The sequence below is a fragment of the Pleurodeles waltl genome, chromosome 5, assembly GCF_031143425.1.
Source record: "Pleurodeles waltl isolate 20211129_DDA chromosome 5, aPleWal1.hap1.20221129, whole genome shotgun sequence".
NCBI lineage: Eukaryota > Metazoa > Chordata > Amphibia > Caudata > Salamandridae > Pleurodeles > Pleurodeles waltl.
In genome coordinates, this window is record NC_090444.1 from 467,297,031 (window position 1) to 467,369,119 (window position 72,089).

Consider the following 72,089-nt stretch of genomic DNA (forward strand, 5'->3'; position numbering starts at 1 on the left):
GGTCGTCGCCGCCGCCTTTGGTATTCTTGGTAGATGAGGAGGTAGACCAGCTTCGGCAGGACCTGTAGCTCGGGCTCCATGGCGTCCTGGTTCTTCGTTGAGTGTCGAAAGGTGAGTGGTTTCCCTTCCAATTCCTGTTTCCGCCATACTTTTGATGGCATTGGTACCGTCCGGGAAAAGCTGGCGGATAGGCTGGTTGTGATGTGGTAGGCAGTACATTGTCTTCCGCCTGGCTGTTGGCGGTGACCGTTGCAGTGTTTGTTGCTACCACCGTGGCGGTCGGAGTGTTAAAGTGGCTGTCTATGTTGGCAGTTTCCGCCGTGGTCGTGATCCACTTTTTTTTACCGCCGGTCTGTTAGCAGTATTACCGCCGATTTAACACAGACTGCCAGGGTTGTAATGAGGGCCTTAGTCACTTATACCTGCGAATGCTGTGACCCTCTTTTGTCTTAGGGGTGATTAGAATACACAATATAATAGTTGTAAACTCATAAAGTTTGTTTTACCTTGAATTCTTTGAATAGTCTCAAACTATTATCAAATTATAAGAATTTGTTACATTTACTTCCTTCTCGTATTTATGATTATTGCTCCTTTTCCATTTACTTTCGGTTTCACTTCTGGCTTTATGTGAATATCATGAACGTTATGACGATCATTGGTACATAATTATTGTTCATTATGACATTGCCTTAGTGTTTTAACTCTTGACAAAAGTTCACTATCAGTTTTGTTTCCTGTTTTAGGTGAACATTATTAAAAGTATGACAATCATCGGTAACTAAATATTATTCGTTACAACATTGATTTCACTGGTTTAATTCTTGACAAAAGTTCATGGGGCAGTTCGCCCTGCCATTGAAACTCAAAAACTATACCTGAAATGTTTGAACTAGCTGCTGGATTGCCCTTCTTTCGATCCTATAAATAACCATTGATCCCCTACCTGAAAATGACTGAAAACATTCAGGAATTCTGCTTTGGCAACACGCGATGACACACTCACTCTCTGGGGACTGGGAAAGAAGAGCATCTTAGGGAAATGAGCAAGCTCAGAGACAACACCAGACCTCTGTCTCCGCCTCGAATAACCTGCATGTGTGTGTGGGGCGGGACTGCTTATATAGCCTTAGAGACAGCTGTGGAAGCTACTATGGAAACTGAGAAAGAACATGAGGATTACTGCAAAGTTCAAAAAGCCTTTGCAAATGCAACCGATTGATGCAGTCGAACTGGGAAAGGACATGATCAACTTTGTAATGAACATTAGCCCATGAACATAACCATGTCAAAACGATCCTGTAACACAGCTAAAATTCACTGCCACTATCCTGCAATGTACACTCTCACTGGAGTGCACCAGTATCAAATCATGGCTGTTAGCTTGCCTACCATCAAAGTGGAAGAACTATGACACCTACCCACACAAGCGAAGTACCATTTGTATCAGAGGACTTGGGGAATAATGGGTGGAAGGAAATTTGTAGCTTGCCGCACATTCCAGAACTTTCCATCACAGAAATGTGAGAGAAATGTGTTTTTAGTCAAAGTTTGAGGTTTGCAAGGGATTTTGGGTAACACACCTGCTGAGAGCCACACAAGTCAGCCCATCCTTAATTCCCCAAGGTATCTAGTTTTCAGAAAAGTATAGGTTTGCTACGTTTCCCTAGGTGCTGGCTGAGCTAGGCCCCAAAATCCACAGCTAGGCACATTGCAAAAAATGGGCAGTTTTCAGAGGAAATATATGATGTGTCCATGATGTGTTTTGGGGCGTTTCCTGTTGCCGGAACTAGGCCTATCCACACAAATAAGGTACCATTTTTATCAGAAGACTTGGAGCAATGCTGAAGGGCATTTGTGACTCCTCTACGAATCCAGAATTTTCCATCACAGAAATGTGAGGAAGATGTGTTTTTAGTCACATTTTGAAGATTAGAAGGTGTTCTAGATAACACAGGCTGGTGAGAGCCATGGAAGTCACCCCATCATGGATTCCTCTAGGTGTCTAGTTCTCAAACATCTACAGGTTTCCTAGGTTTCCCTTGGTATGGGCTGAGGTAGGGCCCAAAACCCACAGATAGGCACATTTAAAAAAAAAGTCAGTTTTCAGTGGAAAAATTTGATGAATCCATGTTGTGTTTTGGGCTGTTTCCTGTGCTGGGTACTAGGCCTACCTACACAGCTGAGGCAACATTTTTATCAGGACACGTAGGTAGGGAAACACAGAATAGTAGAACAAGTGTTATTACCAACTGTATTTCTCTCCATTTGCGCCTTCCAAATGTAAGACAGCGGGTAAGAAGTAAATCATTTTGAGAAATGCTCTCTAATTCAGGTTAGGACGGTTGCCCATAAATTCAGAGATGTGCAAATAACCACTGCTTCTAAACTTCATATCTTGTGCCTATTTTGGAATAACATAGGTTCCCTTGATATCTATTTTTCATGATTTATATTTTATCATATGAATTGCTGTATACCGGTAAACAATGAAAAACCATTCCGCAGTGCAGCTCAGTTATTGGCTCTGAGTACCTCGAATTCTTTGAAAATCCACCAACCCCAAAAATCCCCGCAAGTAGAAGGGTCTAGCAGATCCAATGGTATTGTTTTTTTGTAAATAGGCCATTGAGATGAGAAGTTACAAATGAAAACGTTGTCACAAATGCTGTCTTTTCCTACTAAAGTTCAATATTTCTTTTTTTCAACACCTACTTTCATGAGGAAAACCTTGAAGGATCTACACAAATGATCTCTTTGTGAATTAAGAATTTTGGGGGTGATTCTCACCCTGGCGGGCGGCGGAGGCCGCCCGCCAGAGTTCCCCCACCAAAATACTGCTCCGCGGTCGAAAGACCGCTGAGGGTATTTTGGGATTTGCCCTGGGCTGGCGGGCGACCGCCAAAAGGCCGCCCGCCAGCCCAGGGCAAATCATCCTTCCCACGAGGACGCCGGCTCAGAATTGAGCCGGCGGGGTGGGAAGGTGCGACGGGTGCAGTGGCACCCGTCGCGTATTTCAGTGTCTGCATAGCAGACACTGAAATACAAAGTGGGGCCCTCTTACGGGGGCCCCTGCAGTGCCCATGCCATTGGCATGGGCACTGCAGGGGCCCCCAGGGGCCCCGCGGCACCCCCTACCGCCATCCTGTTCCTGGCGGGAGACCCGCCAGGAACAGGATGGCGGTAGGGGGTGTCAGAATCCCCATGGCGGCGGAGCGCGCTCCGCCGCCATGGAGGATTCACAAGGGCAGCGGAAAACCGGCAGGAGACCGCCGGTTTTCCGCATCTGACCGCGGCCGAACCGCCGCGGTCAGAATGCCCTGCGGGGCACCGCCGGCCTATCGGCGGTGCTCCCGCCGACCCTGGCCCCGGCGGTCTCTGACCGCCGGGGTCAGAATGACCCCCTTTGTCTAGCTTTTAGAAATACATAGCTTTCCAGGATCTACTATGAGTTTTACACCCTTTACTACCACAAACTGTAAAGAGGTTGAAAGTAAAAAATAGGGAAAAGGGCTATCTCCCAATACAATATCAAAACTGTGGTAAAAAAAATTGGTTTTCTGAATCACCCGCCTGTTCCTGATTGTTGGGAAGATGATGATTGAGCACCTCAAACCTTTTGTTGATGCCATTCGTAGGGAAAAACAAAGACTTTCTTTTGCAGCACTTTTTCCCCATTTTTCCCCCCAAAAAACAAAATGTAGTTATAGGTTGACTAATTTCTTGGTCCCTTCAGGGGAATCCACAAACCCTGGGTACCTTTAGAATCCCCGGGATGTTGGAAAAAAGGGTTGCAAATTAGGCTTGACATCTCTTGCTACATGACCAGTATCTATTTTGGTGTCTGTGCCTGTGTTTTTTCTTAGTGCATGCAGAGACATTACACAACAAAGGGCAGAATAACTTAAATAAGCCAGACCTATTGGCGTTACCAATGCTTATCAGCCCTGAAGTGTAGTCAATATCAGATAAGTGAGTTACAACTACCATTCTTCTATTCTCATTATTTTCCTATGCAATCTCTCTCACTGTGATTCACTTACACTTTTTCTCCATATATCTCCTCCTGAAGTGGCATCACTACACTACTCATGTTTTATCTCCTTCTCATCACTGCCCTTTCTCTCTCTCTCATGCTGTCTCTGTTTCTCTCTCTCACACACACAGGCACACAAAGACACACACACACATTTTCTGTTTCTTTGGGGCTGTAAATATTCTGACAGTTCTGTACCTCATAACACACTTTCCCACTGATTCATAATTAAAATTAACACATTTGTGAACATCAATTTGAGAGCATTAGGTGAGCTTGTAGTCTGAAAATATTTATGCACAGTGATGGCGAAGCGTAATTTTGGCTTCACGCCCACACATTACTGAAGTAAGGCAAATTGTAATCAACAATATATTCTGTGTGCCTGAACTTTATTAATGTAAAGTGAAGCATCAAAGCGTATTATTGAAGGTGCGGTCACTGTAGAAACTCGAGATTGCATACATACGTGTGTTCTAATGTTTAACTTTAGTGTGAAAATTGTAGTTTTCATTCATATTCACTCTTACATTCTGATGTGTTGCATTTACTGGGAATATGTTGTGTATGTTAGAATGAGCTCTAATTTGTGGTTTGCATTCATTTTGACGTAATGCTCGCAGTTATATTGAGTATTAAAAGTGCACATTTACCATTTTAACGTGAAATGTATTTTCTGTGCTCTGCAATGTTTTTTCTTTTGCAAGTGTGCATTCGTTATTCATTAGTTAGAGAAAGGAGTATTGTGTATTAGTGATATAGTGGCCTGAGAAGGAAAATCTTGGCAAGAACCCAATGATTTAATGAGCAGAAGAAGCCTCCTATTCATTGTCCATTTGAGAAGAAAAGACTAGAGTTGAACCTGGTCATTAGAATCTTGCGGGATGGGAGAATTGCTCCATGTTACAAGTTTGCTCTGTGAGAACTGGAATAATTGGAGTCTCTGGATGACATGAGTAGAGATATGGTTGTGCCTGGAACATTCCACTTTAAGTTAATGTTCACCTAGTCAGAACTACGGTAGATTCCTTGATTCCTTTAGACTTGAAGCAGTGCTTTTTGCCCTTACAGTGTATAGCGTTATGCTAACACTGATTCTTTGTTTCTGAAGACTTCCACTGGAGTCTTTGTGATGCTGACACCTACCTTGCTCTATCTTGAGACCCTTGAGACCTTATCCTATTTAGCCTAGAACCTAGCTAAATGTCCTTAATTCTGTTTCTGTTGAGGAGAAAAATTCTAAATTCCTTTAAAGAATGTCAATTTCTATCTCTTAGTTTCGGTATAGCTGTGACTGTGATTCTTATATGCCTTATACTATTGAGATTGAACTTATTCCGGCATTTCAACTTGCCAGTTCTGATTTTCTACCTTTACAATTTGTTTCTGATATGCACCTATATGAGATTGATTACTAATTTGTAATACACCCACTAAACTTAAGTATTGATTCCTGGTCCTTTTTGAGTGGCCAAATGGGCTTCCTGAAACTGTAAATTGTAGATTTGATGCTAACTCTTTTGCCTCCCAGTGCAGTGCAAGATCCTGAAGAATTCTGAGCGTTGCTCCCATGCGTGCTCCTGCAGTGATAAGCACAGCAAGAAACTCACACTGCTTTCAGTCTCCCATCCAGAGCAATAGATTGTACCAGTTATGAACACCAATCCACACCCTTAACTCACCAGGCATCTAGAGGCGACTCAGCTTGCAGCATGCACTATACAATACTCATGATGCATGAACACAAAACTACAACTGGGTAAAAGAAATACTTTTAGGAAATAGTTTCACATATACCATGCAACATAAAGTAAAATGTATTTAAAGTAACAGGGACTGCACTTAGTGGCGTAATGAACCCAGAGAGGCCCCCCCTGCAAAGTACATGGAGGGACCACTCTCCGGATTCACTCTGGAGCTCCCAGAACAGGGCACTGTGCTGAGGCCCCCTGGAGCTCAGTGGCCCTCCTACACCGCAGGGGCTGCGGGGGCCTTTGTTACGCCAGTGACTGCACTGCTGACGGTATTACGTTAGGGTACCTGGCACACATTCAAGCCAATCCTTCAAGGGATTATGATTAGTTAAGGTAATTTTCATAATGCCTTTAATGTTTTTATGAACTAACTACAGCACATATAAAACGGAGAAATAGGAATAGGAATATGCAGTTATTACAAATAGAAAGTACTGTAATTTTACTAAAAGGGAGTTAGACATTGCGAGGCCAGCGCACAAGTGCATAATGAATATGATAAGTACTACCTATCTTACTGAAGTGGTACTCCTGTAATACTACGTCATATACTCATAAAAGTCCTATTTATGAGAAGCACATCACAAGTTTACTTATAAAGTTAAGTACATCTGTAGATAGGACCCAACAGGCCCGTTTTAACTACTCACAGGGCATAGGACTGGCTCGACCCACACCACTTAAAGCCCTAGCTATCCCAGTAAATGTACTACAATCCTGCATTGAAAGGTGAGTCCTGCATAGCAGGATTAACGTCATGACATTTATAATGTGTCCAGTCCTGTGACAGCTCTCATCGACGCACTAAAGGACGCTTCATGTCAGTCCTTCTTGGAGATAAAGCTGAAAGCATTTATCATTTTTTCCACCACGTGCCGCATCGAAAGAGCGTCGTGGTTACGGTCCGCACTTCTACTCAATTGAAGACAGGCCTGAAAGAAGACCCAGTGTCTTTGATATGCGTGCTCGGAGGAGCATGTCAGGATTTGAAGCCTCGGTCTCAGAGAGATGGAAGGCAAGCGTGAGACTGCAGTGAAGCAACCTGAAACCCTCAGAGCTTCGCTTCCTTAAGCATTTGATAACTGCCCACCCGTCTCCAGGAAAAGTACTGATGCTCTGCGGCCATTTCTATGTGGTCTTCTCTAACCCCCCAAGCGAGAGGCGCAACGTACAATGACGGTGCTCCCTGTGGAGTGTGATGGGGGTTTCCTAGGCCTCCCACATCTCACAGATATTCATTTGGCATTGAACTGAATGGAGGTACCCCCGGAGGTTTAACGGTCCCCCTGCGCTGCAGGGGCTGCAACGTGTCAACGTTAGGCCCCTTCCTAAATATTTTTTATATAAATACAGCCAGCTTTATAAGGTTCCCCGTGCTCTGAGTGAGTTAAATGTGCAGTGTTGTGTACCAATCTATATGCAATAGGCCATCTACTGAAAGGTGTAGGTCAATTAAGGGTGTCACCTTTACAAAAGGTAATATACATAAGGGGCAGAGCCTGAAAAGAACCGCCTCATAGTCTAACTATACAATTAGAAAATGCTGCAAAAAAATTGTTACCAAGGACATATGTGACAATAAATCAGTTGTATATTACTTAATTGGTCATTTGTTAATTGTCATTTTAAAGAATCTTAAAGGGTTAAGACACCTGTAGCAGAAATCACTGTGGGCCCAGCAACTTTGAGGGGATTATGAAAGCGGTAAGATAACTCTAGTGGTTAACACAGTTATGGGGGAATTCTGTGATTTATCCAGTTACAGTGCTCATCAAGTAGTATAGAGGGTTAACGTGCCTGCTGCAAAGCACATTGTGTAACATGCAGATCAATGATTTGTATTTTATGTAGATCGGTAAATGGACTATTACTTTTGACACTGAGATCATTTTGTTACTTCCAGTTCATAACTTGCAGTTCTTCTAATGTAGCACAGTGATATAGTTAAGACTATAGACATTAAAGAGCTGCATGCAAACTGTAAATCATGGGTTTAGATTGCTATTGTTTTTCTCAACCTGTTGTTAATCTATGATTGCTTTTGGGCAGTGATAAATCTTGTTAGTACAGACAACCTCAATCATCCTGTTGCACTTTATATCCTGACTTTGTGTTAATCCCAAAAATCCACTGTTAACATATAGAGGGTCATTCTGACCCTGGCGGCCGGTGGCCGCCAGGGCCACCGACCACGGGAGCACCGCCGACAGGCTGGCGGTGCTCCAATGAGCATTCTGACCGCGGCGGTTCAGCCGCGGTCAGAAGCGGAAAGTCAGCGGTCTCCCGCTGACTTTCCGCTGCTCATTGGAATCCTCCATGGCTGCGGAGCGCGCTCCGCAGCCATGAGGATTCTGACCCCCCCTACCGCCATCCAGTTCATGGCGGGAAAGCCGCCATGAACAGGATGGCGGTAGGGGGGGTCGCGGGGCCCCTGGGGGCCCCTGCCATGCCCATGCCAATGGCATGGGCACGGCAGGGGCCCCCGTAAGAGGGCCCCAAAATGTATTTCACTGTCTGCCTTGCAGACAGTGAAATACGCGACGGGTGCAGTAGCACCCGTCGCACCTTCCCACTCCGCCGGCTCGATTACGAGCCGGCATCCTCGTGGGAAGGTCGTTTTCCCCTGGGCTGGCGGGCGGTTTAACGGGCGGCGCGGTAATTTGGAGGGCGGGATCCTGGCGGGCGGCCTCCGCCGCCCGCCAGGGTCATAATGAGGCCCATAATGTCTACAAGTATGAATGTTATGTGATTCCTAAACCTTACAACCCTCAGTATCTGATTTAGCGTCCCCTGTTCCTTGATTTATACATTTGCATAATTTATTGTGCCTCTGTGTGTGATGTTAAGTGCTTTGATGCACTACTCTGAGATGTGTAGCATTACAAAATAATTAAATAAATAAAATAGTAAAGGCCATTTAAATTAATATTTATGTACATACCCATACAGACAGGTAAGTTTTTCATTCTTACAGTGCAACCGCACACCTTTTACATAGGCAGTTACACAAAGTTAAAAATCTGTCTCCAAATCAAAGTTTCTCTTGGGTGATTATGAAGTGATAACAAGCTGTTTGCCTTTGTTTCCTTCCATTGTATATGTGTCTAGGTTCCAGATGGCTCCCAGCAAGGATGATACTTGAATAGAAGAAGGGTGTCTGTGTTCGGTTTGAAGGGAAAATAAGAAAGCCCCTCCCACCCACTACCTGCAGGTTGCCGCACCGAATGGAATGTAAATTGTGGGTGCTGCTGAAGTGTGTCCAGATGTCAGAAAATTGCACCAGGACAAATTCAGCATATTTCTCTGTCAGCTGTATCCTAGATCCAGCCCAGAATAGCTGCTGGAACGGGATCCCCCTACTATCCAGTACTCAAACATTAGAAAATATTTTTCTGTTCATTTTCCTGCTTTTGAGGTCTGCGAAATAAAAAAGGATGTTTCTCTTAGGGACCTAAAAGATAGTGTTAACTTATTTTCCTCTGGAAATGTCTTTAGTATTGCATTTTATCCATTAAACAATAGATGCTATGCTAGACCTTTGAGCTGCATCAATCATCCAAGCTCTGAGCTACACGTGCCTTCTGCCTGTAATAGTACCTGTCCCATTGGTGGTTGAGCACAGAGCATTAAAAGTGGTGCCTGGTAAAAACACATTATCATGCATTCCAAAGTCGGGAATACTTCAGAGCAATCCTCACTACTCTGCATAATACCAAATAAGAGTTGAAGCTTTTTAGTTAGGGGTTGTGAGGCACATGTATGACGTTGGACAGTTGTTGACGCATATGTTACCTGCAAAGCACCCTCTATTATCGTATCAACTTGATGTGAGAATAGGCTTTTGTAGCCAGGGAAGTCGACATAATGTCTAATAAGGAATTCACTTTTACATTCTGTATAAATTCAATTTCAAAGTGTATTATAGGACATCTTCTGCACAAAAATTAAAATCCTGTTGTCTATATATTTCCATTCATGGGACATCGAGTCCTTCTATTAATTCCCTCCTCTGATGTTCTGGTTCCATATCTTCATCCCCGTCGGATGGAACCAATATTCATTTGTTTGCGACATGTTGGATAGGGTTATTAATAGCTACTAAACTCCTGAAGATCACCATGAGAAATAAAGACTAGTTCCTCATCTATGTCAGGAGATGATGGCCCTCATTATGTACATGGTGGTCTGGACCGCCAGGCAGGTGGTGGCAGTAATTGCTGCCAGTGGCATGGCGGTCCAGACCGCCATATAATAAATGTGGCTGCACCGCCATGTTTGAAAGGCCGCCACCGTCGGATTCCACCAGCCTTTCCCTGGCAGTGTAAAGGCTGGTGGAATAAGTTACTCAGGGCCCTCAGGGGGCCCCTGCACTGCCCATGCACTTGGCATAGGCAGAGCAGGGACCCCCGTACACAGCCCCGTAGAGTATTTCACTGCCCGATTTACGGGCAGTGAAATGCGCAACAGGTGGTGCTGCACCTGCCGCACTGCTACATTGCTCTTTCAGGCCCTGCACCCAGCTGGGCCGGCTGGCGGAAACACTGTTTCTACCCGCCAGGCCAGCTGGATGTTCATAATGTGGCCAGTGGGGGTTCTTGCGCTGTCGGTCTTCTGTTGACCGTCAGCACCAATCTCAGCGGATTTCCTCGCTGAGATCGTAATGACCCCCAATAAGTCTAATTGTAACTTCTTGCACAGCACTTCCTAGGCTCCATATTGTCCTTGTAAGTGACCTGAATAACATTCTCAGAAGGTTTTATTTAGTCGCAAGCCTATTCACATTTTGCTCTAAAAGAGGCAAAAAAAGTTATAAAAAATAATCCTGGATTTGCCCACTAACTCCCCAGAAGGCACCAAGAGAAACATGCTTATCGCTTCATCTGCCTGGCTCTGTGCAAGCTTTCTGCAGGGAGTGGGACAGCAGGCTCTTACTCAGGAACCCTACAGTAGGCTGTTTTCGTTAACCGAGTGCTTAGCAATCAAGAGAAGTCCAGCGACGCCAGCACATTTTCCAAATTATGCTTGCTACAAGAAACGGCATAAAAAATTACAATTAATGTAGGTTTAAAGTTATCTTCAGGTACAACTACTTTCTCATTTATTGACACGAAAGGAAAAAGTTAGGGTCATATTTACTGTAGTCTTGCTTTGCCCTGGTGTCACGCAAGGTAATGCAAGGGCAACACAAGGTTAAAGGCAGATTTACCAGGCAATGCAATACCACCTTGTGTGGCTCTAGGGTGCTTGGAAAATCTGGAGTAAGGCAAGGCAGTGCAAGTCGCTTCCTTGCATTACTCTGCACCTCCAGGGTGGTATTCCCATGGATTTTAGTGCACTCCTAGATTCACCACAAATGGTAGACCTGGGAATGCATCAAAATGCTACACCTTCCCACAGGAGGCAAAAAGAGGAGAAATAGGTTTATTTCCCCTCGTTCTTTCCTCTTTCTACGTCTGCTGCATTTTTCAGCACATGTAGAAAGAGAATAAAGTATCAGAGGGTTGTTTTTTTGCAGGAAGGTACCCTGCACAAACAATACAGCCTACAATGCAACCACCCTTGCACCACAGTACCTGTGCCTGTGTTGGCCCAAGCCAGCAAATTGTGCACCAGTGCAAGGAGAGTACAGGAATGTGTAAGATAATGTTAAATATGGTGCATTCCTGTCCTCTCCCTTTCATGCAGAACAGCATGGTGTCTTGCTGTGATGAGTGAAAGTTTGATAAATCTGGGCCTTATTGTCTAACTGCATACTTTGGGTAAGGAAGAGGAATGATTTTGTAATGTAAAGAGAAAAGGGGCACGAAATTGAAGTTCTTCTATATTAAAACGCGAGTAAGTGAAACAGAAGAAAGATTTAGGCTTTGAGGAAGAGACACTACAGAGGTAAAGATTGGTGGAAACAATATTTCCACTGGTTATTTTCCAAAGTCTCCTGACAACTTTGAGAGTAATTGTAAATAACGTACCCTGGGATAGCTTCAGATATACTTACAACTGCCTCATTTAGCAGCTGTAGTACTTGGGGACAAGACATACCACAGGGGAACCTGTACACCTGGTTGAGACCTGGGTAATTAATGATATGTACAATAATGTCTCAACAGGTATTAATAAAGCAACAACTTAATACATAATGAATAAGAACATAGAACGGGAAGCACTAGGTCAATTACTGCGTTTATATTATCAAATTAGTAAAAAAGAAAAAACATTCTGCAGCATCAACCTTTATCAACAATGGGTGCAGGAAGTGAAGTTAAGTAAACACATTGGGGCATATTTATACTCTGTTTGCGCCGGAATTGCGTCGTTTTTTTTAACGCAATTCCGACGCAAAACTAACTCCATATTTATACTTTGGCGTTAGACGCGTCTAGCGCCAAAGTCCATGGAGTTTGCGTCATTTTTTAGCGTGGACACCTACTTTGCGTTAATGATATGCAAGGTAGGCGTTCCCGTCTAAAAAAATGACTCCGAGGCATGTGTGCCGTATTTACACTCCCGGGCAAAATTCACGGCCGGGAGTGGGCGGGTCAAAATAAATGACGTACGGCCGCTTTTGCTCCGTTTTTTAGCGCCTGGTCAGGGCAGGCGTTAAGGGACCTGTGGGCTCGGAAGGAGCCCAGAGGTGCCCTCCCATGCCCCCAGGGACCCCCCTGTCACCCTTGCCCACCCCAGGAGGACGCCTAAGGATGGAGGGACCCATCCCAGGGACATTAAGGTAAGTTCAGGTAAGTGTTTTTTTTAAAAAACATTGTGGCATAGGGGGGCCTGATTTGTGCCCCCCTACATGCCACTATGCCCAATGACCATGCCCAGGGGACAGAAGTCCCCTGGGCATGGCCATTGGGCAAGGGGGCATGACTCCTGTCTTTGCTAAGACAGGAGTCATTTCTATGGGGGTTGGGAGTCGAAAAAAATGGCGCAAATCGGGTTGAGGCGAAAAATTTGCCTCAGCCTGACTTGCCCCATTTTTGGGCGCCCAAGCTCCATATCCCCCTACGCCGGCGCTGCCTGGTGTACGTCGTTTTTTTTCACGCACACCAGGCAGCGCCGGCGGCTAACGCCGGCTAACGTCATTGAATAAATACGGCGCCCGCATGGCGCTTCAGAATGGCGTTAGCCGGCGCTAATTTTTTTGACGCAAAACTGCGTTAGCGCAGTTTTGCATCAAAAAGTATAAATATGGCCCATAGTGCTCATGAATTGGTGCCTGTGAACGACGCATGTTAAGCACATTAAACGAAAGAAGCAACCAGCAGATAAGCAAACATTTTAAACAATTTTAGTACATGCATTTGATAATGAAAAGGAAAATTCAAAAAGTATCAAAATAAAAAAGGCCAGTTTTGCTGCATCAAATGTCAGCAGAGTTTCAACCCAAATTATTAACAGGTCATCATTCGGACGAAAATGTGAAGAAAAAGAACCAAATTAGAGATATACAGAGCCAATACCAGGGCTATGTCTCAAAGATGGGATATCTTAAAAACATCGACCTGTAGAATAAACCGGAGAACGTAGCAATGACGCCCAATTAAGAAGATGTAGCGAGGCAACAGCCGGGCCTAATAGCCCAAATTCTTCTAAGAACTGTACCAGAAGTTAATTACTGTGTAGGGCGTTCTATGTACCGGGTACGTCGTATTAAGTACCTACGAATTACAAATAAACTAATTAACCATAGTGTATTATTCGCTCATGGGCTACATTAATGCAGCAATTCTCAAGCAACACTAACCTCCAAAAAAGCAGTAGAGGTCTAAAAAGCCAAAAACAATCAAGGGGAGCTCACCCCATGTATAACTTATGTCGGGCTCAAAGGAATACAGCTATAACTATACAAACATGAACAAATCGATCATAAGCATCTAAAAAATAAAAAGACCAATCTCAAAAATTAGATTGAATGATCAGCATGTAAAACTGCCCTTGGCCAATGATCAAAAGGTTCATCACGTTTACCTGTATACAAATGGTCAAATCAAGTGCTGGCCGAGAGTTCATAAAATCAAACAATGCAATCTCAGGGACATGAGTCCTCAATGTCCCATTGAGAATACGTTTAAATCGTAGGCACCTAGAGACCAATGGACATAATGTGTAGGATGTCTAATAAGCCATAGAAACTCACTATTAATTTTGTTGATATATAGTCTATAAAATTGTCTATTTACCCATATTTTTTGGGTTCTTGTGGTACCTATCACCACAGTATGTCCTCTAGGGAAGCTCCAACTTACTCTGATGAATAAATAAATAAGATCATTAGTGTCCCTTCTCTTATCTCTAATACTACTGTCACCACAGCTGCTAATACATCTCAGGCATTATTGGGCAGGGTGCGAAAGCTCAAGAAAAAACATATGTACTCATCTTAATGCCTGTATCCTTAAAGTGCTATCTCAAAGCAGGTGTCATTCCCTTGGGCCTCCAAATTCGTAATACCCGTCCGTCTTTACTTAAAATCCCAAGTTTCGCTCTGGGTTCAGTCATCTGGCTACCACAGGCTCCAGGCATTGGATGGTTCTTGGGATTGACCCTGCTCTGGAGCATAGTAGAAAGAAAGTAGAAGAAATTGTTGAATAGGAGAAACTTATTTTTTAGAATGGCACAATTACTGACCCTTAGAGTTTGCTAGAAAAAATCAGCTCCACCATAGCCACATTCAATACCATTGAACAAAATAAGAAAATCAATAAGATCCAAAAAGGCATAAAGCAATGAAAAAACGTACCCCTAGTTGAGACACAATTTTTACAGCACTAATCTCTATAACACTTCAAGAGGCTACAACTGGGGCAGATTCAAGAACAACAAATTTGTCACTTTTTCAGATTCCTTTAACACATCTGCAAAGGCTCATCATCCGGGTGAGGGTACTGGTTCTAGCTCGAACTATAACAGACCACCCCAACTACCACAAGCCACCCATTTTTAGCAAGGGTCCGGGCACGTGGGAGAGGCAGAGAGCAAGTGAAATACCATTACGATTATCCTGGGGAATGTCAGCCTCAATGAAAATTCTACCAATGGGAGTACTGCAGTAACTGACTCTGACCCAGCCCCGATTCCGGGGTTGACCCCTCCTGCAGGGACAACACTTCAAGACTCACAAAGTATGACAAACACACAGAACAATGTGATCCCTATTTTTAATCTATCTTTTTCCTCTGAGGTATTGATCCTTTCTGTAAGGGACTACCATGTGTACCTACTGAACACACCTTTTTTTGAATTTACATGAAGATTTATTGAAATTCTTTAGGGTGATCAGATTGAGGTACTTGAGGTACTTTTTCTCCCTTTTCACCTTCTAACAACCTTTATTCCTCAATCCTCTTCAATCCCACCTGAAATATTGGCCTTTGAGAGACTAGTCCTTCAGGAAGTTCAAAATGCTAAACAATCCTGTGAATACATACCATAAAACCTGACCCTATAGAAGAGACAAGGTCTTATGACATTGAGGGAGAATCGGAATCTAGTTATCAAACTGCAACTGTGCTCAGGGGTAGGTGCTTGTCATCGTTCTAAATAGTGCTGCCTCTCCCCTGCAGCGTGGGTTCACAGGGACTGTTGGTGTGCTGTCCTGGTGGGACTCAGCGTCCCAGGGCTTCCTGCAAAACTTTTGGACCGCAGCTGTACTCAGGGGGAGAAGCTTGTCATCGGACTATATAGCGCTGCCTCTACCTCGCAGTGCAGGTTCACTTGGGCTGTTGGTGTGCTGCCATGGTGGGACTCGGTATCCTGGGGCTCCCTGCAAACTGTTTAGACTGCAGCTGAGCTCAGGGGAGGTGCTATATAGTGCTGTCTCTGACCTGCAGCATGGGTTCACTGGGACTGTTGGTGTGCTACCCTGGTGGGACTTGGTGTCCCAGGGCTCCCTGTGAACTGTTTAGACCACATCTGTGCTCAGGAGGAGGTGCTGGTCACTACGCTACATAACGCTGCCTCCCCCGCATTCTGGGACGTGCCTAAGCATGGCCTGGGCGAAGTGCAGGTCTATCTGTTCCCATCAGAGCCCGGAAAAGGCTGGGCTGGGCCACCCCCTTTTCATTTTCTGCTCCATTGGGTGGTGTTTGGGCTTTGATTGAAATGTGAAGTATGGGCAAGCACAAAACTACAGTGCCCGCAGAGGAATTGATGGTTGCAACACTAGATGGTTATTTTAATAAAGCAGTTGGGACCTTGAGAAAGCAAGATAGCGAGCTGAGAGTAGGATATCGGTATCTTCTAGCCTAAATATAGGCTCTAGCTCTGCCTGGTCAGTACCTGAGGTCCCAAAACGGGCTTCTTGCTGTGTTAATTTTGTTGCGAGTGGCTGTGAAATGATCGGACCATCAGGGGAAGTTCAGTGTCATGCTGTTTCTTACAACCAAGATAATACTATCCCAATATTGGTGCCAGTCTTAGGAGTTAAGACCTCACTAGGTGACAGTAACAATAGTAGCAAAAAGAAAATTCCAACTGGAAAGTGGAAGAAAGTGGAAGAAGGCAGAGGCGAGGTCAAAGCCTAAAAGGCCTCGTATGGTTAATATTGGCCTGCAAACAGGCCCCCAGATAGGTAACAGCTTACATGTGGAGGGTCCTGCTGAATCCATCAAACATAACTGGGGACTTTAAGGCTCACTAAACTTTCTTGTTGGAACAGTTTGATATGATACTCGCTCACCAAGGGAAAATTGATGATCCCTACTGAGGGTGATCTTGGTTTTGGTACTGGTGGAACTGTCCAAGGCCCTGTTCTATGTAGAGCCAAGGTTAATCATGGGCATAGCAATTCAAGCAGTGCTTGTGTAGACATGGGTTGGCAGCGCTCTCGAGGGACTGCGTTGGAACAGGCACAAAAGGCCTTTAGGCCAGCATGCCTTAATCCTAAATTAAGCATTGGACCCGTAGTGGGCGATCAAGCTGTTGAGGTAGTGAGCGCACAAATTGATAATAAGAGGTCCACAATAAAGGGTAATTTACCTCCCTCTAAGGGTGCCAAATTGTAATTTTTTCCTTAGCTCCCACCTTAATGTACTCCCTACGTTATGGTTCTAAAAGATGTGCCAATGTTAGCGCCAGATACTGTAGAAGATTATTATAGCTTAAAAAATAAAGTTATGAATAGGTTGTCATCTCAAATGGGAAGTAGTGAGTACCTCGTGGAAGAGATAAAAATGGTGTGGAGAATCCTTCGGATTGGTGTAGGGCCAAAAGAATCAGCAGACAACTGTGTAATAGTAGATTTTAGATCTCCAGCTTTTGTGCAAATACTTTTTAACACTCTAAGTTGGTATTCGCCTCGCCACTCTAAGAAGGGTATTCAAGTGGTACCATTTGGGTATTTCTCTAGGCCTAGAATACAATCAAGGGTACACATTCCAACACAAAAGCCCCAGCTTAAAAGGAATCTGCTAGTGCCTGAAGTATCAACATACAATCCCTTTGAACCCCTATCATCTTTGGATGATTTAGATTCACGCCATCACAATGTGCCATCTGTCTCAGGGACTTCTAGAGAGGAGATGCCACCAGCCCATGTGGTGATAGCGAAAATGATATGTATTAGCAAGTTTAATCAAAGTGTGGATGAAGGGAAGCGAGGCCCTAGGAGTAACTTGAAGAGTTTTCCAAGCACCTCTGTCAAGAACTTAGGGCCAGATGTATGACCCTTTGGAATTGCGACTCGCAATTTGCAAATCTTTGTGATTTGCAAATTGTGAGTCGCAACTCAAAATGCATAACAGTGTAACTCACACTGTTTGCGATTCCCAGTGGGGTCGCAAATGACCCACCTTATTAATATTCATGAGGTAGGTCGCAGATTGTGACCCCATTGGGAATGGTTGAACTCACAGGGATGGTGGCCTGCTAGTGACAGTAGACCACCATGTCTGTGACTTCTTTTAAATAAAGCAGTATGTTATTTTAAAATGCAGCCCGTTTTCCTTAAAGAAACCACTCCCTGGACTGAAAAAATATTTTTGCATGCATTCACAAAGGGGCAGGGGTCTCATGGGGATCCCTTCCCCTTTGTGAATGGGTTAGCACCAATTTGAAATTGGTGCTAACTGCGATTGTTTTGTTTGCGCATTCATGGTCACAAAACAATCATACATCTCACTTCGACTCACAATTAGGAAGGGAACACCTATCCCTATTTGTGACTCACAAACTCTTTTTGTGATTCAGTGAAGAGATTACTGAATCGCAACATTGGGTTTGTGCATCGCAAAATGCTTTTTTCTTGTCGCAAACGGCCCAATTCTGCGCATCGGCTGTTTGTGCTGAGAAAAAAAGCTTTGTACATGTGGCCCTTAGTGCTTATGGCTCCAAAGAAGCTAGGAAACATCTCGTGAAATCTGGCTTGCATTAACTTTAAGCTTAACTTAGATAGTTGGGATGATTTTGATGATGGCTTTAACATGTGTCTATTCCAAGAAACCTCAGCTTTACAACAGGATTTTAGGGCAATGTTTTTTAATATTAGGATTGAGGCAACGCCTGGTGGCCTTATTATATGGGTTAATGATAAATTGCAATGCAGTATAAAAAGATTATCTGTAAATAGTAATGACATACTGGCAATTAAACTAACCTATATTTTGGGGATAATTTCTGTAGTGGTGGTAAATGTCTATAATAGATTCCCATCTCACCTCCAGGACTCTCCGATGGTGCAAATATTGAAAGATTTGCTAGACAAAGTTGGGAGGCATGACCTCCTTCTAGCAGCAGGGGATTTTAATACAGCCTATGAACCTGCAGAGCTGCTGGCCATTGCTACTGAGGAGGAAGACAAGGGGTGGTGGATCTCACGGCACGTATGTTCTGGCACTGCAAAGACAAACAAAGGCCCATATTTATACTTTTTTAGCATCGCATTTGCGCCGCTTTTTGACGCAAAAGCGGCGCAAACTTACAAAATACAATTGTAGGTTGCTGGATTTTAAAGACACATATAAATTAGAGGATTTTATGAATGTGATTGAACCGCCCTTAGACAAGGCTCTGTGTTTCAAATGAAAGTATGGTATTTTGCAATTGTTACCTGTCGGTCCCTAATAAGTAAGCTTACAAGGGGACGCGCATAGGTCGATTAACCTTTTGATTAGTTTAAGGTGTTCTTACCATAGTTTCAGTACGTAAACAATAATCAACACACAATAATCAATAATCATTAGTCACATCAATATTCAATGGAGTCAGTAAATTTCACACACCATAACTCTACAGCCATGAATAACCACACCTTTAGTAAAAGTTTAGTAAGTTTATTTTCCTTATATTAACAATGCTAAAGACGTGAATTTTAATCACCAATTCAGATCCAACAAAATGAATAATGCTTGTTAATTAACAAGTTGCAAGAACCATGATCTAATCAAAGCTTGAATCAAAAGACATTCCAAAGCATCAGCACAAATCATTAGTAAAACCAATTTCAGCAAGGCTATAATATCCATGAGGTTCCGCGAAATAGTCCATCAACCATTTGTCCCTGCAATTAGTCAGTCATCATGTGAATATCCTCTACTAACCCAGATTAGCATCAGCTTGTGGGGATTCATGCAAAACAATTTAGAACACTTTTTTGGAAAACATCTACCTAAAGAAAGTATTAAGACAATGCAGTTGGTACCTAGAAAGAAAAGGCATAAAAATGCAATTCAGTCATTGTCATATCTACCTATCACGGTATGGGTCAGCAAGCAGAATCAGTCTTCGCCTTCAGGACATCAGTCGATCAGCAAAACATCAGGCTCTCAGTCAGAGAGTATGAGCCCAATGACAGAATCTCAAATTTCTTCTAAGTCTCTTCTTCTCCACACCGGTCTGCCTAAAATCTGATCAAATCACCCTCTGTCACGTTGTTATATCAAAGTCACCCAAACTATCCCCTCATTTCCAAATGGTCAGTTAATCATACGTTATTACTCTATCCAATAGTGTCCACAGACCAAATCTATGAATTCTAATATTTCACAGTTCACATGTCATTGATTGGTCTGCTTTACTATGTTCTCATCATCCGGCTCGTCAGATATCAAATTTGTTGCATCTTCATGTCTAGTCAGTGTCTTCATTGTTCTCGTCCTGGGAAAGAACCCTTTGCACATTTTACACACAAACAGTTACTTTGCGAGAGACCTCATCTCCTGTCTGTCGGTTCCCATAGAAAGCTTCTGCTAAGCATTTATGAAAACAATGAGCATTTCACAGTTAGTTCACTCTGTCAGCATTTTTCATTAAATGCTAAGAAATACAGCTTCTGCATGAGGCCTGGCACCTAGGCCAATACATTTGCTAAGTTAAGGCCTACAATTAATAAGCAAAAACATAATTCATAACCCTTAGTATGACATATTACTACATTCATCTAATACATTTTTCAATATTTTATATGAATTAGTCATAATTTAGTACATTTCGTGAATACTGGTGGCCATCCTCCGAGGTCACATTTTCAAACGTGCACATTATTTCTTTCTACGTTATTCATTTGTCTACATAAGTCATTATTCAAAATACATAAACATTTCATTAAAATTTTTAATTAAGACATCTGCTTCAGCAATCCCTCCTCTGGTGACTAAGGGGGTCATTCAGACTCCGGCGGGCGGCGGGAGCCGCCCGCCTGGCGGGAACCGCCGAATGACCGTACCGTGGTCAAAAGAGCGCGGCGGCCATTCTGTGTTTCCCGCTGGGCTGGCGGGTGACCGCCAGAAGCCGCCCGCCAGCCCAGCGGGAAACCCCTTCCCACGAGGACGCCGGCTCCGAATGGAGCCGGCGTAGTGGGAAGGGTGCGATGGGTGCAGTTGCACCCATCGCGAATTTCAGTGTCTGCAATGCAGACACTGAAATTCTATGTGGGGCCCGCTTACGGGGGCCCACGACACCCCTCACCGCCATCCTGTTCCTGGCGGTCGGAACCGCCAGGAACAGGATGGCGGTGAGGGGGTCGGAATCCCCCATGGCATCGGAAAACCGGCGGGACACCGCCGGTTTTCCTGTTCTGACCGCGGCAAAACCGCCGCGGTCCGAATGCCCTGCGGGGCACCGCCAGCCTGTTGGCGGTGCTCCCGCCAACCCCGGCCCCGGCGGTCCTTGACCGCCGGGGTCGGAATCAGGCCCTAAATGTGCCATCACACCAAATTTACCACCCACAATTTTACAACTCTATTTCTTCTACATTTTGCCTTCTCATCGAGTTTTCTCTATATATTCTTTCCTTATTTCTTTCTTCCCTCTGATTATTTTTAAACCTTTTCAATTTAATTCTTTTACATCATTTACGTAAACCCCTTATTCCTAATAGGCATCCTATAACAATTAATATTCCCTGTATAATTTTCCATAGCACCCCATTCCAAATGTTACTAAGCCAATTTCCCACTGAAGCAAACCCCTTACCAATCTTTTCCCAAACACCTGGTTCCTTCAACTCCTTCAAATCACTACTTGCGTTAGTCAGATTAGTAAGTAAGGGGGTCATTACAAGCTTGGGGGCGCCCGCACTCCAGCGGTCCCCATTACAACATCCCCGCTGGGCTGGCGGGCGCAAACCTAGTTTACGCCCGCCGGCCCAGCAGGGATGCGGCCGCAACATAGGAGCCGGCTCCTAATGGAGCCGGCGGTGTTGCGGCCGTGCGACGGGTGCACTTGCTCTGTTTGTCTCTCGGAATCGTCTGCTTCTGGGAGGGCCCCCTCAGTACTAGGCTCTCCTACTGGTTCAGGTGCGATAGGTTCCTTAGCACTCTCCTGGAGATCTTCACCTTCGTCTCTCACAGGAGTGATAGAACCATCTTCAATGAGCTCAGGTTCAGCTTCAGTTCTTCCTTGCTCCTTTTCTCGTTCTGGTACTGTAATTTGTCTCACAGTTGTTGGTACTCTCAACAACGCTTCCTCATGATCCAGGGGACATACCACTTTCTTCGTGTGACTTGCGTGAATCCAGTTTGAGATCCAAGCACACTTCATAGCAGTCGTAGTCGTTAAAATCACTTGATATGGTCCCTTCCAGTGAGGCTCCAAACACGTCTTGCGCACATGTTTTCGGACAACAACCCAGTCACCAGCTCTCAGGTTGTGGCCTGGATCATGGATCGGTGTCAGTGCGGTGGCCTTCACCTGCTGAGAGAAAGAGCAGACTACATCAGCCAGACCCTTGCCTTAACTCAACATCACATCATATCATCTGTAATGTTCACAAGTGCATTTACTGGAACTGCTGGCAACCTCATTGCTCTGCCCATGAGAATCTCATGGGGCGACAATCCTGTTTTCCTGTCAGGTGTGTTTCTCATTGACATCAACACCAAAGACAATGCATCAGGCAATGCATCAGGCCATTTTAGATACGTAGCTGCAAACATTTTTGCTATTTGTGACTTCAAAGTACCATTCATCTGTTCCACTAGGCCTGATGCTTCAGGGTGATAACTACAATGCAACTTCTGCTCAATGTTCAATGCTGCACACAACAGTTTAATCACTTTGTTATTGAAGTGCATTCCCCTATCTGATTCTAAAGAGATCGGAAATCTGAAACATGGTATCAACTCCCTAAGCAACAATTTTGCTACTGTGAGGCTATCATTTCTCTGTGTAGGGTATGCTTCAATCCAATGACTGAAGATGCACACAATTACCAATACATATATCAAACCTCCACACACAGGCATCTCAATGAAATTCAAATGGATTCTGCTGAATGGACCTCCTGCTCTTCCAATGTGGCTCAAATTTACCACTGTCCCTTTTCCCGCATTTAATTGCTGACAAATGACACATCGATGGCAAACTGCTTCAGCTGCTTGTCTAAACTTGGGGTTAAACCAATCAATTTTGAACAGACGTACCATGCCATCCCTCCCAGCGTGTGCCTGACCATGATAGTACCTCGCCATCTGAGATAACAGACTATTTGGCAAAACCATCTGACCCTCCTCAGATACTCACAACTCATCCTGTCTTTGAACACATTTCAATTTGCTCCATGACTGCTTCTCTTCTTTATCGACATTACTCTGCACAGTTTTTAACTCTTCCTAAGTGTGAACTACATTTAATGCAAAACTTGTACATGTTGCGTCCTCTTCAGGTAAGAATTCCCACTTGTCCTTGAACGATATACAGTTCAATGCGCAAGACCTTGTGACTTGATCCGCATATCCATTTCCCAGTGACATGTGGTCCTGTGACTTTAGATGTGCACTGCATTTCACCACGGCAATTTCTTCAGGAACATGAATTGCATATAACAACTCCTTTATTCTATTACCATTTCTCACTGGGGATCCAGTAGAGGTCAGAAAATATGTCTGCAACCACAATGGGACAAATTCATGAACTATTCTGAATCCATATCGGCTATCTGTGTAGATGGTGACTCTCAATCGAGCAGAAACATGGCACGTCCTAGTAAGAGCGACCAATTCCGCTACTTGAGCAGAATACACTTCTTGAAGCCAGGAAGCTTCTAAGGTACCTGTAATTGTGCACACTGCATATCCTGTCCTCAGTGTCCCTGTGATGTCTCTCAGACAAGACCCATCAACGAAAACAATTTGGCCATTTTCTTCCAATCGGGTATCTCTAATGTCAGGTCTCGGTTTTGTGCACAACTCAGTTACTTCGAGACAATCATGTTCAATATCTTCCTCTTTCTCAATTTCAATAGTTTCACTTGGAAGTAAAGTTGCCGGGTTCAGCACTGTACATCTTTTCAGTGTCACGTTTGGAGCACCCAAAATGCTCGTCTCATACCTAGTCAGCCTAGCACCAGTCCTTTTATTGGGTTTTCGTCCTTGTCAGTAAAATCTCGATCGAGTGAGGGACCATTACAGTCAGGGGATATCCCATCACTACTCCTTCGCACTGTAAAAGACTCTGACCAACTGTGGCAACTGCACACAAACAGCCTGGTGAGGCTGCTGCTGCAATTGGGTCCAAAGTAGCTGAAAAATATGCTACTGGCCGATGAGCACCTCTGTGGACCTGAGTCAAGACAGATAAAGAACATGCATCACGCTCATGACAAAAGAATGTGAAAGGCTTCACTAACTTCTGACAGTACTGCAATTTCAGTGGCGACACTTTATGACCATTCTTTCCCAAATGATTCAATAGGGCAATCCAGTTGTACTTACACTCGTCCCTTGTCTTGGATGCAATCAACAAATCATCAATGTATTGTACCAGAGTCGATCGGAAAGGCAATTCTAATGTCTCCAAATTATTTTTCAAAATCTGATTAAACAAGGAAGATGACTCCATGTACCCTAGAGGAAGTCTGCACCAGCAGTAAACTCGATCTAAGAATTTGAAACTGGAGAGAAATTGACAATCCTCATGAAGAGGCACAGAAAAGAATGCTTGTGACAGATCAACCACTGTGAACCAGTCTGCATCACATGGAATCTGGAACATTATTACAGCTGGGTTGGGCACTATGGGACAACATTTGATCACTATGTCATTTATTTTTCTCAAATCTTGAACAGTTCGAACCTTCCCACATGGTTTCTTCAAACCCATTATCAGTGAATTACATGGGCTGCTCAACACCTTCTTCAAAACTCCTTGCTCCACAAATCTGCAATTATCTGAGCCACTTTAATTAGGACATCTTGTGTCATGTTATACTCAGGAAACTGCAGAAAAACTGCATTTAGTTTTAGAGTAACTTTAATCGGCTCCACTCCTTTGATTAAACTCACTTCTTTCCCTGTCAGATCCCACATTTTTTCTTGCACTGTTCCCTGCAAATTGGAATGAATCTCTCTCACTGTGAACATTGAGAAAAACTCAATCAAAGGATATTTCTCGTTTGTAGTTTTACACTCAGTTTCTGGGGCTGGGTCATCCTCATCATCACTATTTGTCTGGATCTCAGTTCCATCATTTGAAAAAGTAATCAGACATCTTGTCTTACACACACAAGTCCCTTCCCAGTAGGGATACCGGACTAGAATCGCAAACTACAAACTTATGCAGTCCCTGCACTGGATCTGTAATTGGGTTTGTCAAATACTGATTCGCTACCCCCACAACCTGAACTGTCCTTCCTGAAAGGGGCAAATTTGGAACATCTGCACTTCTCACTGTAGAGCGTGTAGCTCCTGTGTCTACCAGAAATGAGACTCTGTGACCCATAACCTTGCCTCTCACATAGGGACCCTACTGATCTACTCCTAAAGAAGTTGCAAGCACACATGGCTCCTCATCCGAACTGTCACTCATCCAGTCACCATTTATTTCATTCTCAGTGTGTAATGCGAATTGGTGTACTCTGTTACTACTTCTGTCTTGTCTCTGACCTATGACCTGTTGAGAAAGCATCATCTGTTGCTGCTCCATCGGGGCTTGAGGTATCTACATTTGCTGTGTAGGTACCATGAGAACCTGCTGCTGCATTGGCTACAACTGTGACACTTGTGCACAGGGTAATTGCACCTGTTGCATGGGCTGAAAATTCTGCATTTGATTCACATTATTCTGTAAATTTGGATTTGGACCTCTCATTCTCGGTCCTCTTACATTTTTAAATGAATTGACGCTGTTACCTTGCTAAACTACACCCTCTTGCACCATCATCGGACACTCCTGCTTCCAGTGTCCTACGACTCCGCAAATGTGACACGTTAATAGCTTCTTCATTCCCTGCACATCATTCTGAGCCACTACAGTATTCAAAACCGGAACACGGTTCATATTGCCTCCACAACCTCTACCTCTCATCTGAGGCTGAAACATGATATTTTCCTGCTCGCTCTTGCGGCATCTCTTGCACAAAAGTACCCTGTACTTCTGTTTGAGCTGCCTTAATCTGCATCACCATCGCCTTCTCTCTCAACTTTTTATGCTTCAACTCAATCTCATTACTACAGTATTTGGCATACTGCAACACCTCATCGATCAGCTTTGCTTGCCAACAAATCAAATGACTCTTAATCATCTGACCTATTTCAGGTCTCAGTCCTTCCACGAATCTAAACACGAAATGCAGCATATCTTTCACCTCAATTGCTTCCTTGCCACTATACTCCTTGAATGCCTTCAACAATCTCTGAGGTATGGTATTTTGCCATTGAACAATTTCTGAAGCAAATGGCAAGGGTTAACAACTTCCTCCCTAGGCTTTGTCAGGTGAGCTGTGAAAATGAAGAGCACTTTTTATTTTTTTGTCCATTTTATTTGAGGACTAGGAAGGAATGGTTATTGCTGACCGGTGGAAGATTGGCAACAAGACAGCTGAGACAAACTACACAGAATTTAAGAAGTGACAGCACTGACTGGCTGGTGTTTGCTCTATCCAGATATCTCCTGAATACAATGGTAATTTGGTGTAAACATCTGCCGACACATACAATGACTTTCCAAGATTAGCTTCAAGAGTTTTGACACTAATCCTGTAAAGCTTCGACTAGAGTCAAAAGTTCTGACACTAGTTCCCTAACTACTGCCATGGTGCGCTGAAAATTAAATACATCGCACACATGAAAGTATTAGGGGGGTGCTAAGGGACGCAAGAAAAGTGGCGGTGTACTTGGTGCAGCACCACTTTTCATAAATATGCCCAATAGTTTAAATGGTCTCTTTTGTACTGGCACCTACATACAAATGCAATAAAAGAGGGATGCTCAGCTCACATAAAGCCAGACATGCACGTGTTTATAGCTGCAAAAGGCCCCAGCAGCATCTGATATACTTTTAAACCTATACTTATATTGGTAAAAGCATGGACGAATTTGTAGCTACGCACATGGATAGATCTATGCAAAATAAAGGGAACAACACAGTAGTCTTCATTCTTTTGAGTCCTCTGCTATTTCTTTCCCTCTATTCTGAACAAAAACGCCTTTACGTAATTTACTTTACCTGCTCTAACGGAACGTTTTCATGAGAAATGTTTAATTTTCTATTGAGGCATAGAGTGTTAACTAAAATAAGCCATCACAATTGGTTGTGCAGAAGGTGAGAGACTCGCTGAACCCCACTGAAGCAATGCACTAACGCCAATAATTTGAGTGAAAATTGCCTCTCGTTAGAAACGGTGCTCTAATGAAGCATTCAGATGCCATTGCCATTGAGGTTTTGTGCAGAGGCTGAACCCCATTTCCAAAGTAAGGCATTGTCAGCTCAACCACTTGTAAAGCCAGCCATGTCGCTTTTCGCATCATAGTCCATAGTGTCTCTGTGAGGCTTCAGCATGTGAAACAATATAAGCCAATGCCATAATAAACAAACAGTTCTTATCCACACTAACATTGTAAATTATGCATGATAAGCAAGAACATTGTTGATTGCTGCTAGATCTAACTGAAACAGGGTGTAGATATTTTTAAATATTACAAACAGTGATCCATATTTTAACTTTGAACAGTGTCTGGCACCTGTTCGGCGTTTGAGAAACTAAACAAGACCACAATCACAAGCACATTAAGGTAGCAAACCACTTCCACTTATATAAGTGTGGCCAGCTTCAGAGTTTCATACCAGTACATTCTGTGACACTTGGCGACAGAGGAAAATAATTGGGGAACTCAACTTTCACTTCATTTTCCCACGTTTAGTCACGTAGAAGACGTGTGCTCTTTGGGTGACACTGAAATGTCTGCAGAAGTTCAAGTGTACAGATGGCTAGTTCGTTACTATAAGGACTTTTTCTTATCTTCACTTTAGCGTCGAGTATTCCTTTAATTTTTAGCATGAACAAGCCAAAAGGAAGTAGGCCGCTGTACAGAGTCAAAGACAAGCTTAAAGTCAACAAATGACAGGAGAGGTAACTGGTTTATGGACAGTTAATGCATTGTGATGTTCTGGTCTTCAGCTCTTTCCTAAATTGTGTATGGGGATTTTATTCCAGATTCTCAGTGCATAGATAGAAAAGGCATGTGACACCAATGTGTTAGTTTCCTACACACATATTGCTTTTTATGATACTACAGGGTTGGTAACCAAACTCTTTTTCTTAAGTGAGAGAGAGTGGCTTGAAACCTTGATCCAAAAGAGGCGATCCCAACATTTGTGCTGCTGGGATAACTATATATATCCCTATATTTGTGCTGGTATAACTATATATATATATATATATATATATATATATATATATATATATATATATATATTCTTATAAAGGCCATAGGATGTATCCAATGGTGCTTTACTGGCTTCTGTGCTCACAGAAACATTTGGGTTCAAAAGCATGCCTCTTTATTTCTTGATAATTTACAGCCGCCCTCCCCCCACCACATTGCTCTTGACAGAAAATCTACTACAGTAACCGTTGCCATTTAACTGGAAACTAAAAATAAATAAGCCAACAGGCATACCTGACTTCTTGGGTGACCAAAATCCAATTTTAATAAACTTTGCTTAAAACATGTTCAAATTCAACTCATTGGTGAGTAGGACAGAGATTGTGTAGCAGCATTCACACAAAGAGTCCTTCCCATGCTCACGAGTGTGCCTAGAGTCAGAATTGTCACACAAGGACTCTTCTCTGTTCATTTCTCACTCATCATTCTGGTGGTTGTAGTCTCAAATATTTCTGCTCATTCATAATATTCTGAGATGTTCTTGACATCAATTTTAATTTTTGTGAAGCTCATTGGAGGACTTTTGAACATTTAAGTACGCCGCTTTCATTGAACTATAAGTTTAAGGTGCCAGAGCATCACTCTTGGCGAAGGCCTATAGGTTCTGCTAGCACATCAGTTATATGTGCTAGGAGGAATAAAAAAAATCAGTTTGCTTCTCATTTCTCACATGTTTGCCACCAGTGAGGCTAGACAGGTGTGTGCTGTATTCCAGTAACGCAGACGGAGCGGATTTTGGTAAGAAAACAAGTTTAATCGGAAAACAAACAGGAGCCACCCACAGCGCGTCCTTCACGCCGACCGCCAACCGCTGATCGCCAGCATCTGTCCACCCCGTTCCACATTCCACCATTCTACCTCCGCGCGCCCACCGTTCTACCTCCCCGCGCCCAACATTCCACCTCATAAACAATAGATATACATAACAGAGCATCTCTCCCTTTTGAAACACAACAAAACAAAAAAAACACAAAAAACAAAAACAATCAATAATAGGGAAAATATCTAGATAAAGATTAAAACACATCAGACCTCAATTTCCATGGTAAAAACATTTCCCTGGAAGATCTACGCAGAGACCCTTCTGAGGGATTCATAGCTGAACTCTGACCATTGGACCCATACGAACGATGGACCTGCACCCTCGACCTCCCAATATTACAAACCTCACCACCACCACTAAGATGACTGGGACCTGGAGATGGGTCCTCCGACACCTTAACAATCTTCGACACATTCCACCACTGTCCACCATCAACCATGACCGCACTTCCACACACTTTTCTCACCCTAACTGGATTGCTAAACCCAGTATCCCCTTTCTTCACAAATAAACTTTTTTTTATACGCACTAAGTCACCAGGACAGAACACACGCAACTTAGTAGCTTTGACCGTATCATATCTATTCTTCATGCGCTGCTGACCAGACTCCACCTTTTGCCAGCTGATCCCACCATCCAATACACTCATTCCTTTATTTTTCAAAGAACTTGATAACCATGAAGGAAATAAAGTGGAAGTGGGTTTGCGACCTCTCAATGCTTCAAATGGAGACACCTTTGTCAGAGAATGAGGTGTGGAACGATAGACCCATAGCATGGTGCTGACCGCCTCTTGTATATCATAATTATTGTGTCTGGCCCATTTTATACAGTCCCCCACAACTCTATTCATTCTTTCGACCAAACCATTAGTTTGGGGATGATATAACGAGCTTTTAAGATGTCTAATATTTGCTTGCTGTAAAAAAAATTCCATCTCAGAATTAATAAATTGTACGCCATTGTCAGAAATGATGGTGTTAGGGAACCCCTCACGCCTAAAAACGTCTTTAAGAAAATTAACTGCCTTAGATGCTGACGGGGTGGCACAAAAATAAACCTCTGGCCATCTGCTGTGATAGTCCATGAGAACAAAAGCATAACGCAAGTTATGAGGAAGAAAATTAAAAGGCCCAATCATGTCAATCCCAAGCTTCGACCAAGGTCTATCCGGAACTTGTATAGGATGCAACGGAGGCGTACACACTTTGAGACCCTTCTTAGCAGAATTACAAATTGCACACCCACTAATAACAGCATCCACATCTTTGTCCATAGATGGCCACCAATAACTCTCTCTTAATCTCCTTTTTGTCATAGTAGCCCCAAAATGACCTTCGTGTGCTGAATTAATCAAACCTGAACGAATACCAAAAGGTGGAATACATCTCTCACCCCTCAAAATTATCTGGTCTTCAATAGAAATTTCATCAGCAACTTTACAAAATGGTTGAAGAGGTAAAGGAACACTTTTCTCTTTCGGCCAACCATTGGTCACAAATTCCTTTACCTGAACTAGAATGGGGTCCTCATGTACTGCAGTCTCCCAATCCATTTTGCTAAAAGCCTTGAACACTGGAAGATCCACACTAGCAACAAAACAATCTTCTCTATCATCTTCCGAATCACAATTATCTGGGTCCTCTATGGGAAACCTACGCTCTTACATTAAGCTTACCTGGTAAAAACTTAACCTCAATATCATATTGCAGCAACTTAGTAGTAAGACGAGCAATACGCGGAGTGGTATAGTTAGTTTTGTCTCCACTGAGAATATAAAGCAGGGGCTTGTGATCAGTTACAATCACAAGCTTCCTTCCCCAAACATAGCTCCTGAATTTTTCACTAGCCCAGACACATGCCAACAACTCCTTTTCAATGACGGAGTAATTCAACTCTGCCTCTCTCAACACTCTAGAAGCATAACTAACTGTCACTTCTCCTTGCTTGGAATCTTGGACGAGAACAGCACCCAAACCATATTTGCTGGCATCAACCATTATCTTACATACTAACTGGGGATCATAAGGGTGTAGCGCTCTAGCACTGGTCATTTCAATTTTCACCAAATCGAATGTGTCTTGGCAATTTTTGTTCCAAGAAAACCCCACACTTTTCTTCATCATATTAGACAAACACTTCATCTTGGAAGCGTAATTAGGAATGAATCTAGAATAGAATTCACACAAACCCATGAACAAGCGTAGTTCATCCATATTTTTAGGAGGAGGACAGTTCCTGACAGCATCAACAAGACCAGGTCTTGGTTTGACCCCCTCAGACGACACAACATGTCCCAAAAATTCAATCTCCCTCATCCAAAATTCACACTTTTGATCCTTCACCACAACCCCGCTCTCCTCAAACACTTTCAGCACTAACTTAAGTATTGTCATGTTCAGTCAAATGTTTAGCAAAAACAAGTACATCATCCTGGAACACTATTACTCCATCAATATCCCTCAAAAGATGTGACATAATGCGCTGGAAAACTGATGCTGCTGATGCAAGGCCAAAAGGCATCCTTCTAAACTGAAAAGTACCAAAGGGTGTGTTAAAAGCTGTACAATGTTTGGAATCTTCTTCAAGAACAACTTGGTGGTAGGCCGAAGCCAAGTCAATTTTGGAGAACCATTGTGCACCATTGAGTTTACCCAACAGATCATTTATTCTGGGAAGCGGAAAAGAATCGACCCATATCTCCTTGTTCAAACTCCTCAAGTCAACACAAAGGCGCATTTCACCACTACGCTTGCGAGCAACTACAATGGGACATAACCACAAACTAGACTCAACCGGTTCAATTACTCCTGCTGATTGTAACTTTTCTAACTCTAATTTAAGATCATCTCTCAGACTGAAGGGAATCGCTCTCAATTTGTGCTTAATGGGAATGGCGCCCTGTTTGATTCTGATTTTATGTTTGAACCCCTTAATGCACCCCAATTTATTCTCAAACACCCCAGGGAAATACTCATGTAAAGACTGCAAATTTAAACTACCACAATCTTTAACAACCATGACTTGTTCAGCGGTACCTGGCCTCAGTACCATACCAAAGAGGCCTTGGTGGTACCATCCTAATATGGTAAGACCCTTCACTGCCACATACACCTTACCCCGGATTCTGCGCCCTTTGAATTCCAAAAAATCCTCAATGAACCCTTCAAGTTCGATCTTCCTTCCTTCATAGGAGACAGGAGCTCTGTCAGGAGGAAGTAACGCTCTGGAGCCCCAAGTTTTCTTAAACAAGTCTGATGTCACCATAGTGATACGTGCACCTGAATCAACAAGTAAATGGAGAATTTTGCCACCCACGTTAATATCTACATATGGGTCAATACACTCTTCCGGAATACCCGAAACAACTTTGTCATCCGTGACTACAACAATCATATCGCGGAACTGACTTTCCAAATCTTGATCATTCACTAGAGGAGGATCACACACACTGTTAACTTTGACATACTTGCTCCCAATACTCTGACAAACTTTAGCAAAGTGACCTACCCGGCCACACTTATGGCACACCACATTCTTAGCAGGGCACCCCTTAGAGTCTTTCGCATGTGGCAAGTTACCACATCTAAAGCAAATATTTGTTTGTTTAAAAAAACTATTCATAGATTTCTGTTCCTTGCGTGAAGAGACAACGTTAATAAAAGTTTTTTCTTCTTCCTTGCGTTGAATTGCAAGTTCCTTAAGCGATGCCTGAGCCATTTCTATGCTCTTAGCTTGCTTGATAACATCTTCAAGTGAAGGGTCCCCCATAGTGAGAAGTCTTTGCTGAATATGTTTGTCAAAACAATGTCCTATCATCTGATCTCTAATCAGTTGATCACGGAAAGTACTAAACTGGCATTGTGCACATAGCTTCCGAAGTGCACTGACAAATTCGTCAATGGATTCATTTTGAAACTGTCTCCTCTTGAAAAATTTGTGGCGTAACACAACTAGACTGGGCTGTTTTTCAAATCTCAGAGTCAACTTTTTAACAGTTTCTTGGTACTCATCCAACTCTTCATTATCCTGTAATTCAATATCTGGAAGATGTTTAAGAATTTCACGGCCTTCAAAACCCAGAGAGTGTAATAACAAAAAAAATGTCCTTTCCGGTCTAAAGCGAGATGCTCCAATCACACCTAAATAAGTCTCGAAAGCATCAAACCATTGAGACCATAGCACAGGTGGTTCTCCAGGTGTTTCCAAGAAAGGTGGGGGAGCAGAAACAGATTGCATTTTGAAATCTGTAGAATATTATTTACTGTGAAATCGAAATCACCCAGAAAGCAAGAGTTTGACTTGTTCACTAATAATCAAAACTGGAAAAAGCAGATACAGAATAAAATAAAGTCAGTGATATACCCCAGAATAATAACCAACTTTGAAAGTAAGTAACCAACTTGTCAAATTTCAGCGTAGACGGACGTGCCCAAACACTTCCGTAACAACATGATGGTTGCCTGGATACAGACGCGCGCCCCTCCTCTGTAATTGCGCTCTGCGCTTCACTGCGTGCTGAAGCTAGATGTTTGCTAGGTGCAATGTTTGCTTGGATTCCGACGCGCGCGCGTATTCTTTCTCACGCGCTCTACGCTTGAATATGTATCCAAAATTTGCTGGTTGCTAGGAGTACCACAACCTCCAATTTTGCGATTAAAAATTAAAAACTTGTCACCTTGAAGAAACTGTACGACACGAACCACAGAAGCAGGATACACACCCGTGAAGACAACAGCTTCAGCCTTGAAATGGGGATGACTCGGTGGTTTCGCGTAGGTTCCGAAGTGGCTCCTGATCCTCGTCGCCAAAATTATGTTGTATTCCAGTAACGCAGACAGAGCGGATTTTGGTAAGAAAACAAGTTTAATCGGAAAACAAACAGGAGCCACCCACAGCGCGTCCTTCACGCCGACCACCAACCGCCGATCGCCAGCATCCGTCCACCCTGTTCCACATTCCACCATTCTACCTCCCCGCGCCCACCGTTCTACCTCCCCGCGCCCAACATTCCACCTCATAAACAATAGATATACATAACAGTGTGTCTTATTTTCTATTCAGTATTCGTACGCCATTACAATATGTATTCTGTATTTTATAGGACAAACCTAGCCACAAGGCAGCAAAGCATTGTCCAGAGTTAAAGGCAAGTTTATAGTCAACAAGTGATGGGGAAAGAAGCTAAGTACTGAGGTTGGAAGTGTAATGCTAATGTATTATGATGCGGTGTTCTGGAAAGAGGTACATCTTCAACCTCTTCAAAACGAGCACCCCACTTCTCTTGTGGGCCAGCTCAACATCTTTGGTGGTTCTCTGCAAACCTGCAGCAAGGACAGCATCAGACTGATGGCTAAGTGTAAAAAAGAAAACAAAAGCAGCAGGGCTTTTCCATCTATGTATCCAGGATCTGGAATAACACCCCAGTATCTATCAGAATCAACCCAACGCTGTTCCAATTTCCTTCATAAATTGGAACAGCCTTGGGTTGATTCGGTCCTGGCTGCAGGTTTGCAGAGAACCACCAAAGATAGTGAGATGGTCCACAAGATAAGTGGGGTGCTGGTCGTGATGACTTTGTAAGTGATGCAGCTGGTTCTGGGCCGGCAGGTGAGCCCATGGAGGTCATCACTATAGGGGTAATGTAGTCTCACCTTTTTTGTTCATTTGTTTTCTTTGAGCAAATACAATTCCTAGCATGCGAAACGTTTCCCTTTTTGTTCGATTATTGGACAAAAATATACACATGCAATGGTTTAATATTTCTAAACATTAAATGCCAGAGTACAAATAAAGAAAATTGTGCAAATTATTTATATATACTATATTTAAAACAAAGATTTATGGAAAATAAGGCACGCTTCCCTAACCTCACTGGTGGCACACATTGCAAAAATGAGAAGCTAAAAAGCATTCATGTTTGGGTGCAGCCTCACAGTCGTCTTTGCAGTAACCAGTGGTCTTTCATTCAGGAGGTAATTCCTTTCAGAGGCACATAGGCACTTGTATTCGCATTTATGTTGATTGAACTGCAAACACATTGGACACAAAAATGGCGAATTACTTTTATGATTTTAAATAAAAGCAAACCATGTAATGTGAATTGCATAAATGAATCAGAATGAATGACTATTGTGAAACTGTAAGTACTATAATGCCTAGAAATATATAGCACAATGTCACAGCAGGGTGGGACACACATTTGAGAAAAGTTGGTTTGGTTCATGGGTCTTGTACATATATCTCTAAAACATAATACAGTCCAAGACAATTCACTAATCCCTTAATCCTTACTGAAAAGTGTACGGCGTGTCCTTTGTCTGATATCTGAGGGAGGAATCACTTATGCATAAGACACCAAACTAAGGGGGTCATTACAACCCTGGCAGACGGTGTTAAAGCGGCGGTAAGACTGCAAACAGGCCGGCGGAAAAAAAAGGGAATTATGACCGTGGCGGAAACCGCCAACATAGACAGCCACTTTAACACTCCGACCGCCACGGCAGTACAGACAAGCAGCGCGGTGGTGACCGCCAACAGAAAGGCGGAAGACAAAGTACCGCCCACAGTATTACAACAGGCCAATCCGCCATGTTTTCCGGGGCGGATTCACTGTGGATAAAACACGGCGGAAACAGCTATTGCAATGGGAAAACGCTCACCTTAACACACTCCACGAGGAAGGAGGGCACCATGGAGCCGGAACTCCAAATACTCCCTGCGCTTGTCTTCCTGCTCCTCTACGAACATCAGCAACGGCGGCGCCGAAGACAACTGTGAGTACTGCACCTACGACATAGGGGAGGGGGAGGCAAAAGTCACGGACACACACACGCAACACCCCCACCCCCACCCGACCCTCGCACACTACAACACACACACCAATGCATTTCCAAACATCACAGTAACAACCCACAACCCCCCCGGAAGAATGCAAAGACAAAAAGGAAGTCAGTACAACCATTGTAATGTATCAAAATACAGTAAGCTCATATATATATAAATATATACACATTCCAAATATATACATCACGATTAGTAGTGCAGGTATGCACATTTCAATGTCCGTGGACCACTGGGCCCAAAATGCATGGGCGAGGCCCACACACGATACCTGTCCTGAAACGGAGAGAACACTGCAGGGGCATCAGATCGAAATACAACAGGCACCTCAGGGGGAAGGGAAGGCGGGGCACCTCAGCCGGATGACAGCACCACGCCAGATCCACGACGGGACTCCATGCCCATTGATCAATCCTGGGGAGTGCAAAGCCACAGTCTCTCAAGTCTTTTCAGTGGGTGGTTTGCCCACTGTACCATCCTGGGGAGTGCAAAGCCACAGTTTCTCAAGTCTTTTCAGTGGGTGGTTTGTCCACTGTACCATCCTGGGGAGTGCAAAGACACAGTCTCTCAAATCTTTTCAGTGGGTGGGTTGCCCATTGTTCAATCCTGGGGAGTGCAAAGCCACAATCTCTCAAGTCTTTTCAGTGGGTGGTTTGCCCACTGGACCATCCTGGGGAGTGCAAAGCCACAGTCTCTCAAGTCTTCGCAGTGGGTGGGTTGCCCACTGGACCATCCTGGGGACCCTTGTGGGCGGCTTTGCCGGCAGGAGTCTTCCCCCTCTACCGTTGGGCACTGTCCAGCTTCTGGTGCCTCACAGGGGGTGGACTGGCAGTGCTTTGGCTCCATGTCACACTGGCTGCCCTGGTGCCCGGTGCACTCCACATACCTCTAACAGGCACCACTGGCACCGGAATCTTTTTTGGCTGAGGTGCTACTACGGGACCTATGAATTGGAGGGGGGGTTATGGGACAGAGGTCAAGGTTGCTCAGGAAAAGTTTCTGACGAACACTGGGATGGGTAGCTGGAGGGGGTCTGGGAGTGGAGGAAGAGGAGGTGGTTGTAGGAGGGGGGAGGCTAGACACAGGGACAATGGCTGCCATCAGTGCTGAGGCCAGAGATTGCAGGGTTTGATGATGGGCAGCCTGACCAGAATGAATGCCCTCCAGGAATGCATTAGTGTGTTGCAATTCCCTTTCTACACCCTGGATGGCATTCACAATGGTAGACTGCCCAACAGTGAGTGACCTGAGGAGGTCAATGCCTCCTCACTGAGGGCAGCAGGGGTGACAGGGGCATGGGCTGAGGTGCCTGGGGCGAAGGTGATGCCCACCCTCCTGGATGAGCGGGCACGGGGTGAAGGCTGAGGGGCTTCTGGGAGGGCGGTGCTGGTAGGGAGGGTGGCGGCTGTACCTGTAGAAGTGGGGGGCACAGATGGTGCCGCCACCACAAGGGAGCTCCGATCGGAGGACGAGCCTGTGTCGCTAGTTGCTGATCCGGTGACTGCCGTGAAGCTCCCCTCGCCCTCCGTCCCACTGGTGTATTCCGAGTCCATGGTGTGGCCCTCCATCGCCTGATGATGCTGATGCACAAAAGAACAGGGAGAGCACAAAAATGGGTGGGGAAACAGAAGAAAAACAGGTTGAGTGCATGGCTTACCGCTACCGTTGGCGGACAATACAGACACAGCAGCCCCCTGCACTACGCCGTGCCCTTGGCCTCTACAAATGCAGTTCCTGGGATATGGCCGACATGGCTATGAGTGTCATCTGCCCACATAGAGGACACAGGGGCATGTATACCTGTACTTGGCACTCTACAGAGGTGGGGTGGCACATGGCCTGCATTACGGAGGGATAGCCTACGGAACTCGCCCTGGCCTAGGGAAACCCACAGCCCTCCTCCCCCACCCAGACCCCTCCAATGCGCGCAAAGTCATGAGAATGTGAGTTTACTCACCCCCTTGTGTCTGCTGTGAGGCCCTCATGCGCCCATCCAACTCAGGGTACGCCACCGCCAGGATCCGGAACATCAGGGGGGTCATGGTGCGACGGGCACCCCTCCCACATTGGGAGGCCATCCCCAGCTGAGCCTCCCCCGTCTTCTTGCTCCAGCGGCGAATGTCCTCCCATCTTTTACGGCAGTGGGCGCTCCGTCTCTGGTGGACCCCCAGGGTCCGGACTTCCTTGGCGATGGCACGCCAAATATCCTTCTTCTGGTGGGCGCTGACCTACATGACATGTACAGGGGAAGAAGAGAAGTCATTACCAACTGCACCGTCGTAGTTAGTGGCCCACATCCCTGCCCTTGCCATGTGGCACATGCATTCACACTCTTTCATGCTCGCATAACTCTGCCCCCTTCCTACTTACATCCAGCCCTCTCCACCCAGGCATAGCCCATACAACTTGCACCCTATGTGTAGTGTGGTTAGTTTTACGTATCCTTTACGCATTAGCTTCAGGCTTTAGGCCTTTGTGCACTTTGCCCTGGATGTGTTTTATTCATTTGCTGGCAGCTTAGAGCCTCTGTGCACTTTGCTCTAAATGCATTTTATTAGGCTTCGTACTGTTATTTTTCAAATAGCCAGTTCTACGGTGTTGTTTTTTTATTCATATCACACTGTTTTGCCTACTTCAGCACTGGAGTTCTCCATAACATATTCACTCTGTGCTTCAGTCAAGGATACAGTCTGGTACATTGCCAATAGACGTGGTAGGAGTTTAGATTTGGCATTCCTGCGTAGGGACATTTTGTGATCACGATGACATGTTAGTTATAAAATCACTTCCTTGTCCCAATACACTCAAGAGGGAGATTCCGACCAGGGAACCACAACTAGACGCTGACTGCCTCGTTGCAGATGCTGAACCAGATCACAGGCCTTTGCTCAGGTATGAGGGCTGATGTCTCCCCAGTGATTCGGAAAGGCAAGCTAGAAGCTTAACATGCTGTGCTCTAAATAGAACAAGCAGAGGGAGAGTAGAAACTGTTAGGCACTATGATAGCTTTGTTCTTATGTTTTACTCTCCTGGTGACTATTTCAATCCTACTGTGTTGTATTGTTCTGGTTATTGCGGCTCACGCCTTATTATCTAAAATACAGTCATTTTATTAAAACATTATATAAAACTTAAACGGTCTTTGTCATTTGTATATGAGATCATATTGTAAATGAGAGAGTTGGTTTGGATCTGAGTGACCACGACTTCCCTGAGAAGTTCCAAAGATGTCATGCGCTCGGCTGCCCAATCATTTCTTCCCCTTGGGAGAAATGAGGCACTGCTAGTTAGCTGGAGCAAAAACCGGATTTAGGGTGACAGAGTTCCTTACACGTGGGTCAGACTCAGTCCCCCACACCGTTATCGATCCTGCTGCCTAGAAATCCAGTAGTCTCATTTAGGATAATGAGAGCCCACGCGACATGGCGCCACCAACGTTTGGTCTGGCTCTAATATTTAGGTCCGACTGACTCTCTCGGTCTCATATATATTTTGACTCCTCGGTTCCGTACGCAGAGACGTCCGTGGGGCTAAAGGTTTCCGCCACCACGGGATAGGTACATCCTATTGCTTAGTGGTTGGTTGTTCAAGCTTGTACTTTGAAAGAAAAAACCCCGATATTGGTGTGCCTTCTCTGACTTAGAGCTATTTTTTTTTTTTTTAACAAATGGCGAATCCTAATGTAGTGAATATAGCAATCAATATGCGTCACCCGCTCACAGGACATCTGATAGCACATGGACTGACGGTCCAGGGGGGTCCGGTCACTTTTGTGGTGGACGCCCATGCAGCCTATAGGACAGAACTTTTTTATTCTTGGGTCGTATTTCCAGCAGTTGATGGGGGAACAAATTCTTTTCACGAATACACTGTTGCGAATGCCCCTGGACAATACAGGGCTTACGCATACTTAGAGATACCTTTATCTTATCAAAAACACCATAATTTGCTTTATGGCGCCCTCCCACACACAGTAGCACAAGTTAGGTTAGGTCCACTGGGTAATGATGGTCCTACCTGGCCTTTATTGGCTACATATACACCTCATCCTGCGGCTGCTCAATTGACAGTGGTTGAAGTTCGTCGTTTATATACAGACTTAACGGCTACTTATAGACGATTAGTTCAGTTTGTCATGCAGACACTAAATACAAACGCAGCGCGTGCTGCTCCGGCTCACCCACAAGCAGTGGTTCCGGGTATCAATCCAGCCACTGTACACTCAGTTATGCGAAAGGTACCGGCTAAACGTGAGGAGACTCCATTTTGGCTGGCGCAGAAAATTAATACGCTGGAAGAAGCATTTCCCCATACGGGACCTCAGGATAAACATAGAATATTGACGATGTCTTTGCCGTATGGGATGGTTCCTCCGGTGGACCTTTGTAATACCTGGGGCACGGTGTTTGCCGCGCTCTACACTACACCACACGGTACACCGACATTAGCTAATTTACCGGAAGTGCTTCAGCAAATTCAAGACGAATATGGGGCTGCCCCTGCCTTAGATTTGGGCATGCAGTTGATGGGCAATTTTGCCGCGGTTTCTTCTATTATTGTGAGTAATCTCAAGGAAGAGGCTGTCGCACTAGTAGTGCGAATGCGTCTTCGGGACGTTCTGCAGATTAATCAGGAGCGGGAACTTCCGAGAATAATAGCAGAAACATATTCCAGTATTGGTTGCGATAGCCTAGGGGCTAGACCACAAAAACCCCAATTACAGGGTAAAAATAATAAAGATAATGCTAAACAGCAGCAACCTGAGGATACTAAAAAGCGCTGGAAAAAGAAACAGCAAACACCTAAGAAAGATGGGGGACAGCCTCCACAACCGGAGACCCCACAGAATAGGTATAATCTCAGGAATAGGGATAATTTGAAAACGCCTGATAGATATCAGTATACTGATACACGCCAATCTCGTTCCTTTCAGGACTCCTCAGAGAAGAGAAGTGAGAGAGGTTGGCGATCAGAGCGGAGGACGGAGTACGTGAAACCAAGACAGGATTCACAACGCTCGGCTGAGGTTTCTGTTAAACAAGAAGAGAAACCGCTGCAAAAAAACAGCAATTTAAAAAGAAGAAAGTGGCAGCAGTCTCAGTTCGACATGCCGCTCAAGAAGAGAGTTCTCTTGACGAACAAGACATGGGCGTTAGCAATGTTAGACAGCGCAGCAGAGGTCACAATAGTTCGCCGGAGTCTTCTAGAGCATCTGGAGGTGAAAGCAACTGATGACTTCATACAAGTCGAAACGGCGGATATGCGAGTCTCTGATCCTGATAGAGTATATCAAGTGACTCTGCGATTAGAAGGGGACATTGACCGCATTGTACACGCCATCTTTTGGGACCATGTGGTAAAATCATATGATGTTTTGCTGGCCGAACAAGATTGGCCGCCTGACTTTGTTCGCGACTGTCCGGTTGGGGAGGAGGTTATTGCACCTTCCTTCTCACCACTTGTTCCGAGAGAACTAGCGGAGTCCTATAGTAAAACATGGGCTCTAGCACAGGCTCCCGCCCTATATAGAAATAACGTGGGGTGGGATAGACAATCACCTTATCATGTAATTCCAATAAAGGGCGAACCTCAGCTGCAGCCGCAGTATCCTATCAAATTTGAGGCAAGGACATCGGTTAGGAAAATTCTTACACAATTGGAGTACCAGGGTGTAATTGAGCCCTGTGTCTCGCCGATGAATAATCCCTTATTTCCGGTTGCTAAACCGGACCATTCATATAGGATAGTGGTGGATTATAGACATTTGAATAGTCATACACGCACATATGCAATACAGAATTCACATAGCGCAGCGCTTATGAACAATATAGTGCGTAAGAAATACAAAACAACGTTAGATATCTCGAATGGATTTTTCTGCCAAAATATAGTGCCCGAAAGTCAGGACTATACCAGTTTCAGTGCGTTTGGCTCTCAGAAATTTTTTTGTCGTTTGCCTCAGGGGTATAAGAATAGCCCAGGACTGTTTTCGGCTCGTGTGACTGAAATGCTGCACGAGTTGGACCCTGAAGCGTTATCATATGTTGATGACATATATTTGACGGACGATGAGATTCTGCAACATCTAAGGCATGTAACACGCATTGTGGGGTTTGCTGAAATTGGCTATAAATTTAATTTTAAGAAATCGAAGATTGCCTTCCTCAGCGTCATTTTCCTGGGATATGAGCTGTCGAGTGAGGGCAAGAGCTTGGCGCCACATTTTTGGGAGGAATGTGCTTTATTGCAGCCTCCTAATACGGTTCGGAAGCTCCAGTCATTGTTGGGGTTTTTGAATTTTGGCAGAACTTACATTCCTGATTATGCTACGCGTATAAAACCCTTATACAAACTGATTCGCCTGAATTTTTCGAGTAGATTTAGGACGATTGAGCATACACACATACTACGAGAGTTATAGACTGATCTCTTAGCAGTTAAACACTTACACACACAGGACAATAAGACACATTTAGTCATCAGGGTGATACCTGGGGCTGTTGGGTTTACGTATGTCACCTTTAATGAGGGTGAGACGGTCCCGATTGCATACAAGTCCCACTTGTATTCTGCTGCATGTGCGGTAGTGAGCGGCACTATGGAGGGGGAAGTGTTCTGCCCCCAACATACTTATACTAAAACCTTGGGAGATTGCACGGCACAGCTGGCTGAGCTCAAAGCTCTATTGTTAGCGTTGGAACACGCGGATCCGGCGACTTTGACCTTGCTGGTCTGTGACTCCTACTACTGTGTGCAGTCTTTCAATGAATATCTGCACTATTGGGTTCAGAGATTCTAAAGGCAACACCATTAAACATAAATTGTTGTGGGGTAAGGTTGCGGATCTGAAAGAAACGCTTCCTAAGGTCCATGTTGTGCATACACTTGGACACCAGCGCGTGGGAATACATGTTGTTGGGAATACTTTGGCTGATGAAGCCGCAAAGTCGGCAGTGGCTGTCGCCACTGTGGCCGCAGTAACTCGTTCGAGTTCCAAACCAGACGCAGAGATTTCGGCTGCCATAAAGGCTACGGCTGATGGCACGCCATTTCCTAAGGGATTTCCTTCTAAATATAGTTACTGCTTGAGTAGTGCGCTGAATGCTGTTGTTAATATTCCAGGCATTGGTATGCGTGAACTACCCAATAAAATTGAGAGACCTCGATTAATTTCTGCAGCACATGAGGGGGTGGTGTCTGTACATGCTGGTGTGGCTGCCAGGATTTCACTTTTACAGGCTTGTTACTGGTGGCCTGGTCTCTATAAAGAGACAAAGCAATATGTCCTTTGTTGTGACGTTTGTCAACAGATTAAAGCTTCGTCGGCTAGATGCCCGCAGCAGACGCCCCTTCTGATTTCAAATAAACCTTTACAGTGTGTGTACTTGGATCATTGTAGTCCGCTGACACCAGATAGTGCATACAAATATATATTGGTTGCTGTAGATTCGTGCTCCAGATTTGTGTGGGTATGGCCACAACGCTCGGCTGACGCTCGAACTGTTATTAAAGATTTGCGCATCTTTGTCGATACATTTGCAGTTGCGGCTTTTCATTCGGACCAGGGCCCTGCTTTTGCCTCTAAGGCATTCAGGGACACCATGGCTTCGTTGGTGTCCAACTCCAATTCTCGTCTCCATTTCATCCCGAGGGAAATTCTGTCGTGGAGCGTTTAAATCGTGATTTAAAGCAATCCTTAACGGCCAGAGTTATAGGTACGGGTCGTGGTTGGCTAGCCCACCTGTATGGAGTACAGAGAGCACTTAATAACTTGCCTAGAAGGTCACTGGGGGGTCGTACTTCATATGAGTGCCTGTTTGGAACGTGAATGTATGTTCCTGATCTAGATGGTCCTGGAGTGGAGGCGGCAGTTACGCCCTTTGACATAAATGATCGTGTCACTGTTTTGCAGGATTTACTACAATTCCGTGAAGATAACTCTTCTGCAAGTGCTGCCTCCTCAGGAATTAAGAATGAGCCAGTTACACCTACTGGTTGGATACCCAGGATTGGGGATCTAGTGCGTGAAAAGGTCGCAGTAAAGAAAGAATTTGGTCCTTCTTATCGAGCACCTGTCCCTGTGTTAGGGGTAAGTGGCACGAGAACTGTGATTTTACCGCCGCTGCAAGGGGCCAAAGGAAATCGCTTTGTTTCCATTGATAATGTCAAGTTACAACATGTGGCCGATTCTGCACAGCAGACCAAGAGGGACACCCAGTAGTTCCGGAATCCCTCTCGCTACTGGGGAAGAAGTCTCGCTGCAGGTGATTTACACCGACGCTGTTTCCTCTCCGAGCTTGGGGAGGGTGGATGATGATCTTGCGATTGTTCCACAGACGACGATTAATTTGGAATCTTTTGATCAAGTTGCTGTACGTTCTACTGAGGTTTCTGAACATGTTGTTTATAGTGTGCCAAGGCGAGAGCCTCCATCTGCTTCTTTGTTCACAGTTGCACCTTTTGCAAGAACTGCCTCTGGCTGCTTCAACGACACTAATGATGCAGTGTCCAACTCCTCGTCCTCGATGTCTTCTGTCTGAGGTCCACGTAAGCTGCTGTGTTGGCTTAAACGCACGTATTTTGTTTTTCCTTGGAACTATTTGTGGCTTTTAATGGCTGTAAGGACTATTTTTTTGTGGTTGGGATTTGTGGTTACTTTTTTTGTGGTAATACATGGTCATTTTCTTCCTGATCGATCTGACATTGAGCACGTGGAGACTGTGTTAAAACCACATTTTTCGTCTCATATGGTTCGAAGAGACTTGTCCAATGTAAACATTTCTGCAATACCGATTCCGGATGGGATTGTGTGGGATAAAGTAATGTTTGATATATATGGTCCCACTGAATTGATTCAAATACCGTATGTCCTCCAGTTATCAATGAGTGATATTGTTATACCAGGCATTGTTTCTGATGATTGGGATGTGAAGACAGTAGATACTATGCTAACGGATTTGCAATATTATACTGTCTATGACGATGAAGATGCTTACCAATTTAGAGATAATCATGGTGACATGTTTTGCTACAACTATTATGGACACCACTTTATTCATAAAGCTAGTAGCCCTAAGTCCATATTTGATTATGTGCAATGGGAACATTGCTCGACTCCTCCACAAGGGAGTTCGAAAACGTATTATGATCAATTTGCATATTTTTCTGGGCATGATCAACGAAATGCTAGGTCTTACTATTTTAAGGTTACTCCGTATTCTAATAAGGAAATGTTATTGACCGATACTAAATTACTGTATTCAAATTTGTTTGTATCTAAACTTTCGGTCGAGGGGTATGAATACTGGTTTAAGACTGTTGACTTGAAAAGTGTTTGGGGCACGAAAAATTGGCAGATGCAAGGCAGGGATACATTATTTAGAGCATGTATTATTCCTGTACAGATGATTTTCCTCAATGACACAGTACAACAGACTAGCTGTTTGGGCTTGGCGACAATTAGAGAGTTGAATTTGCCTTAATATACCTGTCCCTTCCAAATTAAACAACTGGCAGCACTATGTGAATGCTACTCTTAGTGAATTTACACATTGGGTCCAGAATGGTACGCTTAACACTTCCTCGTTACATCCGGGCGGGTGGTTATTATGGCCTGTAGACACTAATGAGTGTCATCAATGTTTTGTCACCTCTTCAGGGGGGTTCAGGACTAGTAGGGCAGACCCTCGTTACATTTCACCAGAACATGCTGATATTATAACTACATACAGCATGGGGAAGCTTTGTCAGCAATGGTTGAAGTCATCCACGCTGGATGCAGTTAAGTCACATCTCACGTTACTGTCTAATGATACTGATTTACAAGATTTTTTGTCAGGTCCCAAGGTACCACGGAAGAAAAGATTTTTATACGAAGTTTATAATGAGATTTGGAAGCTTTCACAACAGGAGGCTGCAGCCCGGTTGAGGCAGATTGATCAGGAAAATCTGCTGCAGACTTTGGGGGTCATTCTGACCCTGGCGGTCATGGACCGCCAGGGCCAACGACCGCGGAAGCACCGCCAACAGGCTGGTGGTGCTTCCGGGGGCATTCTGACCGCGGCGGTAAAGCCGCGGTCAGAAAAGGGAAGCCGGCGGTTTCCCGCCGGCTTCCCGCTGCCCCAGGGAATCCTCCACAGCCATGGGGATTCCGACCCCCTTCCCGCCAGCCTGGTTCTGGTGGTTTTCACCGCCAGAACCTGGCTGGCGGGAACGGGTGTCGTGGGGCCCCTAGGGGCCCCTGCAGTGCCCATGCCACTGGCATGGGCACTGCAGGGGCCCCCTAACAGGGCCCCACATAGATTTTCAGTGTCTGCGTGGCAGACACTGAAAATCGCGACGGGTGCAACTGCACCCGTCGCACCCCTTCCACTCCGCCGGCTCCATTCGAAGCCGGCATCCTCGTGGAAGGGGGTTTCCCGCTGGGCGGGCGGGCGTCCTTCTGGCGGTCGCCCGCCCGCCAGCCCAGCGGGAAACTCAGAATGACCGCTGCGGTCTTTTGACCGCGGTACGGTCTTCTGGCGGTTCCCGCCAGGCCGGCAGCATCCGCCGCCGGCGGGGGTCATAATGACCCCCTTTGTCTGTTGTTGATAATGGCATGCATACCCTTTCTGACCGTGTTTACACGATTGACAGCATTGTTTCCTCTGCTATTGACATTAATAAATCGGACATGTCTTCTTTATATCATGGGCAGAGTCAGACGCGGTCCATCATGCAGCTGGGTTGGACTCTTCAGACCTTGAAGGCGGGTCACGTTCCATGGCAGCACATTCGTGCCAGAGAGATCTTTATCTCCTTTAATTTGACTCGTCAACAACAGCTGATGGCTAAAAAGGAAGCGACGTATGTCATGTTGAATATTGAGAAATTTGGAGAAACTGCCTTTCACGGTTGCTGAGATTCCGTCAGCTGAATGGTTGATTCATGGGGTTATTAATCTGCATATCTCCACTCTGCAATTTACTTCTTGTTTGAAGCACATTCCGGTGGGTAGATATTAACTATTGGGAGACAGTTACATCCACGAGGTGTGGGAGCTTCCCTTTCAATACAGATGTATTAATGGTTTGAGGGAGGTTTTTCTTAGCGGTAGCGACTGCGAAGCTTCTGTCAGCCATTCCATGGTTTGTAAACAGCTGTCCTTGCGCGGAGCGTGTAACGCTTTGATTGCTAACTTAGCTTGTTATCTGAAGGGAGTTCCAGTCCCGGTTATTAAAAACACTTTCCAGGTGCTTTCTAACGGCAGTTACATTGTTCTTAACAGCGAACGCTGCTGTGACATGCGTGCTGGAATAGTTTACGTTGTCGTTGTCAACAGGGCCGTTACGTGCTGCGGGAATGTGTTGTTTCCCCCCACTCAAATTAGGGAGGTAGTGGACATCTGGCCTCATATTGCTACTTCCAAGGTTAATTTCGACAAGTTGAGTTGGCTAAAAGCTTTATTGTTTCAAAAGCATGTGGCCCTTACATCTGCTAGCGAGACCTACGCACTTCAAGTGGCAAGGTCATCGGCGGAGATACAGTCCCTTTTGAATACTAACTTTCCGAGTCACTTCGGTGAACTTGTGGGACATATATTTAATGCATCCAGCACTGCTGGTATTGCACATTTTTTCAAAGCCGTTGGTGTTGGTTTTGCTCACACCTTCTCTTCCATATTCGGTTTGATACCTTCGGCTATACACTCTATTTTCTGAAGCATTTTTGGGGGTTTCCCGATTACTTTGGCTTTGTTGGCTGGAGTTTTGCTATTATTGCTATTTTTTCGCAATGGCTGTCCCGCCACGACGAGATCCTATATTGCTGCTCCCGTCAGCGCAGCTGTGTCGTGAACGCATGATGCAGCATTTTGGAGCAACACTCCTGGGACATTTGGAGTGTGACTGGTCTCTGTCATTCCGACCAGTTTTGGATTGTGTGCAACCCGTGTTTCGGTGCCTTTGGTGCTCGTTTGAACATGCACTGGCTTTCTGTCTCTCACTGCAGCGCCCTCCGGTGGTCGAAACTGATCTGTTGATGTTCCCGATTAGGGCTCATTCCCAGACTTGTGTACTACGGTTGCGTTTGCTTCGTGAGGCGGTTTATGAGATTCCCTTCCTGGAGGAAGATGGTGTTTCTTTCCTAGGCCCTGCACGGGGTGCCGCCCTGGATGGTTTTGGGGCTTTGGAACACACCTGCTCCATGGTACTTTGTGGCGTGGATCTTCCGATATTAACATATATCGAAGTGGAGGAGCTCCTACGTTCTATTGCTTCTGTCTGACGATTGGATTTTTTTCTCTCCTGCAAAATTGACACTATATTGAATTTGGCTTTATCGTCACATGTTTCCTAAATTTATGACTTTGTTGTCTTCTGACCTTGTCGAAATATATAGTTTTATGTATTGTTTATATTTGGGGCATACTTTTATATTATTGGAACCACTTGCTACCGACAAGGGGAGGGTGTAGTGTGGTTAGTTTTACGTATCCTTTGCGCATTAGCTTCAGGCTTTAGGCCTTTGTGCACTTTGCCCTGGATGTGTTTTATTCATTTGCTGGCAGCTTAGAGCCTCTGTGCACTTTGCTCTAAATGCTTTTTATTAGGCTTCGTACTGTTATTTTTCAAATAGCCAGTTCTACGGTTTGTTGTTTTATTCATATCACACTGTTTTGCCTACTTCAGCACTGGAGTTCTCCATAACATATTCACTCTGTGCTTCAGTCAAGGATACAGTCTGGTACATTGCCGATAGATGTGGTAGGAGGTTAGATTTGGCATTCCTGCGTAGGGACATTTTGTGATCACGATGACATGTTAGTTATAAAATCACTTCCTTGTCCCAATACACGCAAGAGGGAGATTCCGACCAGGGAACCACAACTAGACGCTGACTGCCTCGTTGCAGATGCTGAACCAGATCACAGGCCTTTGCTCAGGTATGAGGGCTGATGTCTCCCCAGTGATTCGGAAAGGCAAGCTAAAAGCTTAACATGCTGTGCTCTAAATAGAACAAGCAGAGGGAGAGTAGAAACTGTTAGGCACTATGATAGCTTTGTTCTTATGTTTTACTCTCCTGGTGACTATTTCAATCCTACTGTGTTGTATTGTTCTGGTTATTGCGGCTCACGCCTTATTATCTAAAATACAGTTGTTTTATTAAAACATTATATAAAACTTATACTGTCTTTTTCATTTGTATATGAGATCATATTGTAAATGAGAGAGTTGGTTTGGATCTGAGTGACCACGACTTCCCTGAGAAGTTCCAAAGATGTCATGCGCTCGGCTGCCCAATCATTTCTTCCCCGTGGGAGAAATGAGGCACTGCTAGTTAGCCGGAGCAAAAAACGGATTTAGGGTGACAGAGTTCCTTGCACGTGGGTCAGACTTAGTCCCCCACACCGTTATCGATCCTGCTGCCTAGAAATCCAGTAGTCTCATTTAGGATAATGAGAGCCCACGCGAGCCCAGAGCCCCTCTCCACCCAGGCATAGCCCATACAACTTGCACTCTATGTACTCACTTGTTGGTCTGGAGGACCGTAGAGTAGCGTGTACTGGGGGAGGACCCCGTCCACGAGCTTCTCCAACTCCTGTGCAGTGAAGGCAGGGGCCCTTTCCCCAGACGCACGTGCCATTGTCTCTTCCAGACCGAGGTCACAGCAGCACTTGCAGAGAAGGTCCTTTCCGGTCGAAGATCAGGTATCGAGTGATTGAACAGATAGAAAATGGAGGTCACGTCCGCCGTGGTGATGTCCACGGCGGTGCGTATCATCACCGCCAGCACACTTCGTCATTGGCTCCTGGGACCCATAGGGTCCAATGTTAACCAATGCAGCATTGCGCCGCGGTCTATGACCGCCTACCACGACGGTGTACAATGCCAGCGGAGTTACCTCACATCCCATTGTCCCACTTTAGAGGTCAGGCAGCCGCCATTTCAGGGGCCCACATGGCTTCATTTACAACTGCGTCACACATACCTAGGCCTGGACTCAACACACATACAGGAAGAATTTTTGTATTTTGTGTCGTGTTCTGTGTAGCTGTGGGTACATACCTCAGAATTGGTTGACTCTGTGGTCGCTGTTGTCCTTCCTAGACACCGTCAGCTGGGACATGTGAGGAGATGGTGGAATCCTCCGGTGTACCGACCGCTGGTGGACCTGTTGACAGCGACATTTAATCATCACCTACAGGTTTGACCATGCCACAATCCAGGAACTGTGTACCCAGTTGGAGCCAGACCTGATGTCACCAATCCGCCATCCCATAGGAATCCCCCCTCAAGTGCAGGTGGTATCAGTGCTCCATTTCCTAGCAAGTGGGTCATTTCAAACAACAGTGGCCATGGCATCAGGGATGTCCCAGCCTATGTTTTCCAACGTGTTGTCCAGAGTGTTGTCTGCCCTGCTGAAACACGTGAGGAGCTACATCGTTTTCCTTCTGGTGGAGGATTTGGCTACAGTTAAAGGTGACTTCTATGCCCTGGGAAATATCCCTAACATCATAGGTGCCATTGATGGGACCCATGTGGCTTTGGTCCCCCCCCACAGGAGTGAACAGGTGTACAGGAACCGGAAGAGTTATCATTCCATGAATGTACAGATGGTATGTTTGGCAGACCAGTACATCTCGCAGGTAAATGCTATGTTCCCTGGCTCAGTGCATGACGCCTACATCCTCCGGAATAGCAGCATCCCTTATGTGATGGGTCAACTCCAGAGGCACCGTGTGTGGCTATTAGGGGACTCTGGTTACCCCAACCTGTCATGGCTACTGACCCCAGTGAGGAACCCCAGGACCAGGGCAGAGGAACGCTACAATGAGGCCCATGGGTGGACTAGGAGAGTGATCGAATGCACCTTCGGCCTCCTGAAGGCCAGGTTCAGGTGCCTCCATATGACAGGTGGTTCCCTGTTCTACTCATCAAGGAAGGTGTGCCAGATCTTCATTGCCTGCTCTATGCTTCACAATCTTGCTTTGCGACACCAGGTGCCTTTTCTGCAGGAGGATGGTCCAGATGACGGTGTTGTACCAGCAGTGGAGCCTTTGGACACTGATGAGGAGGAAGCAGAGGAAGAAGACATTGATAACAGGGACTCTGTCATACAGCAATATTTCCAGTGACACACAGGTGAGAACAATATTTTTACTGTTACATTTACTTTCACACTTCTACCTCTATCCTGTCTGTCAATTTGAAGCAGTATTTGCTAACTGAGTGGTACATTTCCTTTACGGTTTCACAGGTGTGGTTACCAACGTGTGTCATCTGCTTGCATCCTTTATTGGCTTGTGATGTGTGACATAGGTATGTTGACATTACATTTTCGAATGGATTTTGTCATTGTCATAGATAATACACATTTTCAAAATCACAGACTGACTCTAGATTGTTTTGTGGTTCAAGGGTGTTTATTGAAGTGCTAATTATTGGAGGGGGTGGCAAAATGGTGATGGGTGATTGTGGAGGAATGTCCATGGCAGAGTCCAGTCTATTAGTCTCACAGGTGCACTACCCATATGGGCATAGGAAGTGGAGCTGGGACATTTCCAAACTGGACAGGGTAACAAAGTGGGACAGTGGGATGACAATCAGGGTGGTCTCATTTCCTGTCGGGGGTCTTGCCATCTTGCTCTGTCCTGTTCCTGGATCTCAGGGACCGCTTGCGGGTGGTTCTCAATCTGCAGGAGGTGGGGTCCTGTGGCGGTGCCTCCTGTCCACTAGCGCCGGCAGAGGTGATGGGCAGTTCATCGTCCAGGCTAGTATCAGGGGCCCCTTGGAGTGCCACAGTGTCCCTCAAGGTCTTCTGTATGTCCTTCAGCACCCCTACGATGGTGCCCAGGGCGGAGCTGATGGTTCTGAGCTCCTCCCTGAACCCCAAATACTGTTCGTCCTGCATGCGCTGGGTCTCCTGAAACTTGGCCAGGACCGTTGCCATCGTCTCCTGGGAGTGGTGGTATGCTCCCATGATGGAGGAGAGGGCCTCGTGGAGAGTGGGTTCCCTTGGCCTGTCCGCCCCCTGTCGCACAGCACCCCTCCCAGTTCCCCTGTGTTCCTGTGCCTCCGTCCCCTGGACCGTGTGCCCACTGCCACTGCCCCTCGGTCCCTGCTGTTGTTGGGGTGGTGGGTTATCCTGGGTTCCCTGTAGTGGTGGACACACAGCTGATTGACGTGTCCTGGGGACGGAGGTATGGGCCCGCTGGGTGGGTGCTGTGCTGGTGTTACCAGAGGGTGGAAGGTCAGTGTTGGGCTGTGCCTGTGCGAGGGGAACCAACTGTCCTGAGGCCCACGATGGTCCGGGCTGGTCATCTGGATCCAGTTGGCCAGAGCTGCTGTCATCACTGTGGGCCTCTTCTGTGGGTGGGGTAGAGATATCTGGACCCTCCTGTGTGGTGACGTTATGTAGTGGTCCTGCAGGGGTATAAAAGCATGATTATTGCATCTGTGTGTGTCATGGTGTGCAGTGGGTGGGTGAGTGTGTACCCCAGTGCTAGCATTCCTGTGTGGTGGCTTGTGTGATGATGGTTAGGGGTTGTTATGGATATGTGCAGTGGGCATGCTTTAGTGATGGGTCTCCATTCTTTGTTGTGTCATGCAGGGCTTGGTGTTAGGATGTGTGGTTTGTGATGTTGGGACATGTGTGAGGAGTTGGAGTGATAGGAGAGGGGGTGAGGGTGGGGGTGTGTGATAGCATGCAGGTAGGGTGGGGGATATGATAGTTAAGATTTGACTTACCAGTGTCCATTCCTCCACCGACTCCTCCGAGGCCCTCTCGATGCATAATGGTCAATACCTGCTCCTCCCATGTTGTTAGTTGTGGGGGAGGAGGTGGGGGTCCGCCACCAGTCCGCTGAATCGTGATGTTGTGCCTGGAGACCACGGAACGCACCTTTCCCCGTAGGTCGTTCCACCTCTTCCTGATGTCCTCCCGATTTCTTGGGTGCTGTCCCACTGCGTTAACCCTGTCCACTATTCTTCGCCATAGCTCCATCTTCCTAGCTATAGAGGTGTGCTGCACCTGTGATCCAAATAGATGTGGATCTACCCGTACGATTTCCTCCACCATAACCCTGAGCTCCTCCTCCGAAAACCTGGGGTGTCTTTGGCGTGCCATGGGGTGGTGTAGGTGATGTGTGTGGGGTGTATGTGGTGATGAGTGTGGTGATGTGTAGTGGTGTGTGGTGTTTTGTGCGTGGATGTTGTGTGGGTGATGGTGTTGTGTGCCTCTGTGTGGTGGGGTTGTCTATTGCTGTGCTCTCTCTCTGTCGCCTTCGTCTCTAATTTTGGGTCATTGGGGTTTGTGGGTGATGTGGGTGTGTGTTTTATATTGTGTTGGGTGTGTGGGAGTGGTGTTTGTATGTGTATCAGGTGTGTGTATTTTAAATTGTCCAATGTGGCAGTGTTTTGGAGATGTTTGTGTATTTTGAGCGCGGCGGTGTGTACCGCCAATGGAATACCGCGGTTGAAAGACTGCCGTGTGGATTCGTGGGTCGTAATAGCATGGGCGTGTTTCTGTTGGCGTGACGGTGGAGGATTTGTTTTCGCCAGTTTATCACTGACCTTTGCTGTGGCGGACTTGTGTGGGTGTCTGATTTTCGGCAGATTCCGAGATGTGGTTCATAATAGCTGTGGCGGAATTCTGCGGGCGCGGCGGTGTATTGGCGGCCTTCTGCACGGCGGTATGCGGCTTTTACCGCCAATGTTGTAATGACCCCCTAAATGTTTACACCATCTCACATATCTGAAAGGTACTGCAATTACACTGCAACACTGTGATTGTTTCGCGTGGATAAAAACTGCTAATTGCATTATACTCTCAATTGTCCATTTCTATGGTAAAGAGAACATTGCATTTAAGACCCAAGTAAAATGGCAACATAGGTAAACAATTTCGTAACTGAATTAGCTCTTAATGTCAAGGAGAGATTACTTGCAGGTATAACATCCCTTCCCTAACCTCAAATCTATCACCTTATTAGACTAGCAGCCTCGAATATTAGTCTGCCCATTAATTACAACAATAAACCAGAGCAAAGTTAACAGGGTTATGGAATTCCTATCACCTAACTCTCAGGACTAACTGGAGTCCACAATAACAAGTTTCCTTTTTATTTTGTTCACTGGACAAAAAGTGCCAACCACTATAGCACAAATCCTTAGGCCCATATTTATACTTTTTTAGCGCTGCATTTGTTTCATTTTTTGATGCACAAGCTTCGCAAACTTACAAAATATAATTGAATTTTGCAAGTTTGTGCCGCTTTTGCATCAAAAATAATGCAAATGCGGTGCTAAAAAAGTATAAATAAGGGCCTTAGTCTGCTAGTTTACAGTACCACAGTATGGGTCTTTTAAAAACTATTATCTGCCACTAAGTCAAGATCTGTATCCATACCTATTCCTTGTTTCAATGTGTATAAGAGATTTCTTAAATCAAAGCTTTAATTATAAGGATGAAATGCAGTGCGCTGTGAGCTCAGCTTACAATACTGACTGTAGCTCCAGTATAAATATGTGCGTGTTTTTGCAAAGTTTAAGAATTTGAGGCTACTTATAACACCCTCAAAATGCTTATGACTATATGCAAATACATGCAAAAGTCTGAAAGCACGATCGGTGAATATTTACTTCAAAATAAATTGTCCACAAAAAATTACAACTTGTAAACAATTGCGAAGCTAGTGTGTAACTTTAAGTACAATTTCTTGGTGGCATCATTTAACAAAAGTGTTTCATGCATGTCACCATTTTAAAAAAGATTAATAATTGAGACTCAGCATAAATACTGTGCCCAACTCTTAACAATGGCAGAAAAGCGCACCCGCGGGTTGCACTCCTGCAGATGTACAACTTTACATTTTTTCATTTTCACATGAGCCTGTATACATATATGTATATTGGCGCATGCACAACTCTGCTGAGTGACTGCAAATTCACTTTCCCTACACCACCTTTTTGTCAGCCTTGAAAACATTTTACTCCTGCTCCAGTCAGGGGTAAATTTCTAGCCTATCCAAGTGTGGGAAGAAATTGGAAAATTGCTGGTGAATACTGTTGAAGTTGTAGGGTTGTTTAGTGGGCACAGACTCTCAGGTAATACCTATCCAGGAACTACCACTTTCTGCCTACTCCTATGCCCTGTATGTAGATTTGTTGAAATGTGGTAAAATCAGAGACTTGCTACAATCTATGATATAAATCATGCTATTACATGAAGCCTGGGATAGTCAGATTTGCCATTATCAGAGCTCTGATATAATAAGACTCCTGCCATACTTTTTCACCTTACTGCATGGCACCAAAAGGACTGAGTGTATTTTTTTACAGGACAAATAGATTTCTAAAGCATTCTCTCCATTGTACAAGCAGATTTTAACATCCCTGGTTAATTTTTAGTCCCTATGATACAGGACATCAAACACTGTTCTCCACCATTTTTAGGTTCCATGTAATCCTTATATTCCACATGAAGAGGAATACACATAGAACCAGCCCTTGAGAAACATGAGAATATTTCTTCATGTGGACCTTTATATACAAAGTAACCCACCTTGCAGAGATCCTATTTCACTCCGCTTTTGCAAACATTACTAACAAGGGGTTCACAAAAATACAGCACAAAATAACTTTTGGCAATCTGGTGTCTCTGTCAGTCAAATTAGATACCTCAGTCATGTAAGACTCGAAATACCATAGTTAAAGCATGTGCCCAAATATGGGCTCTTAGCCAGTGTTCAGAATAAAGACGTAAATAAGGGGAACAATGGTAAATATAATATGTTCAACCACATACACAGAGGACACAGATAGAAAAAGCCCACACTCTCTACACCAGCTCAGTTTAGAATGCAGGGTCCTTCACCTAACGTACACAAAGAGCATTGTAGAACTGCAAGTAGGCACGGACAACCAGATTTAAACTATAGAAAAATATCACAACTGATGAGCTCAAATAATCTCAGCAACCATAACTATGGGAATGACAGAAGCTATAAATTGGTACTTAACCACCACAGTTTGCACAAGCCTCAAGTCATTTTTATTGAAGTGTTATAGCACTTTATTGAGGTGTTATTATTGGGCTACAACAATACCCTATGTATGATATTGACCATCAGCATATTGTGAAAGTAGTTCAGAATTAAGAATAGTAAATCTATACTTTTACTATTTACCTTGACAATATGTTGATAGTTTGTATCATGGAAACAGTATTATTGGAGGTCGATTTTAAAACCACAATTCTGCAAAACACAATCTGTTAAAGTAATTCGGTTTTTAGTGTAGTTAATACATTTATAATTGTATGGAATGTTTGCAGTGTTATTGTATGTTGCTGAAGCCATATTCCCAACTAATTTTGTAAGCTATACATTATCTATTTTTTCTAATTGCCACTGCAAGTTAGTGAAATGGGATGCACCAGTGGTAGGCACTAGCCACAGAGCGTGCCTGATATCAAACCTGATTAAAAGGTACCCTCTTAAAAGACATATTTTTAGAGCAAACAAAGCTCCATGTGGCCACAATCAACACAGGCCTAGAATTCGCCAACAACCTTCAGCTGTGAGTTTAAAGTGAAGCCAGACTCATTGGGTCTTCCAGTGCATTCTGGTCAATGTGGTTCTTCTTTGCAAAGTTGCAGTTTTTCCATTAAGCAAACCTTGATGACTGTTAATTTTATTCAAATATTTCATTTTTTTAGCCCCAGATGTAATTTACTCTTCATGAGTACTTTGGTGAAGCAGGTGTTGATCGCCAAACTTGTTTCCAGCATACTGTTCAAAGTCCAGTACCGTCTTAACTGTTGAACAAACAGTGTGTTACATCAGGGGTCATCCCCCTATGGTGTGAGCCATTTGCCCTGGGAGCCATTTTATGCACAATAACCTCCATGTGGCCACACTCAAAACAGGGCTAGCACATATTAATAACCCTCATCTGTGAGTATCAAGTGAAACCAGACTTGGCAGCCCTCTCATTGCATTCTGGTCAATGTGGTCCATCATTGGAAAGTTGCAGTTCTTCCAGTGGTGCACAGCATGATAACTATTAATTTTGTTCAAATATTTTATTTTTTTGGAGCTCTAATAAATAGAAGTGGCAACTTTCCAAGCCATGAGTAATTTGTAGGCCCCCCTCTTCCTTCCAACAACTCTTCTCCGTGGTGATAGCCATAACTCATCTTTCTAACGTTCTCACAGCTCCTCTATTCCTATCCACCTGCACTTCACAGTGGTTGGCAATGCAGTTAGTCATTCAGCCATGTTACGCCCCCACCCTCTTATTACCACTGCCAATGGACTGAACTGGCACATTCAGGCATGGAAAAGAGAAAAATAGATAGATATGGTGCCATGTGAGGGTTAGGGCTTTTTCCTTGTCCACCCCCGCTCTATTTTCCAACAGCACAGGGCTGGAATGTTTGTCTCTACCAAGCAGTATTGAATCCTCCAAGGATCACTGTGGTGTCTCTTTCTACCATCAAGGTGTCATGGTTCACCTAAAGCTAATCTAGAAGTAGAAAGACACAGCACAGTTCATGGCACATATATCCTGTTTTGACCCTCTACCTTCTGATTGCCCTCACTTCTGTCTTCAAAAAGCTCCTCTACAGACCAGGACCCTGACTAATAACAAGGCAAGTAACTGACATAACATATTTGAAGGTGTACTCGGGTACAGTGGCTGGCCTCAGAATCTCCTTTCAGAAGCGAAAAAGCACCATGTTAAGCGCCTGTTGAGTTCAGGCTTATTTTACTGCTGATGATTTCATGCAAGGTCGGGCTCTGACTTGAAATAGGCCTGGGAATCAAGTTAAAAGTGGCCCCCATTAGCGAATTAGATAGCTAAAAAAAGGGGCCCACTTGTTCAAATCAGAGTGGTTTTAAAGAACACAAGTTGTATAGGTGTTTTGAAAGGTATAAAAGACTGTATGGATTTGTGCTTGCACAGGCAATGTTTGTGATAATATCAGAGAAATCAAAAGCCCACTAGACCATAAAACCGGTCCACAAGTAGCCAATTTAACAGCCTAAACACTGATCTGTCAGACCAGCCCTTCGGGTGCTGCCTGGTTGCCCTATAGACCAGTCCAACCTTGTTGCCATGTTTTGATTTATTTGTATATGTGCCCTGTTTTAATGTCTAAAGGCAGATTCATCTGCTAGGAGATTGTATAGGATGTTTGGCATTGTGTTTTAGCATCTACCTTTCTTTGAAGGTAATTGTGCACCATTTATTGTGAGGCTGCTTCTCTGCCTTTTTTCCCTGATCGGTGCTGGTGTCCCTAGGAGGGAACCAGCTGGGAACCTTTAGCTCTTGTCCTTTGCCACTTAGAGACCTACCAGGTGTCCTTTCTCTCCTGTGATCGGGCAGGCTTCAATTGCTTATGCCCATATCCCAGCCTTCCATGTCTCTCTCCCTGTTTAACCTTTCTAGTAGGTCATCCAGCCTGGCATCCAGCTTGAGCATCCAGGTGAAGGGCATTAACATGTTTAGTTTAGTTTAGTTTAACAGATTTATAAAGCGCATAGCTACCCAAAGTCTTCCCAGCGCTAAAAAGGAAGTGACAACTTCGACACAGGAAGTAAACTATATAAAGTGAAAAGGATTAGGTCAAATAAAGGAAGGTCTTTAATTTTTTCCGGAACAGAGTGTTCTTGCCTGAGTTCTAGAGGTAAGGAATTCCAAAGGTGCGATGCATTGACTGAAAAGGAGCTACGTCCCCATGATGACCTCTTAAACCGTGATATGTGAACTAGCTGGGTGTTAGAGGATATCAGAGTTCTTGTAGGGATATAAGGGGAGATGCTTTGTCTGAGGAAGTGGGGACCTTTGTTATGCAGGGCTTTATGTATCATGCAGAGGGACTTAAAATGAATCCACTGTTTTATTGGTAGCCAATGAAGGGAAGCTACGGCTGATTTGGCTGATTGATGTCTCGGTAAATTCATGAGTAGTCTTGTGGCCGCATTTTGCACAACCTGAAGTTTCTTCACTACATAATCAGGGTAACTAAGAAAAAGTGATTTACCATAATCCAATCGGGAAAGTATCATGGCCTGGATGAGAATTCTTCTAGGTGGAGGGGTTAACAGCTTAAAGATTTTCCGTAGCGTTCTAAGGAGGCCAAAGCAGGATGAGGAAATCTTTTTAGATTGCTGCTCCATTGTGAGGCGACAGTCAAGCCAGAAGCCAAGGCTCTTAATGTGATCCTTGGGGAGCGGAAAGTTGCTGAAAACCTCTGGGTATAATGCCAGAAGATTTGAAGGGGCACCATTTCCTACAATCATCACCTCTGATTTTCCGTCATTGAGTTTCAGTTTAGACATGTTCATACATTTGCCAATGTCAGCGAGTCAAAATGAAAGATTCGTCAAGGAAGGATCCTTGGTGTTGGAAAGGGATTCTACTGGTTGGGTATCGTCAGCATATGTGACCACCGAAAGATTGTATGGTTTTACAACTTTAGCTAGAGAAGAAAGATAGATATTAAAGAGAGTGGGAATATATCAGACAGAAAGGACCAATCAAAGACTTGGAAGGTTCTGCCGTTCAGGAATGAGGAAAACCAAGCTAATGCTGTGCCTTCTATCCCTATATTGGAGAGCCTATGGAGGAGGGGATTGTGATCTACAGAGTCAAAAGTGGCACTGAGATCAAGTAAGATAATGGTTGCGTGCCCTCCATGATCTAACAAAAGACGGGTGGTTTCAGTGACTGCCAGAAGGGCTCATTCTGTGCTGTACTGGGGTCTGAATCCCATTTGGGTAGAGTTCATAGTCCTTGCGAAAGCATGTCAATTGCTTGTTAACGTGCTTTTCTATGATTTTGGCTAGGATTGGAAGGAGAGCGATAGGCCTGTATTTGCTGAGCAAAGTAGGGTCAAGTTTGAGTTTTTTCAAAAGAGGTTTGATGACCGCATGTTTAAGGGATTGTGGCAGAGGTCCTGAGGTTAGAAGGTGATTAAGAATACTTGTCAGGGGCGGAACAATAATGTTGGAGGCCAATGCCAAAGTAGTAGGAGGGGCGGGATTGAGGGGGGATCCTGACTTAATATTATAAAGGAGATTCGTAACCAAAGATTCTGTTAAAGGCTGAAAACCTGCAAATGAGATTGATAAAGGTTGGGGGTTGGCGAACTGATCGCTAATGGTTTCATGGATAGGTATAGTTGGAAAGGAAGAGTATGTATCAATACCTTTTTCCTGAAAGAAGACCGCCAGTTTATTGCTGTGCTCAATAGAAGCCTCTATAGGCGACTCATCAGAAGATATATGGGTAAGTTCTTTAAAAATGTGAAAGATCTCTTTCTGAGAATTTGCTGATTCCTCTAATTTAGTGCTGTAGAATGAAGATTGAGCTAATTTAATATTGTCATGATAGTTCCTGATGGCTACTCTATAGATTTTTTGGGAGGAAATACTATAGTCTTTCCTCCAGATTCTTTCTAGCTTCTTACATTCTTTTAAGTCTAGCAGTTGAGGAGTAAACCAGGAATTGAGCTTGTGTTTAGGTCTATTTACCATCGCCTTAATTGGCAGGATAGAGTCTAGAGAAGTGGAGATCAGTTATTAAAGGGGTCTATAGATTCAAAATTGGATTAATTAAAATTAGGGCGTGAAGAACAAAGAATATTCTGGTAGTTTTTGTAAAATTTGGTGGCAGGAGGAAGCTTCACAGAAGGGTGTAAATGAGAGTAGAAAGTGATCTGTCCAGATGAGAGGCAAAGGAGTGTGAAAAGAGAGATCCAAAAGATTACTAACAATACGGTCAATAGTGTGACCTTTGTAGTGGGTAGGTCCTGTAATGTGCTGAGTAAGATCTAATGCTGCCAAGGTGGATAGGAGCGTTTTGGAGGAAGGACAGTGCGTGCTATCAATCTGAATATTGAAATCCCCGAGTATGGTCAAATTGGGTGTTTTGCACAAAATACTTGCTACAGAATCAGGGAAAGCCTGTAGAAAACTTGCGTAGGGGCAAGTTTGTAGCATCTTCCCTGTTTGTGCCTTAGCCAAAACTCCTGAACCATAACCTTTCTTTTACACCTATTCTCCACTGAAACCCCTCTCTATTCTAGTTCCTCTACCCTACTAATTATATTTCTTCCATAGCCTCTATGACTAGGAGGATCAAGTACCCACTACACTGTTGACGCAAGGTCACTCACATATAACTCCAGAGAACACCCAACCTGGTTGACTGTTTCCAGGTCATGTCTGTGCCCTGCCCTTCTGTCACTCCAGGATCGACTCAATAGTACAATTACCATATAGTAATTATCATGGTCTCTTAGATCCATTACATACCTATGGGTTGCTCCTCTGCCGCTCCAGGGTGGGCTCTAGTGAACATATAACATGACTGACTATGCCCAGTACCTATCTGTGGACTGCTCTTCTGTCGCTAGTGTCAGCAGTATATAGAATACTGAACTTAGCAAGCAAACACTTGAGTCTGGCTAGCACTGGTAACTGATAGATGATAAAGGGCTGAACGAGCTTATACGAGTTTGGAATTTGGTCATAGCCTCCTTCATGTGTACTTTTTTTTGCAAGTTGCCTCATTTCATGCCTAATTTCATTTGGTGGGCCAACTACCCAATCCTGAACAACCCTGATCTATGTAAGTCTGAAACCCGAATATACCTTTGGGTTGATACTCTGTCAGTCCTGGAAGTCCCTAAATAGCATTTGCTATGGCTGGGTTTCTTCTATAGATACCTATAGGCAAGACCTCTGTCACTCCTGAATGGACTAGGTAATTCATCATAGCTGCCCTCAACAGAGGGCATGCTCGGGGGTTCCTCGTCTGTGGCTCCAGGATGGATACTACAGGGAATTTACGATGCCTGTATGTAGCCAGGTTATGCCTTTGAACCGCTTCTCATTCACTGTTGGGTGGACTCTACAGAACGTTTTCCGTGCCTGCCTATGTTCAGTGCGGACCAGTGGGTTGTTCCTCTGTCATTCTGAGTTAACTCTTCAGAGCATTTGTCATGGCTGCCTGTAGTCAGTACTTGCGTTGAGATTCTCCTCTGTAACTTCTTGCTCTTGTTCAAACAGTATTTACCATGTATGCCTCCGTTCCATTACATTCCTCAAAATAGTCCAAGAGCCATAACCTTTACCCCTCCAGAATGGTTGGCAAGTTCACAGGTGGAGCCTCCTATGACACTACCTCATTGCATTTCATACGTAAGCACAGCATTGCTGTGGCACGAGGAAGAACCGCATTCCAGTACTCATAACACCTGACACCAAAAATCATTCTCATACCACAAAACTTTTCAACCAGGCACGCCTATAAATTAATGCAACATGCAGGCACTAGGGGCCAGATGTAGGAAAGGATTTGCAACTCGCAAACGGCAAAAACTGCTGTTTGCGAGTTGCAAATCGCATTTTCCTATGCAGAAATGCATTCTGCGAGTCGGACCGACTCGCAAAATGCATTTCAGAATCGCAAATAGGAAGGGGTGTTCCCTTCCTATTTGCGATTCCTAGTGGTATGCAATACCATTTGCGACCGCATATGCGGTCGCAAATGGTGTTGCAGTTACCATCCACTTCAAGTGGATGGTAACCCACTCGCAAATTGGAAGGGGTCCCCAGGGGACCCCTTCCAGTTTGTGACTGGACCCAAAAACATTTTTTCAGAGCAGGGAGTGGTCGAAGGGACCACTCCCTGCCCTGAAAAAATACCGAAACTAAAGGTTTCGTTTTTTTTTTTAAGTGCAGCTCGTTATCCTTTAAGGAAAACGGGCTACACTTAAAAAAAAAAAAAACTGCTTTATTTAAAGCAGTCACGAACACGGAGGTCTGCTGACGACAGCAGGCCTCCATGTTTGCGAGTGCCTATACTCGCTATGGGGCCGCAATTTGTGACCCACCTCATGAATATTCATGAGGTGGGTCATTGCGACCCCATAGCGAGTTGCAGTCGGTGTCTGAGACACCGTACTGCATACGAATTTGCGAGGTGCAAAGTGCGAGTCGCATGGACTCGCACTTTGCACCTCGCAAATTTTAAATTTGCTACATCTGGCCCTAGATCCTTAGGACTTTGACCTCAGTCAGGATAAGCGTAACACGAGTCAATAACACTAGTGTAACACTAGGCAATTCACCACACTTCCACCAAGTGTTAGCTTGCTACCAGTCTGCAAATGCACCTCAGTGCCTCGTTGGGGTTTTGAAGCAATACTTAAATGCAATTAAAATGCAATTGAGTTAATGATGGTATAACTCTCGTATATACTTTTTGCATTGAAATATGTTAAAATATTATATATAGCTTCATTCTACATACCACACCCTTCACACCTTTTAAAGACTGGTTAATACAAAGGAATATGTACTATGTCTTCACCAAAACAACCCTAAGTTGTTGTGACATTAAATATCTCAACCATCTATCTACCCATACTGACAAGAAAACGCAGGAAGGAAAAGCCACAATATGCAGGTCTGCATGCCCGCCTTTACGTCTCTCATTTCCACAGACCCTCTCCGTCAGGAGAAGTGTGAACTGTGAAGAACACAGACTACGACCTCGCTGAAGATGGATGGAGGTGAGAGATGCTGAGATGAGGATAACTTCCCTTCTCATGCATTCCGAGATGTTTGACAGACTTGTTTTTTTATTTTTTTTATTATGTCATCAGTGTAGGATCACTTGTATAACTTGTCATGACAACAAGAGACTCTTGAAATGAGACAGTCAGAAGGAAGTGTGTGAGAAGGGCTGCAAGGAGAGTGCTTTATGGGAGGTGAAGAAGGAGACATGAATGATGAGGTGAGAGAAAAGAAGAGGAATAATAGATAAAGAAATGAACATCAGGATGAGAAAGACAAAGGAAGATGGCGAGGAGAGAAGAGCATCAGGCAAGGGAATTGTCCAAGTTTCATCGGCACTTTCCCAAAATAGTGCTGTTGCTTTTGTCAGCACTTAGTGGAAGTTCAATTTTTTTATATCACTGTCGTTGAGAATTTGCCTTATTAATGCTTTCACAACAGTAGGGTGCCTTTTGTGACATGCCATTTGAGTGACATTCCCATTGACCGAGCTCCTTGCTTGAATTCCCAGAAATCTCCTCATGCTATTACCTAGTTATTCGTTATGATAGTAATCACTTGACATTTTCTTGAGTTACAGCCTCTATGTCTCTGGAAACTAGCATGCTTCGCATCATTTTATCTATTCTCTTCTGGGGGCAGTGCTTAGTTCGTGCTTGTTGTTTTCGGTGCGGAGCACCGGCACTTTTTTTTTGAGGCCCGACACTTATTTTCTGCCTCAAGCACTTACTGCGAGCAAAAGACACCTATGAAAAGACGGAGGAATAGAAAAACGAAAACGCGTCACAATGGGAGACAGCAGAAAGCTGCAATAGTGAGCTGAAGGGGGAGGGAGTGGCTTCAAATGGATTGAAGAGGCCCCAGGTGGCTTCAGGATTACGCTGCCTCAGTATTCAGTGCTCCCACATTTATTTCAGCAGTCCCGTGTTTAAGAGGAGGGCTTTAGGCACCGGCACGTTTTTATTTACAAATTAAGCACTGCCTGTGGGTATAAGTGGGATGTGTGGGCAGACATCAGTAGTACTTGCAATTAATCTGCTGCTGTGAACTGACAGCTTCTGTCATTGAGTCTGGCAACAGCCTCCAGTCACTGCTCACGCTCCTTCAGTCATTGTTCACACTTTCACCCACTAGACCCCCCTTATTATGGCCTTTGCATAGGTATCGAGCTCTCTGAATTTTTCTGGAATATTGATTGGTTTGTGCCGATGACAGATCCTAATACATCTGCACATCCCACAGCTAAGAAAGGAGAGGCTCTTCACGCTCATACTAAAGGACACAGCATTGTCTGCTGTTTATCATAACATATAATATCCAAAGTGTGTCTGTCTTTTTTCCGCAGCACAGACATCTTAGACTACGCGTTAAGGTGTCAACAAAGTTGCTGAAAACTGCCGGCATGTAGTTAGAAATGTTAATGACAGATAAGTCAATTTGGAATTTCACAAAATTATTCTCGAAAAACAAGTTATGGTGTCTCAAAACATGGCAGTGCAGACCAGTTTTCTAGTTATAGCACAATGCTTATTGGAATGTGCTCTCTAGGATTGTCTTCTAAGAATGCTACCCTGCTCAGCATTAGAAAATCCAAGAATGGGCATCCATTGTTCTCACATGCTAGTGTTATTGGGACCCTCAGAGGGAGACGATGAGGTAACCTAGAGGATGGGGTAGCATTTGGGAGCCAACCCATACCACAAAATCTGAACACCCTGAAATTTTAACACATAACATTTTTACCTCATCTGGGGCCACACGTATGAAGCTAAAAAAAAAATTGTGAATCAATTTTGCGATTCAGTGCTGAATTGCATCGCAAATTGCTATTTCCTAAATTGCACATGGGTGTGTGACTGAGTCGCAATTAGCGAACGGTTGCAGAAAAAAAGAGAAATCACACTTCTTGGTGCTGGATGACGACCTCAGAACCAGGAAGTACCCCACCAGGGAAGTGGGGGTAGTCTAGCCAGTACATACAGTAGAGGTACACTCAGCAGAGAGGAGCAACTGCAGCCATGGCAAGCCAAACTAAGGAGGCAACCATTGCAGGGAAGAAGAGAAAGCTCAAATTCTCAGACAAAGAGTTGGAGGTCCTCACTGAGGAGTGCTGCCTACACCATGAGGTCCTGTTTGGGAAAGTCAGCAATGAGTGTCCCTGACTCACAGAAAAAGAAGATTTGGCTGGACATTCAAAGTAAGATCAATGCCATAGGAGTCAGTCATCGGTCCATCGAGGAGTTGTGCAAAAGATGGTATGACCTCAGGTCCAGAACCAAGGAAAGGGTAGCAGAGCATTTGAAAGAGGCGCATGGAACAGGTGGGGGACCATCCACAGTACCACCACCCACAGCAATAGAGAGCATGGTGGAGACCACTCTGGAGCCAGAGGCTATTGTAGGAATTGGGGACCTGGACAGTTCAGCACCTGGAGCCTCTAAAAGTAAGTAGCAAATCTCACTTAGTTACACTATTCAAGGCACCATGCACACAACCACAGTCCACAAAAGCATGCATCATCCAAAATGTTCCATGCCGATATGACAACCTCAAGTTCAGTGCATTATGGGAAATGTAGTACAGTAGTCCACATTTTGAGGAATATTTATTTTGAGAAGCCACACATCTGAGAGGCACTGACAGTGTATCCCCTGTGTCCCACAGGTCTCCCTCAAGTAACCACTGATGACCCTAATGTGGAGGGAGATGACAATGCCACCATGACAGCAGATGAGGCAGTCAGCATTTCTGCAGGGGAGTGCAGTGCCACACCGATTGTTCACCATGCACATGAGACCACAGAGGAGACAGATGTTGACAATGAGGCAGTAAACCTGACACTGGGCCGATAGATGGATGGGAGTCAGCCACTGCGAACAGCTGGGTCTGGGTGTAGAAGGCGTCGTATGACACATGATGCAGGTGAGGAGGATGTCACAACAGAACAATTCCTTGGACTGAAGGCATCCCTACTGAGCAGTCACTGCCTGCAAAACAATCAAATGCGGATGATGAACCGGAACCTGCACCAAATGCAACAGACCCTCACACAGGGATTTGGAAATGTGGAGAACCAATTATCCACCATAAACACCAACATGGTCAACCTCACCACTGCCATCAATGACCTGTGTAGGGAAATGGTTGCGGATTGGGCCCATGCAAGGCGCAGAGAGCGCAACACAGCTGCACGTTTGGACTGGCTCAGTCAGTCCATTGGCCGCCTAGCCACCACAACTACCTGCCTGTCAAGGTGCACTGTCACGCTCCAGGCAGAACTAGGCCATTTCGCTGGAGATGTGGCAAGGGGACTAGGGTGCATTACTGCTGCAGTTGACCTCATTCATACCTCCCAGGCAGCAAGAGGTATTGGTGACCCACTCAGGACAGTGAGGACATATCAAGCGTAAGCAGCGTTTCTGCCTCAGATACCTGCATCCTGCAATATATCAGTGCCAGCCAGACATCAGTGGACCAACCAGACACAGGCCAGTGTGGTCGTAGCCGTAGGAGGGTGTGATGCTGTCTCCCTAGGTTTAGCCTAAGGCACATGAGTTTAATGTGCCAGACTTTGTTACATTATACTTCTTTACTGCTAGATATATGCCACTCCTGACATTAAATTATATTTTTGTTTTGCACAACCTGGCTATGTGTGTCTTACATTTGTGAATGCTGTTACAGTTGGCACTTACCTGCCAAAGTAATCAGTTGCTATGTGATCCCGTCCGTCTGCCCTCCTTTGTGATGCTATCATCCCCAGGCAGTCGTTGTGGTAGCTCCTGCTCCTCATCCTCAGAATCTGTGTCATCTAGTGTGAGATGTAGCCCACGTCTGGTTGCTATGTTGTGTAGGATGGCACATGTTTCCACAATCTTGCATGCAGTCTCTGGGCATACTGGAGTGCACCTCCACTTTTGTGCAGGCATCTAAAACGTGACTTCAACATGCCAAAGGTCCTCTCAATGACGGTTCTGGTTCGCCGATGTCCAATGTCGGCCTCTTATTCTGATTGGCAGGTGTTAGGTATGGGGTGAGTATCCATGGCCTCAGAGCATATGCACTGTCACCTGTGCAACAAAACAGCATATATGAGAATGGCTTCACATGGTCATGCATTGAGATGTATTTCTGACATTGGTGTGTACTACACAGTACCTCGTAAATATCCTTCACCAAACTCCTCACGGTCTAGGTGCTGGTGTATCCCACTGTGCCTGAATATGTATGCATCATGTGTGCTCCCTGGAAATTTTGCCACTATATCAGTAATGACATTATGGGCATCACATACCATCTGGATGTTGAGTGAGTGAGTACATTTCCTATTGCGGAACACATATTCCAGATATGCTGGAGGACATATGGGTATATGTGTCCCATCCACAAACCCTATTCCATGGGGAAAGTTTGCAATTCTGCAGAAGTCCAATTTGGTGTTGTGTATTTCCTCTGCATTCCTGGGAAGGTATATGTATCTGGATATGTGTGCGAGTATGGCATCTAGGAACCTTCTAAAGAATCATGACAGGGCACTTTGGGACACCCCACCAGCAACTGCAATCACCCCCTGGTAGCTACCCGAGGCCAAGAGGTGCAGTGAGCACAACACTTGCACATGTGTGGGGATCGAGCAGCTGCGCAGGGTTTGGCATTCTAGCTGAGGTTTCAGCAGTTCTATAATCTCTAAAATGACTGCTCAGTCTATATTTGTCATATATTTCCTCCTCAATCTGTTGAAATATGGTCTGCCTGGTTCTCTATATCCTCTCCTGTCTCCGCCTCCTCCTCCTCTGCTGGGCAGCCTGGACTCGCCTCCTCCATGCAATCATGTAGAGTGCAGCCATTTTAAAAAACCCAGATGCCTTCTGGGTCTGCCTTTATACTTTGGTTCTGGTTACCACCTGTTTGCAATCAGTGCTAATCTGGGTGTGCAAAATTAACTATTTGCAATTTGCGACTGTCTTGAACATTCTGTTTGCGACTCGCAAATTGTGATTTCTTATTTGCGAGTTGGAAACTCGAGTCGCAAATTTTTGCGATTCGGTAATTGGTCGCCTCGCTATTTGGGACTCCAAAATGACATTTGTACACACCATTTCGCATTTTGCACGGTCGCAAATAGCGCTGTGACTGATTTGTGAGTCGCAAAACGTACGTACATGTGGCCCTTGGTTCTCCCACAGGTTGACTTGGGAGTTAGGACACTCCCTAAACATCAATTGGCAGAGTAAAACAGTTTAAATATAAATGTGGTCCATTCAATAACTGAGTTCTAGATTAATAGAAAGTGAAAGAGTTTTATTAGAAAATTAAACAAGTGAATGATACAGAGATAATGTCATAAAGGCTTTCAGATGCAAAATCATACAGAGTATGCAAAATCAGATTTATTTTAAGTACCAAATGAGCAGAAATATCAAAATGAAGTAAGTGGGACTGAATTCCTAGTAAAATAGAAAAGCATTCTTCTGGCTTTCTCCCAAAATCTAGCGGTTCTTATACACAAGTCTTGCATGTAAATCAGTGAAACTGCAAAATCATCATGGTGTGATAGAAAAACATCATCTGTTTGGCAAATCAGAATGTAGAAAAACTTAATTACCTTAACACATAAAAAAACAAACATATTTAGCACTCTTCTTGTTTTAACATCATATCATATGAAATATTTAAACAATGGAACTTTCGTGACTTAATGGACCAGTATTCTCAAAGCAAAGCAGGAGAAGAGACCTTGATATTGTTTCAAGTCATAGGGAACAGGAGAAAGTTCATTGAAAGCAATGCAATCATAATGATGGGAAAAAACATTACACATCATCGTTGCTGTGCTCTGCGGTGCCTGTGGGTAGACTTGCACGGGAGTTTGGGAGGAGACAGAACAGAGTGACAGAGTAGGCATCCATCGTGTACAAGATAGTGTTCAGGTAAAAATGTGGCATAACTATAACACATTAATTAACACACTTCAAAGCATCGTATAGAAATTGTTTCAACTACAGATGTTAATTCAACCTATATAGGCAGAATCAAATGTACAAAGTAATGTTAATTGTCATTATTAGTGTACAAAACATAAACCCTGGAAAAGCATTCTATCATTTGTTAGATGAAATAGACATATAGGTCCTCATTGCAACCCTGGCGGTCGGTGTTAAAGCGGCCGCCAACAGGCCGGCGGTAAAAAAATGGAATCACGACCATTGCGGAAACCGCCAACATAGACAGCCACTTTAACTCTCCGACTGCCACAGCGGTAGAAACAAACAGCGTGGCGGTCACCGCCAACAGACAGGCGGAAGACAACGTACCACCCACAGTATCATGAGAGGCCAATCCGCTACTTTTTCCGGGGCAGATTCACCACGAACAAAAACACGGCGGAAACAGGACTTGGAAGGGAAAGCGCTCACCTCTACACACCCCACGAGGAACCAGGATGCCATGGAGCTGGAACTCCAAATTCTACCTGCCATTGTCTTCCTGCTCCTCTACCAGGAGCACGAATGCCGGCGGCGACGACCACGGTGAGTACTGCACCTACGACACAGGGGAGGGGGGAAGGAAAAGAGAGTGACACACAGACGCAACACGCAAAACCCCCACCCTCACCCACTACAACACACACACCAATACATGTTGATACCTTACATTTACACCCCCCAACCCCTCCTGGAAGAACGCAAGGACAAAAGGAAATGAGTTGACCGATTGTAATCAATAAAAATCCATTGCTCAAAAATATATATACACTATTAACAAATATATACACCAAGAATTCAAGTCCATGTACTGCACCTACATAGTCCATGGACCACTGGGCCCAAAATGCATGGGCGAGGGCCACACAAGATACCCGATCAAAACGGAGAGAACACTGCAGGGGCATCAGATTGAAAAAAACAGGCACCTCAGGGGGAAGGGAAGGGGGGGGGCACCTCAGCCGGATGAGTGCACGACGCCAGGTCCACGAGGGGGCACCATGCCCATTGATGTATCCTGGGGAGTGCAAAGCCATAGTCTTACAAGTCTCTCCAGGATTGGTTTGCCCACTGCTTTATCCTGGGGAGTGCAAAGCCACAGTCTCTCAAGTCTCTCCAGTGGGTGGTTTGCCCACTGCTGCATCCTGGGGAGTGCAAAGCCACAGTCTCTCAAGTCTCTCCAGTGGGTGGTTTGCCCACTGCTGCATGCTGGGGAGTGCAAAGCTACAGTCTCTCAAGTGGATAACAGTTCTCCACTGGTTCTGGAGGGGGCGTTGTGCCCAGAGTGCTTCATCCTGCCAAGGACTGAGGTAGTGGATGTGATACTCCACTGGTTCTGGAGGGGGCTTGGTGCCCGGAGTGCTTCATCCTGCCAAGGACTGAGGTAGTGGATGTGATACTCCACTGGTTCTGGAGGGGGCTTGGTGCCCAGAGTGCTTCATCCTGCCAAGGACTGAGGTAGTGGATGTGATACTCCACTGGTTCTGGAGGGGGCTTTGTGCCCAGAGTGCTTCATCCTGCCAAGGACTGAGGTAGTGGATGTGACACTCCACTGACGGTGGGCCGACATGGAAGGTGTCCAGGCCCCTGGAACTGACCACCAGCTTCGTACGACTGACCACTGGGGATGGCAGCCATGTCTGCGGTGGTGCCACCGGCACATGATGTGGCGTGGCCGCTGGCGGTGCTTGCGGGGGCCTCAGTGGCAACGGTGCTTGCGGGGCTCATTGGCCAGCGTTGCTGGTGGGTGGGTCAGTGAGCGTGCTGGTGGCGGCGGTGTCCTGGGCAGCGGTGCTGGTGGCGGCGGTGTCCTGGGAAGCAGTGCTGGTGGAGGCGGTGTCCTGGGCAGCGGTGCTGGTGGCGGCGGTGTCCTGGGCAGTGGTGCTGGTGGCGGCGGTGCCCTGGGAAGCGGTGCTGGTGGCGGTGGTGCATGTGGCGGTGCTGGTGGATGTCTTGTCCGCCGTGCATGTTGGCGGCGACTTCCTTTTCTTTCTCCGCCCCTCCCCACCTTGGATGGTGGCGCAGCTGTCTTGCGACTCCCAACTGTAGTCCTGGGAGAGCCCTTGGTGGCAGGTGTTTTGCCCTTCTCCCTCAGGGCTGTGGCCTACTTCTTATGTTTCTGAGGTGGGGGACTGTCCTTGGCCTGGCTCCTTGGCACAATGGCTGCCCTGCTGCTTGGCGCACTCCAGAAGCCGGTTACTGCTGGCACCACTGTTCCCGGTGATGTGGTGGCTGAGGTGCCGGGTTGGGACCTGGAAAGATGTGCCCTAGGGGACAGAAGGGGTGGGGGAGGTGTAGGGAAGAGGTCAACATTTAAGAGGAAAAGTTTTTTTCACACACTGGGACGGGTAGATGGAGGGGGTTTGGGAGTGGAGGAAGAGGTAGTGGTTGTAGAAGGTGTTCGGATGCTGACTTTGGGTGAAGGTGCATGGGCTGTAGGCTGTCGTGAGGTCGATGGCTGTTGGATGGGTGTGTGACTGCTTTTGTGTAGTTTGGGAGGTGAGGTCACAGACCCACTGGTAGAGGACACAGGGGATGTGTGAATGGTAGTGGGGGTGGTGAGTGCACGTGAGCGGTGTGTTGTGATGGGCGTGCTGGTGATGGACGTAGTGGATGAAGATGTAGTGCATGCAGGTGGGAGTGGAGATGTGACAGGGAGGGAGGAGGGAGACGAGGGGGAGGGGGGCACAGTGGAGGCAGTGGATGTTGGTATGTGTGCATGGGTATGATGCTTGTATGAGTGCCTGTGGGATGTGTGGTGCTTATGTTAGCCAGAGCTACCCTTATGTGTTGAGGTGTGTGCATGCTGGTCTGATGGTGTGCTTGGGATAGGCTGAGGTACTAGGGATTGGGGCTGGGTGGAGGAAGTTGGCGGGGGAGGCTGGACAGAGGGACAAAGGCTGCCATCAGTGCTGAGGCCAGAGTCTGAAAAGCTCGCTGTTGGGCTGCCTGACCAGAATGAATGCCCTCCAGGTATGCAT